The sequence below is a fragment of the Schistocerca cancellata genome, chromosome 2, assembly GCF_023864275.1.
Source record: "Schistocerca cancellata isolate TAMUIC-IGC-003103 chromosome 2, iqSchCanc2.1, whole genome shotgun sequence".
Classification (NCBI taxonomy): domain Eukaryota; kingdom Metazoa; phylum Arthropoda; class Insecta; order Orthoptera; family Acrididae; genus Schistocerca; species Schistocerca cancellata.
Window position 1 is genome coordinate 207,391,043 of NC_064627.1, and position 72,089 is coordinate 207,463,131.

A 72,089-nucleotide genomic window follows, 5' to 3' on the forward strand; every position below is an offset into this window, starting at 1 on the left:
CGTGTTATCAGCCGAGTCGTGGAATCGTGCTGTTGCAACGTTTCGACGAATTTCCTACTATCTCTCTCTTTTTTTTCGGACTGAAGACCTCAGCCGCGTTTAGGTAGAACAGCTGAATCAGTTGGCATGTACCAAATTCCTGCCGTACTTTATGTACGGTAAAACATTTGACGACAAAGAGAAAATTTATTCTTCCACTTATACTAAAATAATAAGATTCAAACATTTATTACAGCCTGATCAGTAATAATTGCTTTGAATTTTAATCCTGGCTCTTTCAAGAAAGGAAGTAATTATGGAGTTTCGTATTCTCTTCATAGCTTTAAATATACAACAAACGTATTACGTGCAAAGAAGGTAGATAAAGATGTAACGTATATAAATGTTTCCACATACCACATGAACGAAGTTCCACATAGTTAGATGAACGCACGGAAACTGTTGTGCTCGTACATACCTGTGGACAAAAAACGATTCGTAATGCAAACAGTTCTATGAAAACGATAACATCTAAAATATATAGATCAAATCTTGTCGGGTTATGAGTAACTAGTGGTATCGTGTAGTCGCTATATTTCGACTAGTTTCCTACTCGATACCTTCAGGTGTGGGATTCACGACCAGTTCGTTCCTTAATAGCCGCTCGACTTGCGACTCTTCCGCCGAAGTGGGCCAATCACGAGCCTTGGGAAGGAATGTCCTGGCGCCAAGTTCTGGTGCTGCCCATCTACCCCCACACTCCACAAATTGCACACCACTCACCAGACGTATTTTAACTCATGTCACATCTCATGCGAAACTCAGTTGCAAACAATTGTTAAGATTGACAAGAGCGTCATGTACTCTTTATTTCCATGAACAAAAGCATTAACCCGTTGGCGCAAAACAGTACCGTTGTTTGTTCAAAAACAAACACGTCTCCGCCGTTGACTCTGTGGTTTACCACAGCAGACTTGGTTTGGCCAAGGTGAACGCTCCTCTTACGTACGGAACTGCGCTGTCAGACTATATTGCTGAGTCTGGCCGATGTACTGCCTGACACAGCCTTCCGAAATGCCTTCACAAAAGAAGACGAAGTAAATATTCCAGAATTCGAATCGAGAAAAGCTGCCAACATGAGTAACATAGAATTAAATATACTCGGAGTAGTGAAGCAACTTAAATCACTTAATAAAAGCAAATCTTCTGGTCCAGCCTGTATACCAATTAGGTTCCTTTCGGAGTATGCTGATACATTAGCTCCATACTTAACAATCGCTCGGCGAAAGATCCGTACCCAAAGACTGGAAAGTTGCACAGGTTACACAAATATTCAAGAAAGGTAGTACGAGTAATCCACTAAATTACAGGCCCATATCGTTAACGTCGATATGCAGCAGGATTTTAGAACATACACTCCTGAAAATTGAAATAAGAACACCGTGAATCCATTGTCCCAGGAAGGGGAAACTTTATTGACACATTCCTGGCGTCAGATACATCACATGATCACACTGACAGAACCACAGGCACATAGACACAGGCCACAGAGCATGCACAATGTCGGCACTAGTACAGTGTATATCCACCTTTCGCAGCAATGCAGGCTGCTATTCTCCCATGGAGACGATCGTAGAGATGCTGGATGTAGTCCTGTGGAACGGCTTGCCATGCCATTTCCACCTGGCGCCTCAGTTGGACCAGCGTTCGTGCTGGACGTGCAGACCGCGTGAGACGACGCTTCATCCAGTCCCAAACATGCTCAATGGGGGACAGATCCGGAGATCTTGCTGGCCAGGGTAGTTGACTTACACCTTCTAGAGCACGTTGGGTGGCACGGGATACATGCGGACGTGCATTGTCCTGTTGGAACAGCAAGTTCCCTTGCCGGTCTAGGAATGGTAGAACGATGGGTTCGATGACGGTTTGGATGTACCGTGCACTATTCAGTGTCCCCTCGACGATCACCAGTGGTGTACGGCCAGTGTAGGAGATCGCTCCCCACACCATGATGCCGGGTGTTGGCCCTGTGTGCCTCGGTCGTATGCAGTCCTGATTGTGGCGCTCACCTGCACGGCGCCAAACACGCATACGACCATCACTGGCACCAAGGCAGAAGCGACTCTCATCGCTGAAGACGACACGTCTCCATTCGTCCCTCCATTCACGCCTGTCGCGACACCACTGGAGGCGGGCTGCACGATGTTGGGGCGTGAGCGGAAGACGGCCTAACGGTGTGCGGGACCGTAGCCCAGCTTCATGGAGACGGTTGCGAATGGTCCTCGCCGATACCCCAGGAGCAACAGTGTCCCTAATTTGCTGGGAAGTGGCGGTGCGGTCCCCTACGGCATTGCGTAGGATCCTACGGTCTTGGCGTGCATCCGTGCGTCGCTGCGGTCCGGTCCCAGGTCGACGGGCACGTGCACCTTCCGCCGACCACTGGCGACAACATCGATGTACTATGGAGACCTCACGCCCCACGTGTTGAGCAATTCGGTGGTACGTCCACCCGGCCTCCCGCATGCCCACTATACGCCCTCGCTCAAAGTCCGTCAACTGCACATACGGTTCACGCCCACGCTGTCGCGGCATGCTACCAGTGTTAAAGACTGCGATGGAGCTCCGTATGCCACGGCAAACTGGCTGACACTGACGGCGGCGGTGCACAAATGCTGCGCAGCTAGCGCCATTCGACGGCCAACACCGCGGTTCCTGGTGTGTCCGCTGTGCCGTGCGTGTGATCATTGCTTGTACAGCCCTCTCGCAGTGTCCGGAGCAAGTATGGTGGGTCTGACACACCGGTGTCAATGTGTTCTTTTTTCCATTTCCAGGAGTGTATATTATGTTCGAACATTATGAATTACCTCGAAGAAATCGGTAAACGGTCTATTGACACACAGTCAACATGGGTTTAGTAAACATCGTTCCTGTGAAACACAACTAGCACATGAAGTGTTAAGTGCAATTGACAAGGGATTTCAGATCGATTCCGTATTTATGGATTTCAGGAAGGCTTTTGACACTGTACCACACAAGCGGCTCGTAGTGAAATTGCGTGCTTATGGAATATCGTCCCAGTTATGTGACTGGATTTGTGATTTCCTGTCAGAGAGGTCACAGTTCGTAGTAATTGACGGAAAGTCATCGAGTAAAACAGAAGTGATTTTTGGCGTTCCCGAAGGTAGTGTTATATTCCCTTTGCTGTTCCTTATCTATATAAACGATTTGGGAGACAATCTGAGCAGCCGTCGTCGGTTGGTTGCAGATGAAGCTGTCGTTTATCGACTAATAGAGTCATCAGAAGATCAAAACAAACTGCAAAACGATTTAGGAGAAATATCAGAATGGTGCGAAAAGTGGCAGTTGACCCTAAATAACGAAAAGTGTGAGGTCATCCACATGAGTGCTAATAGGAACTCGTTAAACTTCGGTTACACAATAAATGAGTCTAATCTAAAAGCTGTAAATTCAACTAAAAACCTAGATATTACCATTACGAGCAACTCAAATAGGAAAGAACACACAGAAAATGTTGTGGGGAAGGCTAATCAAAGGCTACGTTTTATTGGCAGGACACTTAGAAAATGTAACAGACCTACTAAGGAGACGAACTTCACTATGCTTGTCAGTTCTCTTTTAGAATACTGCTGCGCAGTGTGGGATCCTTACGAGATAGGACTAACGGAGTACATCGAAAAAGTTCAAAGAAAGGCAGCACGTTTTGTATTATTGCGAAATATGGGAGAGAGTGTCGCAGAAATGATGCTGGATTTGGGCTGGAAATCATTAAAAGAAAGGCGTTTTTCGTTGCGATGTAATCTTCTCACGAAATTCCAATCACCAACTTTCTCCTCTGGATGCGAAAATATCTTGTTGACGCCGACCTACACATGGAGGAAAGATCACCACGATAAAATAAGGGAAATCAGAGCTCGTACGGAAAGATATAGGTGTTCATTCTTTCCGCGTGGTATACGAGATTGGAATAATAGAGAATTGTGAAGGTGGTTAGATGAACCTTCTGCCAGGCACTTAAATGTGATTTGCAGAGTGTCCATGCAGATGTAGATGTAGATGTAGATAACACATTCTAGAAGAGAGGTGCCCGTAGCTCCAGTTGGTCTTTGACTGACCTAAGCATATTTTTGGTTTTATCTGTTGAGCGGGAAATGATTTTTAAGTTGCATTGCTCCATTATCAAGGCAATCTTGACTGAAGATGGAGAGTAGCAAACTCGTTGACACGTTGCGGTTAGACGACGCCACAACTCGGCTGATAACTCATAACGCGAGATCATTTCATCGAGCAGCAATGCGTTCTCGTAGTTTCATTAATAATCGAGATACAGACATTAACTCTGTATGTTTTTTTAACCTAAGTATACTGTTTTTTACGCCAGAATAGCAGATCAGAATACGACAAACACAGCGATTCATTTCTTTAGTAGATCCAACGAGAATCACGGAGTGAAAATACATTTAATATATTGACTTAGGGGATTTTTGTGCTACTGTTGAAACCGTTGAAAGCTCCGCGACCAAGAAGATCACCCCGCTTTCGCAAAGAGACTTGCGCCACCGGGTTACGACTCAGTGTCTCAGATATACATTGGTTTAAATATCTTTCATACCAAAGAAATGATATATCGCTGCAAACGCCTTCAGTTGGAATTAAGATGAGACAATTAACTTCTTTTTATTTCCCAAATTGTTCAACATGTAGTCAGATATCCATGAGAACATTCGCCGCTCCGAAAGCAATATTTATGAGTGACAAAATTATTTGAATCTGCAGTGATGATTCAGCACAACAGTTCACCATGCTTCGATATTAAAAAAACAAAACAAAAAATCTGCGTCAGTTATATCTGAGGATTGTCTGTTGACTGACGAACCTCGTAGTTTTAAATGGCTCTGAGCACTATGGGACTTAACATCTGAGGTCATCAGTCCCCTAGAACTTGGAACTACTTAAACCCAACTAACCTAAGGACATCACACACATCTCGTAGATTAGTTTTGCCAAATCAAGTCTTTTTTTTTTCAAAAAATATTGAATAAGTGTAAACATCGACTCCTTCAAATTCTCAGAATATACCTGAAACGGAATTTTGTCTTGTGTTATTAAAATATTGGTAAATTTGAAAATAGTCGTTGTGTAGTTCTCTTGTTACTGCCTTTCTTTGTGCAGGAAACGCTGTTGTACAAAATCTCTAAAACGAGAACAGTTCCCACCTTGTAAGTTTATTATTATTCATTTCCATTACTGCCAAATTTCAGCTGTTATTTTCAAGAAGTAGCAGATGTGCATAAAGACAAGCCACGAAGGTGTCCACACACCAGCCTAAGGTCGGCAAACATGAAACTGCAGACAAGAGGCCATGTTTTTTGTTCCTTACTGTTATTTCATCCTGATCGCCCTGTATGGGTGGAGAGTGGGCTGCTAGCGTTACAACATTTCGTTCTTCAACCAAAAGCTATAAAAAGTACATAAAGACGAAAGTAATCCAATTCAGGATGAAAAATGTAACAAACGTTCGCTTTCTATGGTACAGTCGTGCTCAAAAGTGCCCGAACGACCCGAATTGTATTTCGCCTGATTCGCATGCAACCCACATAACGCAGCTATCTAGCAGGTTCTCTAATCGCTCCTAGTCGTTTGACTGTTGAAAATGGTTCCAACAAGTCACCTCTAGAAAACACTGTTGTGTATCGCAGTAACTCGAGATGTAAAGTAATACCACGATACTAGAAATATCAGGGAGCACCTTATCACAGATAAGACTGTCCTTAAGGCTTGTAAGCTCACATTTATTGCAATAAATGACATACTTGAAATGTTACCACTCTCATTATTACGTCATACAGGTAATGCACTTAGTAAGTACGTCGTAATCATGATTTCCTCTTCAAAGTAACATACCGTACTTGTTATTTAACACAAAATCACATTAAAAATTTAAGTTATTCACGAGCTGCTAATTGAGAATATGTATGAACTTCAAATGACACGACGAACCGTCTCGTCCTGCATATGGATTCAAACCCAGGTCATGCAGACTAAGATTTCGTGACTGACGGAAACTAACAATCATTCCTAACTAGGCTTATAGAGAGTGATATACCTATATTTTAGACAGTATCAGTTAGCAAATATCAACTTTAAATTACATAACATAAACATTTTTAACGGGCGTGAATTCCTACTCAGCATCTATTGTCCCTGTTAACCAGCCACGAGAGATTCTAAATGTTGCTTCTTCACAAGTAACTTACTTGAAATGGCGTGAGGTAAAGCTTTGTGTTGGGCAGGGATTCGAACTCAGAATGTAATCGGATTGTTATTGAACCATAATCAACTGTGACATATCGGATTTCCTCGGCAGTAGCTAGATGTTTTAATTGAAACGACTAGATGAAACATTAATTTTTTCCTTCCCAGGACTCCAACCCGGCACCTATCGCTGTTATATTCTACAGAAAACGAACTTTAAATATGGGTTTGTTACACCAGCAGCGACATGTGAGCTTGTTTGAACTAGAAATAATATGACAGAGAGTTCAGTGCTGACTGGGAATCGAACCTCACACATATCGTTGTTGCCTACACACAAAGAGACGTCAGCTACCGAATTTTTCTCCACCAGCAACTCGGAATAACATCCTTGAACTTACAGTGATCTCGCAAATAGTTGTATGTCTCACTGGGAGGCAAAAACGTCAGATATTTAGTGTGACAACGAATGAAAATGCATTAAGAATCATTATTATTATCCACCAGCATATAGGTGTTCTCATGCTAGAGCTTGATAATTCATAATGAAAACCTTTTAGCCGGGCCAGGATTCAAACCCATTCACGCGCAATATGTGTAGATGTTGCGGAATCTGCAGTTTAGAACAAACAACAAGTTGTAGTCGAGCTGTATTGTCACGAAGGGATCAAATTCCGTGTTAAGGTCGGTCTGAGTTGCATTCCCAGTTCAGAATCAATTTCATCGACATACAGAAGCTCAAATAAAAGATGGCATAAGTGTCCTGTGCCCGAACATAGCGTTTGTTTCGTCGCTAGAAATAAATAACTAGTATAACAAAGGATATTGGTGATAGAGTTTCTGCATGTCGCCACTCCTACCTTTATTTTGGATAAATCTAAAGTCTACTTGGTAGAGATGGAATATCATGTTTAATGTGAATTTCAGACCACAATGCCATTATACTTCTTTACTTGGCGTAGCCAGAAGTGAATAGAATCTGTCTCTCCACATCAAAAAGCATCGGCATAAGTTGGAATCGAACCTAGACCGCCAGGATAAGAACCTATCGTCGATCCAACAGACCACCAAATTCTCTTCTCTATGACTCATTTTTCCAGTGCATACATTCGAGTCTATTTTGTAATCACCGAAATAAAATAACGTAAATGCCACCTACACATAACTGCCAACAGCGTAGGATGCAGAAATTTAAATGGGAAGAGTTCCTTTCCGTTTGAGCTACTCTATTGCGCTATCTACAGGGCTATTACAAATGATTGAAGCGATTTCATAAATTCACTGTCGCTCCATTCATTGACATATGGTCACGACACACTACAGATACGTAGAAAAACTCATAAAGTTTTGTTCGGCTGAAGCCGCACTTCAGGTTTCTGCCGTCAGAGCGCTCGAGAGCGCAGTGAGACAAAATGGCGACAGGAGCCGAGAAAGCGTATGTCGTGCTTGAAATGCACTCACATCAGTCAGTCATAACAGTGCAACGACACTTCAGGACGAAGTTCAACAAAGATCCACCAACTGCTAACTCCATTCGGCGATGGTATGCGCAGTTCAAAGCTTCTGGATGCCTCTGTAAGGGGAAATCAACGTGTCGGCCTGCAGTGAGCGAAGAAACGGTTGAACGCGTGCGGGCAAGTTTCACGCGTAGCCCGCGGAAAATTGGCTCATGCCACAACTGGAGACCGACAGCGCCGACTTCATCTTTCAACAGGATGGTGCTCCACCGCACTTCCATCATGATGTTCGGCATTTCTTAAACAGGAGATTGGAAAACCGATGGATCGGTCGTGGTGGAGATCATGATCAGCAATTCATGTCATGGCCTCCACGCTCTCCCGACTTAACCCCATGCGATTTCTTTCTGTGGGGTTATGTGAAAGATTCAGTGTTTAAACCTCCTCTACCAAGAAACGTGACAGAACTGCGAGCTCGCATCAACGATGCTTTCGAACTCATTGATAGGGACATGCTGCGCCGAGTGTGGGAGGAACTTGATTATCGGCTTGATGTCTGCCGAATGACTAAAGGGGCACATATCGAACATTTGTGAATGCCTAAAAAAACTTTTTGAGTTTTTGTATGTGTGTGCAAAGCATTGTGAAAATATCGCAAATAATAAAGTTATTGTAGAGCTGTGAAATCGCTTCAATCATTTGTAATAACCCTGTATTTGTTGAAACAGTCGTGCAGTGCAAAAGAAAAGCTGCAACTGTCTGTCTCTCGGATGTATGCATTATCTCACAACACTGTGGAATGCGGAAGTTCTGGAGGAACTGTTGTTGACTTCTGGAGCTGCTGCACCTACGTGACAGCTAGTAGCGTAACAGTAAGTGTCGCGCACTGTAGATAAGACATTGCGAGATCTATTACATTCCCTGCTACATTTTTTAAAATGCATTTTGCTGTCTGCTGAAGTTATCAATTTAATGGAACATTGAACATAATTCCCTTCACTTCTCAACCTAAAATAGTCACATGTGGAAAAAGGACTAACTTCTGCGACATTCTGTTCTTTTCAGGTTTAATAGTCGGCCAGGCAGCAGATGCATCTCGAATGCTTTTGTATTAAGTATGGGGAGAGCGCATCATGCCAAAGTAGTCATAAAAATATTTTCTACATTAGTTGTCGTCTGGTAGTGGCATTTTATTCTTCTTCAAACCTTGTTTTATAGCTTTAACTCAGAACAAGTTTTCTACATGCATGTAATCAATAAACTGCATGTGCATTGTCAGACTGTTATAGATAACATCAGAGAATTCGCATATATCGTTGATAGTATTGTTTTAACAGCACTAAAAGAAACCTTAGGAAAATTGTGCACTATATTATAAGAAATGAAATAAAACTACCTTACGACGAAAGTCTGTTTTAATAAAACTGAGTGTCTGTACACAAGCGTCTCTATCGACACGAATCAGTAAAATACTATTCACTTAGATTTCGATTGGGTCTGTGTTTAATTGGTATGCTGTGTCATACTTAACAGCTATGCAAATGTGGCATTTCATAAATATAGTTATGTGTTCCTAGAAACCCAAAATTTGCTTGTCAACAGCGGAAAGAGGCGTTATCTGTTGTGCAGTATTCTAAGTTTTTCACCATTGCACTATGAGCGAAATTATTTTCTTGCGATTTGCTTATCAATTCATTTCCTTCATACTTATCACCCTGGCATGTGAGTCTTAAGTGAAGAACAATATTGAATCTCGTATCGTTGACGGTCGATTCCCAAAATTTGCTTGTCAACAGCGGAAAGAGGCGTTATCTGTTGTGCAGCATTCTAAGTTTTTCACCATTGCACTATGAGCGAAATTATTTTCTTGCGATTTGCTTATCAATTCATTTCCTTCATACTTATCACCCTGGCATGTGAGTCTTAAGTGAAGAACAATATTGAATCTCGTATCGTTGACGGTCGATTCGAATTTCTTCAGAGACACTTGTATTGTGAACCAGCTTGGCAGTCAGAAAGCCGAGATCTGTGACCATTAACACAACTTACTGAGTAGAGCTGGGAAGAGCATTTGATGTGTGAAGGTTTTCTTCTGATTTCGTTACAGAATTTTTTCTGGAAATTCGCAGCTCCATAAAATAAACCACAAAAAAGCTCGCACACGCTGGCCCCTGCCACAGTTAGAACTGACGACTCCTTGAACTGTTGAAACACAAGACACAGGCAGTACCACGGGGCTACGGACACACTGCTGCCAGCACGACTCTCTCATTATGGTGTTGGTCTCTCATCCTCATAACGCATTGTGAAAGATAATAAAAGTCGTCACTCATGTGAAGAATAGCGTTTCTTTAGCCAAAAAATTGAATTTTATTTTCCAGTGTCTTAGTTTACATGAGGATTATACAGCACGAGTCATTCAAATGGAAAGGGAACATCAAGCGAATTTAGCGAGTCAATTCAGTACCATAGGCGGAAGTGATTGCACTGTCACAGTGTTGCCAAATGTTTGTGACGATTTGTCAGTTCTCAGCTTGGCTAGAAACAGCTCTGTAGCATTATAGGAGGAGAATCCCGAGCTCGTGTCAGCAGGATACGGTGAGGAGGCGCGGGGTTTGGTTAATATGCAGCGTTCTCTCCTGCCAGTTGTGTCAAACATTCAGGTGTATAATCTTCCATCACGATTACAGTTCCCACAAAATATATACGAATAAAACACTTATTGTATTACCGTGCGACAAAAGATTATTTCAGTACAATAAAAAGTCTTTGGAAACGAACTTTGCCCACCTGTCACGAAAAGTAAGATAACAAACACTTTGCACTTCGAAATCGATTGCATCTATGAGCAGTCTTGTGATCATACAAGTAGAATTTCATGAACTGCACGAGAATGTAGAAGAATGTTGGTGCAAATCGAAGCTGTAAGTAACACAGTTAACTAATTATTCTGTACAACGTAATAATCAATTCATTTGAAAATTTAGAAGAGAAGAAACTATGACCATTAAGACAGAAACTAAAGTGCAGATGCGGGCACTGTGCAGATCTGCGCTTTTTCATCTGCAGATCTTTGCAAATAATGTATACTAACCAGCGTATTCATTGCTTTCGTAATGTTTCCCTCTTGTTTAGTCTTCTAATGATGAACTGGATCCACACCCATGAGTCTGATTGTTTGTTTGTATCCTTCCATCTACTATATTTGTGTGTTATTGTTCGGTGTTCAAAAAGCAAAATATGCCTGCTCCCAAGGGGTTTTAAAACGAGGTCGCAAGAAGGCTAACGAAATATAATCAAAATACAGTGAGACGCCAATTTGTCTGTCGTCATGGTGTTAAGTCGACAGAAATAGTTGGTTTTTATTGCTTGCATCATCGGCATCCCGATGTCGTCTTCTCTTATTGAGATTTTCATATTACCCTGAACACAAGACGCCGAGATAAATGTGTACATTCTCCGTGACGAAACATTCCACATTCCATTCATTCTGATTCATTCGTTACGTGCATCGGCTGCAGTGAGTGATAGGAAAGCTGTTGTGAGGCGACGAATAACAATAACAATGGTAGTAGTAACAAATCAATAATCAAGGATGTTTACTGCATTACAGACAATTGTTAACCATTAACAAAATAATCAAGAAAGGCTGAGTGTTTAATTGGCGGACTGCGTAGGTGTTCTTACCACTTTGTTACTGAATTCTGTTCTGGTTGCTTGCAGAGAGAAAAGAAAGAACCCTGTAGCCATACATATCGCTAGTACAACGAGATATCACCTATCAACTATCCTTGCTGTACATCACGAGACGAACATGGTGTCACTGAGCTGATATTTGAAATACATTTCTATTTTCTCTCTCTATCTCTCTCTTTATTTTTATTTTTTGAGGAAATCATCGAGAAGCACGAATAATAAGCAAATAGGCATATAACCTGTTTGCAGTTATTTTCATCGGGATACATAACGCAAAAATACAACTTTTCAGTGTATTATTGTGTAATTCCAGTTATTGACAGTCTATTCGTGAGCTTGCCCGCATTCAGTGGGGTGGAACTTATCACAGAAGCAAGCAAAACACAAATATTTCTTGCACCATGCGCAACTCACAAACGAAATATAGCTGCACTGACGTGTTATCCGATATATTGCATGGAAAACATATCTGATTCATGTTGCTAAACACAGCTCTATCAGATATCAATTTGGATGTGTACCAAGTGTATAAAAGTATATCTTGAAATAGGCAGAGAGGCACGTAGAGGTATTCGGCTGAAACATAGCCATGACCAAGATTGTAACTGGGGTCGACAGCATAGTCGTCTACCACCTTGACAACTCGAACGGTGACAGTGCTCGGCCGGTTACTTACCTTTACTGGTATCAAAGCTAAAGCACGGAAACACAAAAATGTTAATAACCCGAAGATCATTAACTTTGAAACCCATAGAAAATGAAGCAGTTATCAGTCGGAAAAGTGGTTGGAACACGACAGTGCTTTCATAGGCACGGTCTTGTTGGAGGTGGTATGCCGTTGCTTTAATCCGACCTTTAAGTTGACTTACCTAGCCGGTTAATAGGGCAACTTACAGTTTAACGTGGCTTTCACAGTGCAACTCGGCATTTTTCGCATCAACAAACACTGCCCGAGGGGAAATAAGTGTAAAATGGCATATAAAAATCGTGGCACTGACGAGGGATCGAACCTGAGACCTTCATATCCGTATTCTTGCTCTTTATCACCTTGCCACCATGCAGTCAACAGAATGGTTTCTGCTTGGCATTAAAATTAGGATCTCTCGTTTGTGCCTGCGTTGGCACTTGCGTGTCCCTTAGGAGACCTTACATTTGGGATTACCCACGTATATGTGTGTGTAAACGCCTTCCAATGCCCACTCAAGGAAGACAAGGATACACAGTCTAGCTTCAGTATTACAAATACTCCTGAGTTTGTGGATGAACGCAGGCTTAGGTTGATAATCATCTTGAATATTTAGCAGTACTGCACCCATTGGTGTAAAACTCGTTTTCAAGCAATGATTCCCACAGCAACACGAACACTATTTGTGATACCTCTTAGACAAAATACTTACGCAGTGCTGTCAGACGAAAAGATCAACTTGACACAAACTGTGGAAAGTTTGTTTTACCATCTTCGTAACTGAATAAAGAGCTTTTCCTATTTGAGATATCTGTGAACGTTAAGAAGAAACTAAATTCCTTCAGCTACGCCAATGTTTAAAGAAATCGTCTTAACGGCACTAAATCGTGGTTTGTGAATCGTTTACCGGCCGTACTCTGCCGCATTTCGCTGGTTGGAAGGCAAAAAGCTTACTGACAAATTTCACAGAAGGAAAAGGGGGACGAAATGTCTCCCACTGGAAGGTCATGTTGTTTTATTTAAATGATTGCAAAATCAGGTAAAAGGAACAGTGAGGTTGTCAGTATAAGTACAGGGTTATTACAAATGATTGAAGCGATTTCACAGCTCTACAATAACTTTATTATTTGAGATATTTTCACAATGCTTTGCACACACATACAAAAACTCAAAACGGTTTTTTAGGCATTCACAAATGTTCGATATGTGCCCCGTTAGTGATTCGGCAGACATCAAGCCGATAATCAAGTTCCTCCCACACTCGGCGCAGCATGTCCCCATCAATGAGTTCGAAAGCATCGTTGATGAGAGCTCGCAGTTCTGGCACGTTTCTTGGTAGAGGAGGTTTAAACACTGAATCTTTCACATAACCCTACAGAAAGAAATCGCATGGGGTTAAGTCGGGAGAGCGTGGAGGCCATGACATGAATTGCTGATCACGATCTCCACCACAACCGATCCATCGGTTTTCCAATCTCCTGTTTAAGAAATGCCGAACATCATGATGGAAGTGCGGTGGAGCACCATCCTGTTGAAAGATGAAGTCGGCGCTGTCGGTCTCCAGTTGTGGCATGAGCCAATTTTCCAGCATGTCCAGATACACGTGTCCTGTAACGTTTTTTTCGCAGAAGAAAAAGGGGCCGTAAACTTTAAACCGTGAGATTGCACAAAACACGTTAACTTTTGGTGAATTGCGAATTTGCTGCACGAATGCGTGAGGATTCTCTACCGCCCAGTTTCGCACATTGTGTCTGTTCACTTCACCATCAAGAAAAAATGTTGCTTCATCACTGAAAACAAGTTTCGCACTGAACTAATCCTCTTCCATGAGCTGTTGCAACCGCGCCGAAAATTCAAAGCATTTGACTTTGTCATCGGGTGTCAGGGCTTGTAGCAATTGTAAACGGTAAGGTTTCTGCTTTAGCCGTTTCCGTAAGATTTTCCAAACCGTCGGCTGTGGTACGTTTAGCTCCCTGCTTGCTTTATTCGTCGACTTCGGCGGGCTACGCGTGAAACTTGCCCGCACGCGTTCAACCGTTTCTTCGCTCACTGCAGGCCGACCCGTTGATTTCCCCTTACAGAGGCATCCAGAAGCTTTAAACTGCGCATACCATCGCCGAATGGAGTTAGCAGTTGGTGGATCTTTGTTGAACTTCGTCCTGAAGTGTCGTTGCACTGTTATGACTGACTGATGTGAGTGCATTTCAAGCACGACATACGCTTTCTCGGCTCGTGTCGCTATTTTGTCTCACTGCGCTCTCGAGCGCTCTGGCGGGAGAAACCTGAAGTGCGGCTTCAGCCGAACAAACTTCATGAGTTTTTCTACGTATCTGTAGTGTGTCGTGACCATATGTCAATGAATGGAGCTACAGTGAATTTATGAAGTCGCTACAATTATTTGTAATAGCCCTGTACATTACTGTTGTCAATATGATGTTGCACCGCCCAGGGCCTGAAATGATAAAGGGCCCTTCAGATCAGGCATATTGTATATGGAAGTGTAAGAGAGAGCACCACTAAATTCTACAATCTCTGTCACACACAACTTGAAACAGGTCACGTCGACCAAATCATATGGAAGAAATGGAAGGTAGTAAGATCCCTTGGCTTTTAGTTTAGCAGTATTCGACAGACATTTCTAGGCGCAAGTAAATGTAGAAAGGCATCGCGTTTTTGTTATCAAGTAACGTCTTCATCAATCACTTTAGTTTTAATGTGATCTACGAGTAATTGCTGATGCTTGTCGTTGTTGTTGTTGTTATGGTCTTCAGTCCTGAGACTGGTTGCTCTCCATGCTACTCTATCCTGTGCAAGCTTCTTCATCTCCCAGTATCTATTGCAGCCTACATCCTTCTGACTCTGCTTAGTGTATTCATCTCTTGGTCTCCCTCTACGATTTTTACCCTCCACGCTGCCCTCGAATACTAAATTGGTGATCCCTCGATGTCTCAGAACATGTCCTACCAACCGATCCATTCTTCTAGTCAAGTTGTGCCACAAGCTCCTCTTCTCCCCAATTCTATTCAATGCCTCCTCATTAGTTATGTGATCTACCCATCTAACATTCAGCATTCTTCTGTAGCACCACATTTCGAAGGCTTCTATTCTCTTCTTCTCTAAGCTATTTATCGTCCACGTTTCACTTCCATACGTGGCTACACTCCATACAAATACTTTCAGAAACGACTTCCTGACATTTAAATCTATACTCGATGTTAACAAATTTTTCTTCTTCAGAAACGCTTTCCTTGCCATTACCAGTCTACATTTCATATCCTCTCTACTTCGACCATCATCACTTATTTTGCTCCCCAAATAGCAAAATAGCAAAACTCCTTTACTACTTTAAGTGTCTCAATTCCTAATCTAATTCCCTCAGCATCACCCGACTTAATTCGACTACATTCCATTATCCTCGTTTTGCTTTTGTTGATGTTCATCTTACACCCTCCTTTCAAGACACTGTCCATTCCGTTCAACTGCTCTTCCAAGTCCTTTGCAGTCTCTGACAGAATTACAATGTCATCGGCGAACCTCAAAGTTTTTATTTCTTCTCCATGGATTGTAATACCTACTCCGAATTTTTCTCTTGTTTCCTTTATTGCTTGCTCAATATACAGATTGAATAACATCGGAGATAGGCTACAGCCCTGTCTCACTCCCTTCCCAACCACAGCTTCCCTTTCATGCCCCTCGACTCTTATAACTGCCATCTGGGTTCTGTAAAAATTGTAAATAGCCTTTCGCTCTCTGTATTTTACCCTTGCCACCTTCAGAATTTGAAATCGAGTATTCCAATCAACATTGTCAAAAGCTTTCTCTAAAAACTTGCTAGAAACATAGGTTTGCTTTTCCTTAATCTTTCTTCTAAGGTAAGTCGTAGGGTCAGTATTGCCTCACGTGTTCCAACATTTCTACGGAATCCAACCTGATCTTCCCCGAGATCGGCTTCTATCAGTTTTTCCATTCGTCTGTAAAGAATTCGCGTTAGTATTTTGCAGCTGTGACTTATTAAACTGATAGTTCGGTAACTTTCGCATCTGTCAACACCTGCTTTCTTTGGGATTGGGTTTATTATATTCTTCTTCAAGTCTAAGGGTATTTCGCCTGTCTCATACATCTTGCTCACCAGATGGTAGAGTTTTGTCAGGACTGGCTCTCCCAAGGCTGTCAGGAGTTCAAATGGAATGTTGTCTACTCCGGGGGCCTTGTTTCGACTCAGGTCTTTCAGTGCTCTGTCAAACTCTTCACGCAATATCATATCTCCCATTTCATCTTCATCTACATTCTCTTCCATTTCCATAATATTGTCCTCAAGTACATCGCCCTTGTATAGACCCTCTATATACTCCTTCCACCTTTCTGCTTTCCCTTCTTTGCTTAGAACTGGGTTTCCATCAAAGCTCTTGATATTCATGAAAGTGGTTCTCCTTTCTCCAAAGGTCTCTTTAATGTTCCTGTACGCAGTATCTATCTTACCCCTAGTGAGATAAGCCTCTACATCCTTACATTTGTCCTCTAGACATGTCTGCTTAGCCATTAGTTTCCGTCAGTCACGATATTTTAGTCTGCATAACCTGGGTTTAAATCCATATGAAGAACGAGAAGGTTCGTGAATAACTTAAATTTTTATGTCATTTTGTGTTAAATAACAAGTACGGTAAGTTACTTTGTAGAGGAAATCATGAATACGACGAACTTACTACGTGCATTACCTATGTGACGTAATAATGAGGGTGGTAACATATCAGGTATGTCATTTATTGCAATAAATGTGAGCTTACAAGCCTTAAGGACAGTCTTATCTATGATAAGATGTTCCCTGATATTTCTAGTATCGTGGTATTACTTTACATCTTGAGTTTTGCGATATACAGCAGTGTTTTCTAGTGGTGACTTGTTGGAACCATTTTCAATAGTCGAACGACTGTACCAAGGCGCTATTAGAGAGCCTGCTAGACAACTGTGTTATGTGGGTTGCATGCGAATCAGGCGAAACGCAATTCATATCGTTCGGATACTTTTGAGCATGATTGTACGTACTGGAGCGTACTGAAAAGTAATGCCTCCGAATGTTTCATGTGATAATCATTAGAGCTTTTAAAATAAGACAAACGTATTAACATGCTACATCGTTATTCTTCATGTCTACATGTTTCCAACCCTCTGCCGCTGGAGGAATCCGAATAATAGCGTGTAACATGGCATTGTTTAACGCAACTGTCTAGGTGCGTGAGAAGCAGCGTTCTGTAATTCGATTTTGAAATCGAAGAGTTCGTTCACACATGGAACGCCTCTCATTCAGGATGACAATGCCAGCCATACACGAGCGCTGCGAGGTTTACAACAATCCGAGACCATGGGTTAAATGTCACCGATGATACTCCATACAGTCCGCACTCTGCCCCATGGGATTTTCATCTGTTTCCAAAACTTAAAGAATGCCTTCGAGGACTTCACTTTGATACTGAAGAAGTGTAGGAAGCAGAGGTGAGGTTGTGGGTCTGTCAACAAAGTCAAACCTTCTACAGTGACGGTATCAACAAATTGGTCTCACAATCGGAGAAATGTGTTCGTTGTCAGGCTGATTATGTTGAGAAATATATGTGGGTCATTAAGAATCAAGATGTAGAATGTTAATAAAGTTTTTTTTTATTTAAAAAGGTTGAAAAGTTTTCACTGAAAATGTGCTGAAGCATTACTTTTCAACATCCTCTCTTAGGAAATAATTAAACCGTTAACTTTTTTTTTGTATTTACTGAAAATCGAAAGACCAAGAGGTAAATGTGAGAACATACTTATACATACCTGTACATTTAAAACAAGTAGCACGAACGACTCATTTTTTGAAAAGGACAAATGACTTTGGAGGTTGTAATGTCCCAACAGAAAATACCCTCTACCACGCACCAATTAATCATTGTCAATCAAACCATCCACATTCATTCACTTTGGAAAAGAATCTGATCTGATTTTCTCGTAACATATGCGGCGACAGCTCGACGACGCCAAAGTATTTTCTAGTGCGTTTATTCTTTGAAATAACAGAGATGCATGTATGTATTCTCCATGGTTGTTAGAGTGGTAACGTGGACAGCTTGGGTAGTATCTGTTGAGGGATTGACGTGTTTCTGAGAGATACATATTTTGCTTTTCTTCTCGCTAAAGCGAGCCATTAACATTTGTGCCGCTAGCGGTTTGTTTGAAGAGAAAGAGACTGTAAACGGAAAATAATTAAGACTGGGAATCACCGGAGATCTGGACATGTAATGGAGATGGATTGAATACACAGTTTCCTTCATAAATAAAGTTTGTGACTTTTTTGTTCTGGAGGGAATGAACGAATGAGTTTTTTTCTGAATCATTTGATGATCACGTTGGCCCTGTAATTAGTGGGGAAGTTTCAGCTGTGTCGAAGAGAGCCTGCAATCACTGAGTCTGTGTTAAATCGTCCAAAAAGCCTTCGTACACATCTGGAATTCGCAATCTTTCGTAAAAGGAACAAATTGTCCACACGATTGATTCTCCCGACTGAATGCAGTGCTTAACAGTAAAAATAAATGTAAAGATCTCGTACAGCAAGCCAGTCGCTGAATACCAAGACGAAGGGCTCCACCAAAGATTCTATTTGGCTGATTTCACGTAATGAAATATTATATTAAAAACTGTACATAGATAAAGGAGAGAGAGAGAGAGAGAGAGCGAATGAAAATAGAGAAAATACTAATAACACTGGTCAGCACTCATTTTCTTGCCAAGGATATTTGAGTGGCTTTAGGATGGGTTAGTGGTGCTGAGGACGAATATAGCAACCATTTATGCAGTTTGGCTCTAGTTTTTGAGATAATGCATGATTTATTCAAAAAATTAGAAAAAATTGCTAATACTGAACTCGAGCGCTACAAACTACAATGAAAAAAGAAAATAATCTTTATAAATAGCTTCTATGAAAACCTGATAGGCATTTGTCCACGTATAAAACATAATTGAAAAGTTTCTCTATATCATTTTCCGTCCATGACGAACCGCTTCCTGCACGCTTTCCTTTTATAGGTATCTTCAGAACGGTCACGTTGCAGATTCCAGCAATAATCTGCCATCATATGCCTGTCCCATCTTCCTTTATATCTTTCCTCTATTCCTTTCATATCTTGATGGAACCGCTCTCCTTGTTCCTCACTGAAATCACCTAGATTACGAGGAAATCGATCTAAGTGGCTGTGAAGGAAGTGCAATTTTATGCTCATGTTAGCTCCTAAGTTTTGAAAGTTAGTGAGCATGTTTTTGACCAGTTCCTCGTAATTGAGAGCTTTATGATTGCCCAAAAACCATTTTACAACAGCGACAAAACTGTTCCAGGCCGATGCTTCAGTGACAGTCATGACACTTGTAAAATTGGTATCGTTGATGAGCCTGCGAATTTGAGGACCATCAAATATTCCTGCCTTAAGTTTTTCACTACTGAGTCCAGGGAACGTATTGCAGATGTATGTGAAGCAATTACCATTTCTGTCTAAAGCTTTGGTGAATTGCTTCATTAGTCCTAACTTAATATGTAATGGTGGAAGAGCAATCTTGTCCCTACTAACCAGAGGTTCATTAATGATGTTTGCTTCACCAACAGCCATATGTTCCCTTGGAGGCCATGTTTTCTGCTTCCAATGTTCGTGCTTTGCCCTACTATCCCACATGCAGATAAAACATGGGTGCTTTGTGTACCCACTTTGTTGTCCAAGCAAGAAGTTCACCATTTTCAAATCAACACAAATCAACCACTGGTGCTGCATATACTGAATTTTCTGCAGAACCATCTTGATGTTAGCATATGCTTCACAAAGTTTTGTTGAGTGGGCAATTGGAATAGATGCGTAACGATTGCCATTGTGTAGGAGAACACATTTTAAACTTCTAGTGGAACTGTCTATGAAGAGACGCCAGTCCTCTGGTCTATATTCCGGCAGCCCCAATTCAAGTAAAAGTCCAGGTATATTGCTGCAATACACTATAACCTCTTCTTGGTTGAAGTATGGAAGAAGGTTTTCTTCTCTCGTCCGGTAAGCTGTTATTTTAACACTTGGATGAAGACAGTTCTTTTCCTTAAGCCTGGATGCTAAGAGTTCTGATGCTTGCTTTGAAAGATTGAGTTCTCGTATCAAGTCACTGAGCTCCTTCTGGTCGAACTGCTGGGGTTGTGTCTCACGTCCTTCGTATTCCGAACCACTACTTGTACATTCCTCGCCGTGCACCTCGTCATCTGATGATGTTAGCATGGGTAATGTTGTGAAGGTTGGTACAGGAACATCGTTGCTGTGCACCACCGGTCTTCTTGCTGACTCCAAATCGGGATATTCCCACTTTCGTTTTTTGAACCTATTAAAACCTTTCACATTAACAATGCAAAAATAGCAATCATCTGTATGGTTCTTCTGCTCTCGCCATACCATAGGCACTCCGAAGTTTAAGCTTTTCCTTTTTCGTTTTGTCCACTGCCGTAAGCACTCCAAACAGCATTTACAAACTTTATGGGGTGCCCACGCCTTGTCTTGATCTCCAAGTTTAATTCCGAAATATGCCAGATACGCTTCCTTCACAAAAGGAGTGATATTCTTCCTGTTCTTTTGAAGAACGTATTCACCACAAATGTAGCAGAACTCATCTGGATGGTTCACGCAAAGACGGCGTGAAGAACTCATGTTTTTCTAAAACAAAATTGCACAAATACTACATATTATGCAGAACTTTCTTGTATTTGCATGTCAATCACATCCAACAAACATCATTAATTGTTTTGTGTGAAATGAATACTCACCTCTTATTTGCTACGTCACGATGAAAAGGTTCTATCTCCTTGAAGCTGCACTGCACATGTGTGTGACTTTCGACCATCGCCATTTTTCTTGTTTACACTGAACGCTACCTATCGGCTGTTGCGGGGATTACCTCGGCCAACAAATGAATGTCGAGTACCGCCGAATTCAAATCTGCACAACCCTCAATATCTTCAACACACGCACCGCACAACAGGACTGAACACATGCTGACAGTGTGATGTTTGCATGATGTAATCCTCAACCACACAGATGCACTCCCTGAGCACAATTGTTTAATAAAGATAGTACAATATCACTAATTAAAAAACAGGTAGCAAATACATTACACCATATATGGACCCTGCAGTCGATATTATCCACATGAAACTCTCATTTCCACAAATAACCTATATCTCAAAAACCAGAGCCAATTTGGAAAAAGTACAAATATACTCGGAATGAGTATCATAACAATATCCCATTTTCGTTCAAACTTCCCTGGCAACGAAAAAAAATTTTATTTTGTGGAGCTGTGTAATCCTCCATTAGTCTAACTTTTCGCCTGTCTTATCACGGATCAGCCGAAAAAAGGGGAGGCCCTTACTTTACTGTATAGATTTATGTGTGAAGGTGAAGGGATCTTAAAGGCAACAGATACACGTCTATACAGACAAGACATTACACAAAGTTAGCGGCTAGCTGCATTCATCATCTATTCTTACATGAAGAGACGTCAACTTAATTTCCTTAACATTTTAAAAAAAATGTTAAAAGGTGAAACTAAGTTTTCTTTAGTGTTTAAAGGTGAAAGTGTAGATCTAGGAGTCTGTGAGGTGGTATCTATGGAGATGAATGTAAGTTTTGAGGTGGACACCGGGAGTACAGAGAGGCAGGAAGAGTTCTGTTTGTAGGGCTGTTGTATCAAGAGGAGGGCGGACGGCGAGCAATAAGGGGGGGCGGGGGGGGGGGGGTAGAGAAGGAAAGTGATCTATACAGTGGGATAGTTGGAGAGAAGTTATAGTTGACTGGATGAATGAATGAATTGTGTTGTTGTTGTTGTTGTGGTCTTCAGTCCTGAGACTGGTTTGATCCAGCTCTCCATGCTACCCTATCCTGTGCAAGCTTCTTCATCTCCCAGATGAATGAATATTGGTTTGCATTTCACTTTACGGGCGAGTACAAGTATTTATGGGACACATTAGTACAAAAACACATTAAAAGTAGTAGCTGAAACGTAAACACTGATAGTATGTAAAAACTTCCGTAAAATAAACTATCATAGCTCTGGCAATCGTCTAATTGGTAAAAAATGTGCAAGAGAGTGCTACTTTTTAAAATCTTTCTCGTGCTATTTGTACTCCTGACTACTTGCTGTAAGTTTTATGGTTGCCCACGATATTGTGGTGGCTTGTCCTCAGGCACGACAAACATCACATGAAAACTGCGCAGTAGCGAATCTGGACAACAGCCGAAACAAATGATAACCAGTGACCTCCTCCACAGTCCTTAAGGAATCGAAGCCTCAGCTAAAAAAAAAAAAAAAAAAAAATAAATAAATAAATAAAAAAAAAATAATAAACGTCTGGTAATTTTGCAGATGAGTCAATGCATTAAATGTTTGACATTAAGTATGAAAGCTCAACACCAAAACAATTGTTGAATAATCCAAAACTAATAAAGGCAACAATTATGGTTTTGCGTCTTCTTTTATGGGTCTACGTGCTTAACGCAATATATTTAATTCATTAACCAACGTGTAAAGTAATCAGACGTTTGAATGTGTTTTATACATGACAAACTTGAGTCTTCGAACAATTGCCTATTGCCTAATGAACAACAGTTAACAGATAGTGTTACTGTTTTCCAATAGTCACTGTAACCTACAGTTACTGTTTTCCTTCCTTTATTTTACGGGTTTGTAAGGAAGAAAAATCTTAGCAAAGGTTTCAAAGCCTTGCAATTCACTAAGTATTCTAATTATCAAACGCTGAATGAGTATAGTCAGGGTAATTTTCGCTCCCTTTTGTGAGGAGCTGGTTTTCCACTTTTCTCAATCTTTAACAATGATGTACTTTGGCAGGTGGTTTCAATGCTGTGTGCTTATACTGTCCAGAAATTTGGTTGCGAATAGAGTCTGCAATAAAGAAGTAATAAAGTAAAACGAGGTGGCTAATGCTAAAGTTTTACTGTATCAACAACGGAAACGTAGTAAGTGGTAAACTTTTTCTCTTCCGACATTTTGTAGGAGGAGTCAGCGGGAAAAGTTTCGTTAAGGTTTGAAATTACGTGTAAACTTTGTTGGAAGACGCTAATTGCTCTCATCCTCAAATACTGGATGAATATAGCCTGCGTAATTTACGTCCCATGACTTAACCTGTCTCATGACATATGCACAGTGCGTAACTTAAAACTTTACCTATTACGTTACAACTTCATTGAAGGATTATGCCTCTTCATGCGTAAACCATGACAGAATTTTAAATTTTGAAATTCGTTCGATAATACTATCAAAAACAGAAAATAAAAATTTTTGTTGCTCCTGCTGCTGCGAGATCGGGGACCTGCTACTGGGAAAGTGCACTGCTTCGGCTCTTTAGTAATGAAGATTATATTCGAAGGCGGGAAACGTTGTCGTTTCAGAAATGTGGGTGTGGAGATGTTTATATTTGTTGCCCGAAACCAGATTATGTTGTCAAACTTTCTCGATACTGGTACGTTTTCGCCACAGCTCATCTGCTGCCCAAACAACTGCCGCCCGCGATGCCTGAAGAGCAAGACAAACGTAGCCGCAATAAACATTTCTGCGTACACAAAGGCCGAAACCGCAGGCGTGGCATCAGGACCGGCGGGGGGAACAAAAATAAGAGCGGAGAGCAAAAGAAAAGAAAAAAATTGTGAAAGAGGGAGTTAAGGGAGAGGTGGGGGGTAGGGAAAAAAGAGCGCCATTTGGGAAAGAGGAGCCGGGTGGAAGTTTTAATGAAGTGGGTCCCTAGGGGTAGCGTGTAGCCGGCCAGCCAGAACAACCAGCCGCAGGGCTGACCGATTGCTTCCGCGGCGCGGGAACCGCATACCAGCCAGACACCAAGTAGCTAACAGCTGCCTGCTGGATGCTGCTGCTATAGGACCGCGCTAGGCTCTGAAGTCGGGACTGGCCAGGGAGGCAAACTCTCTGACACAGTGTTAAGGCGATAGCTGACTGACAACGCTGGTTCGAGTATCATTTCGGTCATTATTTTGTTGTTGTTGTTTTCCTTTCCATTCAGTTCGAATACTTATGTCATTTAAACATAAAATTCATCAGATATATTCTAATTAGCACATATCTAATTGCCATTTTTTTAGAAAAATTTCTTATTATTTCTTCTTCTTCTTCTTCTTTCGATTTCGGCCATCTTTGGACCACGTTCAACAATTCACTTGCCCGGCTTTTTGATCTTTTTTTCTCTCTTCCCAATATTTCCTCATCATTTTCGAGTGGTTCCTCCTCCGCTCTTCCGACCATTTCCTGTTATTATTCTTTAGTTTCGTTTCTTCTGGAAAACACTTAATTTCGTTCACTATTTGTCTAAACTTTTCCCTGTCCCTGATTGACTCACGGGTGACATTAAAATAGGCCAAATCCTTTTTCACCATCTGTATCCATTTATTGTTGGTTTTTTCGTTCCTGTTACTATGTTCAAACACTTTTCTTGTTAGTCTGTTTCCATCCATCCTCGACAGGTGACCATAAAACGTTAGTCTGCGTTTACGCATTGCCTCACTCACTTTCTCAATAGTTTTGTATATTTCCTTATTACTCTTTAGCTTGTACTCTTCTCCAATCTTTCTCGGTCCTAATATTTTTCTCAAAATTTTCCTTTCTTTCTTTTCCATGTTTTCTATTTCCCCCTTTTTGTTAAGAGTTAGGCACTCCGATGCATACAGGCATTCTGGTCTAATGACAGTTTTATAGTGTCTTAATTTAGCTTGAATCGAAATGTTTTTTTTGTTATATATGTCTTTGGTTTTTTGAAAAGCAAATTCCATTTTCCTTGCTCTCGCCTGGTTTGCACTCTTGTCTAAACCATTCACTTGAATTATTTCATTTTTTCTTATTATTTCTAATTATATAGGGTGATTAACGACGATATGCAAATATTTTTAAAACGTTTTTCTAAAAGTAAAACTAAAGAAGAAAGTTCATATACACATAGGTCCTCAAATGTTTAGTTATGGACTTATGGCCACTAAAAGATTTTGCCCGAAATTTAGCAACTTTCATAATATGAAGCCATCGCAAAACTGTACGAGGTTAACGTAAAGCACGATTTCCATTTAATTTGTTGTTACTGATCTGGTGCATCTAATAAAACATGTCCCAGATGTTTATCTGCAGAAGGTATCCGGAACACCCAGAGAAGAAAAGATGTACATGTCCCAGATGTTTATCTGCTGTTGTAGTTTTCCGGAACACCCAGAGAAGAAAAGAAGTAATCTCGTAAAATTTTTAATTTATTAACCACTTGGCCCAATTTGTTTTCTAAATTCCAGACAATTGCACAAAGTTTTCAACAAATATTGTAGAGAATTTAATTTTGGAATAATGATGGTGTCGGGTCCAACTAAACTGCTGGCTGTCCGACCTTTGCTTAACGTGATTCAGAAGAATAAAGACCTTCAGTTGAGCAACAATAACTTTATTGCGAGCGCGTATCTGACGACGCCCGGCATGCATGGGCCGATCGGAGATACAAAATTTGCTTCCGGCCTATACAGAGGATCCTTAATCCTGGGAAAACTTCCATAGTTACTGGAGAGAAATCAGTACTCGTTCACACAAGCCAGGGGGCACGGAACTACAATAACTAAAAAAACAGAGAATAATAATAATAAACAGAACGTATATAAAAGCTAGGAAACACGCGCCTCTAGAGGCTTGGAGCGGAACTACACAGACGTCGTGTACAGTAATTACGACTGCACAGCACTGCACTGACACACACACACACACACACACACACACACAGGCGAGCCTGAATTAGCGCGCGGCAGCGTCGCTACAATGGTAATGAACACGATATCGGCGTATTCCTCCGTCGTAAATTTGAAAGGCACCCCTATTTCATAAATAATCCAACAACTACAACAGTTACTATGTGGTTTCACTTAAATAGACTGCTTTTATTATGTTCTTTCACTGAACAATACAGAAAACTAATTCGTTTCAAGGTTAGGAAACGACTGAAACAACTCACTAACGGTTACCAACAAAACGTAGCAACATTCTTAATGGAAAGTAAACAAATTTACTTGTATAATAATCTTTGTTTCTCTGGGTGTTCTGGACAACTACTGCAGATACACGCCTGGGACATATTTTTTTAGATTCACCAGACCAATAACATCAAAATAAATGGAAATCGTGATTTACTTTAACTTCGTACAGTTTTGCGATGGCTTCATATTAGCGAAGTTGCTAAATTTCAGGAAAAATCTTTTATTAGCCGTAACTCCGTAACTAAACATTTGCAGACATATGTTTTTAAGAACTTTTTTCTTTAGTTTTACTTGTAGAATAACATACTAAAATATTTGCACATCTTCGTTAATCACCCTGTATATTACACAAGTCCAGTTTTTCTTACGAATATAAATTCTTAATTTCCAATCTCTTATAAAAGACTGTTAATAAAAATTGTTTCATTAAAAATTATATGGTAATTTATTTTACCTTTATATATAATTTTTCACTTCACGCAAGTGGTGACGGAAGTGCAGCAGTCAGAAGTCGAGTCCAAATCCCCTGTGGCAGACGAACATTCTGCTACAGAGCCATACAGCCAGTCGAAATACTGACTTTTATTTAATGCTTTTACGACGCTCGGAAATCATCAAAGTCATTTTTTTAGAAAATTTTTGAGTGTAATGGACCTGCTTTGGTGGGTTGATATTTGAACTCTGAGCCTCACGAACAACGAATACATAAAAAAAAGTCCGATTGCAGTATGGTGTAATCAATGGATTTTGTTTTTACATACAGTTAGCGGATTTGAAAGCTGGTGCCTGAGGATCTGTTTCCTTATAAAGTACTAAGAAATCTTTTGCTTATCAACAACCCAGTAACCCCATACCTTCTATGCCTTAAAGAATTGAAATCTCATGTATCAAAACAGCTTTTGACATCTGATTACTTCACAGAACTACGTTGGTTTTAGTGGTCTCCTTAGGTATGTTTACTTTTTCAATTCAGTGATCGTGGGCCATAATTATGTGGTAGAACCACATGACAACTACCTCCCAACACAGTTTCTGTAATTCTATTAACCTCGTACCGCCGATATTGAAAATCATTTCTATTTTTTGGAAACATTGTTTTTCTCCTAAATTACGTGGCGTACAATGATATAATATTCTACGTATCTTCAAAGCTGTTTGTGGATATTGTCTGCAATATGAGTAGTGCCTGCAGTTAGTAGTAGCGAAATAACAAGTAAAAACGCCATGCTTGGTAATGAAATTGAAAAATGAACATTTAAGAAGGACAAGATATTTTTCCTTTCATTATTTTGTGGCGTGTGCCACCGAGCAAAACGTTTGACGTATCGCACTGCAACCACATCATCATGTGGCTGCACGAAAAGCATTATTCAACACGGTAGCGTTGTTTTCAGGTTCCCTCCTAGCCAGAATCCGTAGGTAGCGGTCATCCACTGCAGTAGTAACCCTTGGGCGGCGTAAGCGAGGCATGTCATCGACAGTTCCTGCCTCTCTGTATCTCCCATGTCCGAACAACATCGTTTGATTCACTCCGAGGCGTCTGCTCACTTCCCTTGTTAAGAGCCCTTCCTAGACAAAGTAATAATGCGGAATCGATCGAACCGCGGTATTGACCGTTTAGGCATGGTTGAACTACAGACAACATGAGCCGTGTACTTCCTTCCTGGTGGAATGACTGGAACTGATCGGCTGTCAGACCCCCTCCGTCTAATAGGCACTGCTGATGCATGGTTGTTTACATCTTTGGACGCGTTTTGTGGCATCTCGGAACAGTCGAAGGGGCTGTGTCTGTGATACAATATCCACAGTAATAGTCTCTATCTTCAGAAGTTTTGGGAACCGGGGTGATGTAAAACATTTTTTGATCTGTATATTATGACCACTTGGTAAATAGCATGCTGGCCCACTTTCAAAACGCAATGCAGCAGTGATTCTGCAACATTTGAGTTGGACTTGTTTGCTTTCCGGATGTATATGAAACCAGAAGTCTGCACTCAAATCGCACTGTCGTTGAAAATTACGGGACGATAATTTCTGTTTGCGTTCAAAGGTATTTCATCGCTTTCATATCAGGAAAATTTCATGGCCAAGATATCAACATGAGTTTGCTATCATGACACGGACAGTTACCTTGCTGGAACTGCCACCACCATAGTGTAAAGAGAATGTAGGTGGTCGGCAGTGATATTCTCGCAGACCACAGCTACCGTTGTGCCTTAGATTGCTACTAAAAACCCATGGAAGCTCAGGTGCACAATACGCCCCCAAGTTGCCTGCGTCTGAAGTGTAGTGCATGCTGCGAAACAACAAAAGTGACTTATGCGATCAGGCGATATGTTTCCGTTGATATACGTTCCGCGTCTGCTATAGTCGTAAACGACGACGCAATGGCTTCATCATGGAAACACGTACTGCTTGTCTGCTGCGAAGACGTGTGTTCCACAATGTGAGCTGGACGGTGCACTAAACACAGCAACGGCATTTTCAGCACCGATTGTCGTCAGATCAGCCGCAGATCGCCGCCTATACCGCTCCACAGAGCGTTCTGTGATGAGCGTGGAAATCCAACAACGTGTCGCCTACTGTTGGTTTCTTCAACACGGCAGTTCGAAGCAGACCACCTTTACGTATTACCATGTTCAAACAACGACTTTGTCTTTTACGACAGCAGTAGGCACGGGATCGTAGAGATTGGACGGGGATCAATTGTAACGTGTCGCCTGGTCGAATGAACCACCTTTCTTGTTTCGGAACATGAACCACCTCATAGACGCAAGCATTCAGCGGCCTTATTATGCTATGGGGCACATTCACCTGGGTTTCCATGGTCCCCGTAGCAGCAATGCAAGGAACCATGAACATTATAGCCGACCACCTGCATTCCTTCATACTTTGTATCTTTCTCGACGCCGGTGCACGTTCCAGCGCGGCTAGAATGCTAATACAATGGTTTCGGGAGCCTGACATTCAGGGTAACAGTATGGAAGGGCCGTTTGCTACATGCTCGTTAGCAGGTGCCGGCCCATACCAATTTGCCCTGTGTTAAAGTCACTTACGTCAGTGAAATTCGCCATTTTTTTCTCCATTTCCCCATTTGCGTACCGTATCGACAGTCTACACTTTCTTTGCAGAGTCATGGTCCCGCAACACCACCAGCCGACCTTCAGTCTCCCAGTGGATAGAGGGCATAATGTTTGGGCTCATCACTATAGATACAAATGAAAACAAGAAGATTATATTTTACAAACGTAGGCTTTAAATGTTCAGTGCGTCCTCCTCCTGACGCACAGCAAACATCTGACCGGTTGCGGAACTCACCTCACACGCAAGAGCCGTTCTCGTATTATGGAATTTACCGCTGCCATGAAACACTTCCGCAGGTCGGTCGCAGTGGCTGGCAGAGGCAGAACGCAAATGTAAACCATCTCTTTTACAAATCCACACAAAGTTTCAAAATATTCAGGTACGTTATTCCGCTAATAGTTTCCTTAGCATAAAATAGTGGCCCATCGTTTGACGCGTTTTCATGTATAAGGGAGACGGGGAAAATATCGACATACCAGTCAATACCGACAATCGTTTATTCATCTGATTATCGCTGCAGTCGGTGGGAGACAGTGCTGCAGTATAACGGATGATGCCAGAAGGAGGCGCCAAGTTATTGTAAATGAGTCTGCTTTTGGCGTTAAATTATACATATTTTTTTAAAATTTTGATGCTATTTTTGGTTTATGTTTAAACTGAGATAAGCATTTAAATACCTTTCTAATGGTAAGAACAACAATGTGGGTTTTCTAGTGCATCTTTTAGCATGGGTTTTGGAACTTATCAAACGTTAGTAAAGTCATTAAATTATGGTCTCTGCCATTATGTCTGAGTGGGGTAATAGGCAAAGATGAGCCAATGTCAACAGTGTGTCAACATTTGCGATACTCTGAACTTCGTAAAGAAGTTGTTTACGCTTCAGTAAGGTCTTAAATCAAATTTCCGATGATGAGGACAAGAAAAAACTTCAGACAGGGATAAATTGGCAGAACAAATCCTAAATGAGGCATTCAGTTTAGTGAAGTCAAGGAGATCACTAGACAGCGTATCAAAGGAGCGGAAAATATTAAAAATTACATTTTATGATAAATTAAAATACATTGGCACAGTTACCCTGCGCCATTTATCTTTTTGAGTTGCGACGAATTGCTTATGACCTTGCCGAGAAACTAAGCCTTAAGCACAATTTCGATAAAATTGCCATAATCGCTGGAGAAGACATGGTTTCTGGTATTAAAAAGATAAATTCTAAAATAAGCATAAGAAAATCACCAACAGTAAGTGTCAACAGAGAACTGTCTTTCAGTAAAACTGAAGTTGATTTACTTTTCCTCGAAAAACAAAGATAACATAATCTGTTACTTAGAAGAGGAATTTTATTCTTTGTATATTAACCGAGTACTCGGGGTAATATTGACTGGTTGCAGAGTTGAGAAAATAGCTCTGAAGGTCAGTAACGTTCTGTTCCTTTCTGTTCCATTCCACTGCCTATCAATGGGAATCGACTCGACATTAATCTTGGCCTATTAACAGGCTAGCTCATTTCGATTACCTTCATAGTTACAAGATTTGAAGGTCATTGCCCAGGTATTAACGTCTCAACACCAATTGACAGAGACTTTTTTTTAGAAACGTGATTGTATTTTTAATTCTTCCTTCTGTTGTGTAAGATTTAACTATTTGATTAACTTTGTTTTTACGTTATGGTGCTTTCAACTAAGAAACGTACTTTCCTTGTTCAACATGTCTTACGATAAGACGATAAATATAGATATTTAGTGCAAGAGGCATTTGCTGAAAATTTTCTATCTTTGTGGAGCAGCAAAGTCTGTAATCGTCTACACACTCTTTGTATCTTAAAAATTGTAACAACTGCATATGTGAGAAGCATATCACAATCAGATATGCAGAAACTGTTTTCCAATAAAATGAAATGGGTTCAGACTTGTACAACCGCCTGTGGACTTCATTTCGAACATAATTTGTAATTGCATAGCAACTAACCGAACACCCTGTATTTCCATTCACTTTTGAGTACAAAACATTTCTAATTTTTTAAAGTTTTCGTCGGTAAATGACGGATAGATTTGCAATCCAATCATGGATTCGCTGGCTCGGACCACGCCAGTAGCGACTTCTCTTTTTACTCTTATTTAAATCCCATATATAGTAAAAATGGCAATTTTAATTAACGAATATTAAATTTATAATTTTTCGACTAAAATAAACATTTTTTTTACAGCTCATATGAGAATTAAGTTTTGATACTTGTACTACGCTGTTGTTATATGGAGCAAATTATATTCCTTAAGTAAACTCTTCAGTTACTAGAAAAAAGTATTCGATTTTCTATTTAATATTCCATAATTTTGTACCAAATTTCAATTTTATATGAATACTCCCACTTCATTTGAAGGATAATTAAAAATAAAAGTATTTCTATTACAAATTACGATTTATTACTTGTTAAGTAAGACAACCATTGTGTAAAATAAGTGTAATTCAGATGGAAGTTAAAAAAATGCTATTATTGAGTCTGACTTAGTATCCTTATCGTTCGCCTAACAATCCTATTACATTTGCACCTAATGCCCAATTAATATCACTAAACAGCTAAAACAGTCGCCCAGTCAACCAAACCCAGTTGCCGGTTGCCTATCTAATGGCTTTCAGTAGCAAAAAATTTGATTTTCAGTATACTGTACAATTATTGACGCAATTTCAAAATTTAAAGTCCTGTCATTATCTACTCATTAAGAGATGTACGGTCCAGTTACATTAATGTGACCACCACCTATGTTCGACATCAATGTTGTACCGTCTCTTGGAAAACCTTCTAAAAACCGTAGTAAAATATTATTTTAACCACAAGTGAACTGTGACAATAACGAATAAAAATTTGCGTTATTATGCGTGTAAATGTGCTATCAGTAATGAAATATTAATTTGGAATGAGGAAACTCTACTTCTTTATATGTTTTGAACAGAAAAATATTAATAATAAATATATTTCTGTGTATCAAATACTAAGAATAACAAACACTATGAGTATATCATGTCATGTAATTCCTATAATTGTATGATAAAGATTTGGATGAATAAAATGATCACTCTGGTGTGAACTCTCGTACCTATTAGACGCTTTTGTCAGAAGCTGATTTGTTAACTGTATGTACATTTTTTCACAGTATATGTAAAAAAGTATTTGTCCTTTTAGTCTCATGTCATACCTCCTCTTCTATGTGAACACAATTAAGTGGCAGTAATTAATTACTGCTAGAATTTAAGCTTTATCATTGGCCATCTGCCATTCTTTTGTGGTAATGGCTCATTGGCGGCCATTATGAGAAATATAGTTAATCACGTAATTTTAGGGCTTCATCTACAAGAAAACAGGAAAAATACTTTAAATATTTTTGCTATCAGAAAGAGAAAACATTCTTTTTTCAAAATAGTTTTCCTTAAATATTCATGACTAACGCAAAGATAATAAACAATAATTTGAGGCTCAGGCTTGCTTCGAGTAAATCGCTTACTGGTAAAAATCTTGTTTTCACTGCCGTAAATATTATTCAAACCGTAATTAACAATATAAAAAGCCAGTGTTTAACATAGAATTTATGTAATACGGAGAATAATAGTACATAGGTGATTATATTGATTATATTGTCTCCCTCTCTCTCTCTGTAACAATTTGAAACAAAACCATACGTATTTTTGAGCTAGCCGTCTGTCGGCAGTAGTGGAGGGTATACAAAGGATGACAGGAGGGACGCAGAAACTAGTGCAGTCGCATTCGTAATACGGAAAGAGTATGATTACCTGACGTACAAAAAGGCATGATGATTGTCTTCCGGACCAAGGATGGAAGCAATTCGGAAACGGCTAAGTTTGTAAACTGCTCGCTTACCGCAGTGGTTGAAGTATACCGTGCATGCCAAAATGGAGTTATCCAAAACTGGCGCCGAGGCAACTGTGTGGCACCTCGGGCGATGGATGACAGGGGTGAATGACGGCCGTGAAGATGTTAACAGTCGAACAGACCTGGAATTGTTGAGGAACTGACAGACCAGATGAGCCAAGGGGTACCAATAATGTCTCCTCAACGACCGTGTGGCTATCGTTGCTGCGTATGACCCTCCAGAGCAGGCGCCTGCTTCACGTACATATGCTCACTGCCATTCACGGTCGACGAAGGGTGGAATCTGCAAGCTACTGGACATCCACTGAATGGGGACATGTGGCCTGTTCAGACGAATTACGTTTTATCCTCCATCGGACCGATGGCCGTTAGTCTGTGCGGCGTGAAACGTCTGAAAACAAACAACTGTATGGACGACAATTCGCGATCCCCATCGTGCACATCTTGTGAATGACTTCCTTCAGGATAACGACATCTCTCGACTAGTGGCCAGCATGTTCTCCAGACAAGAACGGTATCGAACATGCATAGGATAGATTGAAAAGGGTGTTTATGGACGACGTGTCCCACCAACCACTCTGAGAGATCTACGCCGAATCGCCTTTGAGGAATGGGACAATCTGGACCAACAGTGCCTTGATGGACCTGTGGCTAGTATGCCACGACGAACAGAGGCATGCATCATCGCAAGAGGACGTGCCACTGGTATTAAAGGTACCGGTGTGTATAGAAATCTGGACTACCACCTCTGAAGGTCTCGCTGTATAGTGGTGCAGCATGCAATGTGTGGTTTCCATGAGCGATAAAAAAGAGCGGAAATGATGTTTATGTTGACCTCTATTCCAATTTTCTGTACAGGTTTCGGAACCCTCGGAACCGAGACGGTGCAAAACTTTTTGATGTATGTATTTTGGTTCTTGAGGGTTCATTATTCGTACCAAATTGACTGGTATAAAAGAAAATGATTAATTAAACAGGGTTCATACTTTTAATAATCTGGTGTGTGTCGATGCACGGAAGAGTTTACGTCGTTTTGGAGGTCTGAGGCGGCAGAACAGCGTATTGAGTAGACTCGTATCGTTCTGTAGAGGATCCAGTGCGCTGCTCACGCGCGCTCGCCTTGCGGATTAACGCGTTCTACACGGTGAGCGAGTTCCACTGCCGCTCCTATCTCGCTGATCTGGAAGGCTGCACACTACCACCTGCTAATAGAATCGACCGGAATAGAAAGCTGCGCAACAAGTACTGGTATGGCTGGTTTTCTGTTACGAAGTTTCAACGAGAAAAAATTTAGATCATCTAAGGTCCCCCATTATTATTACAACTTTGGAAAAAAATGTTAGGCGGAAATATTTATTGACCACAGCGGTGTCGACAAGCAGCATAGAAAGGAATACTGGTAAGTAGTGTAGAGGTTCAACATCGTAAAACCAGGAACTCATGAGAAAAAAGGGACGTTACCTAGGATTTGGCGATGGTAGTGACGAATGTCACACTATCTACAAGTACTTGTAATTACTACTAATACGAATTATTATTTTCTATTTTGTATGTATGTTTTGTGCATTAGTGTTAAGAAATTAACTGAAAAACCCTTTCTGAAACCAAGAATACTGTAAACGTAAATATTATTTGTATACTGATGTGGGACTCGAGGTAATGATTGATATTCAATGTTGTTGAAGTGGTAGGAAAGTATGGAGTCATGGAAGACGGTATACATCTGTAACTGGCAATCTAAAGAGAATAATTGAGCGTTGTAGCACGACTGTCTGATGAGCAAGTAATGGTCCAATAAAACAGTACTATGCATCCCAGCGGCGCTCTGAGCGCTACATTTGTACTACATAATGATTCAGTTTTGTCAGCACAAACTGATTGTGGTGTCAGGTATCGATACCACTTCACGAGCGTCATAGCAATGGAACTGGAAATTTCTGTGAGACGCTGATAGTAGTTGTGTGGGATCCGGCAGACACAATGGAGCACTCGCTCTGAGTCAAGCCTTTAGTGGCTTCGGAACATAAGCGCTTCTTTCGCCGCAACATAGGATGGACGGCAGCAGTGACACAGCCTCATTCGCGCTCAGAGCCTCATCACGCCGACGCCATAGTTCGTGCTTTAGTACTGTGAGACTTTTCCTCGTGAACATTGTGACAGCTGGACTTTGATTCTTGCTTTACTATTTGTAACGATTCTTAGTTCAGTTGCAGAAATACAAGTTGACTAAATCTTCTGTTTGTTATGTTAACTTGGTCGCTAATTATTTCTGGTCCTATCCAGTTTTCCTACGGCGGCCTGGACTCGGATTCGGGAGGACGACGGTTCAATCCCGCGTCCGGCCATCCTCATTTAGGTTTTCCGTGATTTCCCTAAATCGCTCCACGCAAATGCTGGGATGGTTCCTTTGAAAGGGCAGGAAAATATGGAGTCCTGGAAGACAGTATACATCTGTAACCGGCTGTTTGGTCTCTTCCCCCAAACAACCCCAACCCCTACGGCGACAGCTGCCGCCCCTCTGTAACCCACTTCTCGTTATCGCTCTGTACGACGTTCTACACAACATTGATATAATTATCTGGTGCTCATTAGTGCATTCATTTTGTTTCAACGTCTCCACCCTAGCAGTTTTAAGTCTGACGAGCGCATACTCGCGTCATTGAAACAACTTAGAGTCTCAAGAAATAAATACGTTACCATGACAGTGAAGAAGTACTACGGCATTTGTTATTTACTGGTAATGTTTCTGCAAATATTAATCTTCAGAATCTTCTTCTTTCCAATCAGCCATATGGAGTTTTTTTTGTCTGGATTGTTTCGTGCTTTATCTAACAATCGAAAGGGCACGCATGTTGCCGCTCCATCCTTAATTATTTCATTATTAAAGTCATGTCTGTTTCTCTTGGTGACTTTATCCTGTGAGTTTAATTTGTCTCATTACTTAGACATTTCTTTTTATCATCAAAGTCATCAGATATTTCACGTAAGCAAGGTCAGAAATAAGATGCAGGGAAGTTAATGCTGACCAGCAGTAAGTGAGTTAAAGAATATAATTGTTTGGAGTGTGTCTGTGTTAGAAATAATATTTACAAAGGGAATTATGTGAATAGCTACCTCCCACAGCGTTTCACGCCATTTCATTTAGGCAGGTAAGCTAAACTTAACATCCTCAATTTCGGTTAACAGCATTTTTAGAGAGATAGTTTACTGCGATTCAGCATTTAGTAGATGTCTGAAGTTTTATGCGAAAAGTTCCCCGCTTTGTTGATTCCTTCACCAGTTCAGAATAAATAGTTACTGTGCTGAGGTTTCTCAGAACATTTGTGTGTATCCTCTGTATGTCCTTTCTTCTGCCAAAATGTGGCTGACTAAGAAAACGCCCCTTTTTGTTTAAATGGTTCAAATGGCTCTAAGCACTATGGGACATAACATCTGAGGTCATCAGTCCCATAGATCTAGAACTACTTAAACCTAAGTAACCTAAGGACACCACACGCATCCATGCCCGAGGCAGCATTCCAACCTGCGACTGTAGCAGCAGCGCGGTTCCGGACTGAAGCGCCTAGAACCGATCGGACACAGCGGCCGGCCACAGCGGCCACAGCGCATGCCACCCACTACCTGAGAGCGATCTGTCAGATGGAAATGAAAGACGGTCCGTAACTATTTTTGTTTTCTCTACCTAGTGACATGTAACCACAGTTACACCGCCCACGTGTACAAGGTAACGATGAATCATCGTTCTACTGTGTAACAAATGAACTATGGAAATTAGGTGCTATTTTAAATACAACAAAATCGCATGTCAGTCTTTCATTTCAAATCATTTTGAGAAAATATTATTTTATTTACATTGATATTTTTGCAGCGTTGTTCTTAATAGTCTCACAGTTGTTACACAGTGCTGATACAACGGTACCATTTGTGTGACACTTTATATTGATGTATTTCACTGTATTGGTTGTGCAGGGAAATGTGATGTTAAGTAGCCTATTATTTTCATGACACGACTAGGCTGATTGTTAAAGTCGATAGGTATTCTCCAACTTCTAACAACTTTGTTGACGATAGCTATCACTGTTTTTTAGAAGTAAGTACACTGCGTCTTGTCGCTGGTGAGAGAACTTGAACCCCATTGACGATCAGTGTCTTGATGAAACCCACCAAAAAACAGGTGCTGAAAACCCCACAAAACCTTTTATGTCTACAACGAGTATCCAGAATGAATGCTGCGCTCCGCAGCGGATGTATACTGACATGTAACTTTCTGTTGGATTAGAACTGTTCGCAGGACCGAACATCAAAGCCGGAACGTTGACTTTCACGGAAAACACTCTCAGTGACTTAGCAAATCGGGCTCTCACATGCCCAAAATTTGTTGTATCAATACACTGCACGGAAGTTGGAGGTACAGAACGGCAAAAAATTATTGTGCAATATTTATGCCCGAAACATGTCAGTCAGAACTCAGCCTTCGTAGCGAACATGGCGCTCGCATGTATTGCGACTACAATCTCTATGTGCTGAAGTAAGAGAAACGGGAAGAAAATGTGAGGGACGAAAATTATCTTGGAAGGCGTTCTACACTCGACCATTCTGACATTCTGATAAGCTTAAGGAACTTGCAGCAAATCCGTGAGACTGTCGGAATTTCTTTAAGGATGAACCTCATTACGCCTTATACACACAGAGAAGATATTGTTTATATACTCGTCGGACTTCACTTTTCACAATGCTGGAAGCGTCTAACAAACTGATAAGAGAAAGATACATTATCGCAGCGGGCAGGTAGGTAGCCCTATTTCGTAGATCTGAAGTTAATAATTCATACTTCTGATAAGCACAAATAAGTAGTTGCAGTGTTATTTCCCTACAGTTAAAAATATCTGTCTACTGTTTCTAGAGGTACTGAATAAGTATTAAATCTGTAATCAGGCTACCTACTTGACTGCGCTTCAACATATGATTCCTTCCGTATGCCTTTCCTGACGTATTCGTATTCATATGGCGTCCCCGTAACAGTTATTTATACGTCCACAAGCTACGAAGTATCGACAGGAACTGTATTTTTTTGTAAATTATCAGCCTCACGTTACACATTATTGCACACGATATTCAGAGAGCTTCAATATTTTAAAAGCGCTGCAGTCTCCTTGAATATATCGAGCAAACCGTCAACAACACTCTCAGACGATCAGTATTATTGCGCAATACTCAGTAAGTCTACGTGAAACAGTGGGCCAGGAATAATGTCTTTAATTAATAATCAAAACGTTCTGGGCTAGAACCCAATCACTGTTTCAATAATGAATAAAAATCATCAGCAATGGCAGTCGAAGACTTCCGGCATAAGAAGTCACCCCTTGTCAAACGGTCAGAGGAGGGACGAAAGTTCATGGCACTTGCTTGCCCTTGGGCCGTGAAAATGTCCCAAAAAGTGGAAGACTCAGCAGTGATCAAAGGCATGACGAGAAAAAGGTAATGAAAACCACTGCATCAAAGACACTCAATATATATTCACACGACATGCTGCTTTTATGTAAAACGTTTCGTGATGATCTGTACAGCGGCGAAATATTCTGGATTAGTTCCCAATTCGGATCTCCGAAACGGGAGCGCCAAGGGGGAGATGACCATGAGAAAAAGATTGAATAACCACTGAATAGATGACGTTCTACGAGTCGGAGCATGGAATGTCAGAAGTTTGAAGGTAGTATGAAAGCTAGAAAATCTGAAAAGGGATATGCGAAGGGGTGGGTGTCGCTGAAGTGAAATGGAAGGAAGGTAAGGATAAGGTGAAATCAAAAGCAACAGAAAAGGGTATGACGGCAGTAGGATTAGTTATGAACGGGAAAGTAAGGTAGAGAGTTACTGCAAACTGTTCAGTGACATGATTGTTCTCATCAGATTCGACGAAATCAACGCCAATAACGACAGTTCAGATATACATGCCGAATCGCAAGCGGAAAATGAAGAGGTAAAGTATATGAGGATCTCGAACAGGTAATTCAGTATGTGAATGGAGATGAGAATCTGATAGTCATGGGGGACTGGAAAGCGATTGTAGGAAAAGAAACAGAAGAAAGAGTTACAGGAGAGTACGGAATAGGCAGTAGGAATGGTGAAAGGTGAAAGACTAATAGTGTCCTGCAACTAATTTCAGATGGTAACAGCGAATACTCTGTTCAAGAATCACGAGAGGAGGAGGTATACTTGGAAAAGGCCTGGAAATAAGGGAAGACTCCAGGTGGATTACATCGTGGTCAGACAGAGATTATCATATGAACTGACTCAGGCTATAGAAAAGTCAAAACAACAGTTAGCAAACTTGGAAGCAAGTGCTGTAATATTAAGACTAGAATGGGGATTCCGCTGTTGAACGCAGAGCCAATAGCCGACAGGTGGAAAGAGTACACTGAAGGCAACTCTGAGGGGATGACGTCTAATGACTTGAAAGGAAACGAAAATGGAGCTCATGACGAAGACCTAGGGGACACAGTATTAGAATCAGAATTTAAAAGACCTGTGGAAGAATTGAAATGAAATAAGGCATAAGGGATGAATCACATTCCATCGGGTTTTCTAAAATAATGGGTGTAAACGGCAACCAAACTACTACTCACGTTGGTGTGTGGAATCTTTGAGACTGACGACGTAACATGATACTTTCAGAAAATATCCAGAAAACTCCAAAGATGGCAAAAGCAGATAGGTCCAGAAACTATCACACAATAAGCTTAACATGTTACGCATCCAAGCTGCTGACAAGAATAATATACAGAAGAAGGATCTGTTGTTTGACGATCAGTTTGTATTTAGTAAATTTATAAGCACCAGAGAGGCAGTTACGATTTTGCATTGATAATGGAAGCCAGACTGAAGAAAAAGCAATATACATTCGTAGGATTTGTCGATCTAGAAAAAGCATTCGACAAAGTGAAATGATGCAAGATGTTATAAATTCTAAGGAAAACAGAGGAGGAGGACGAGGTGATTATTAGAGACGGGGCGCAAGCTCGGATTAGAGATGGATTGGGAAGCAAATCGCTTCAGGCAAATGCCATCCTGGCATTTGCCTGAAGCGATTTATGGAAATCACGGAAAAACCTAAATCTGGAAGGCCAGACGCGGGTTTGAACTATCGTCCTCCTGCCAAATTCTAGTCCAGTGTGCTAACCTTTGTGCCAAGGAAAAAAGACGTAAGATACAGGGAAACACGGGTGATCTACCGTATGTACAAGAATCAAGAGGAAACCATAAGAATGGATGACCTAGAACGAAATGTTTGGATTAAAAAGTGTGTAACACAGGCTTGTAATCTTTCGCCCCTACTGTTCAGTCTGTACATCGAAGAAGCAATGGCGGAAATAAAGGAGAGGTTCAAGAGTGGTATTAAAATTCAAGGAGAAGAGATATCAATGATAATATTCGCTGATGACATTACCATCTTCAGTGAAAGTGAAGAATTACAGAATATATTGAATGAAATGAACAGTTTACTGAGTGCAGAATATAGATTGAGAGTACACAGGAGAATTAAAAGTGTTGAGAAGCAGCAGAATAAGAAAGTTAGAAGCGTAACATCAAAATTGGTGGTCATGAAGTAGACGAAGTTACGGAATTACGCTACCTTGGAAGCAAAATAGCCCATGATGGAGGAAGCGAGGAAGACATAAGAAGCACACTAGCACAGGGAAAAAGGGCATTCCTGGCCAAGAGAAGTCTACTGGTGTCAAACATAGGTCTCACTTGAAGAAATTTCTGAGACTATACGTTTGGAGCATAGTACTGTAAAGTACTAAATAATGGACGGTTGGAAAACGAGAACAGAAGTGAATCGAAGCGTTTGAGATGTAGTGCTCACTCACTCACTCACTCACTGGTCATACCGGACTCGAGAGTCCACTACCGTAGCAACGCATTTTCGCCATCTGTCCCTGTCTTGGGCTATTTCCTTCCATTCACCTTCAATACCTAGGCTCCTCAAATCAGCCTGCACATTGTCCTCCCATTTACGCCTCGGTCTTCCCACAGGACGTTTTCCCTCTAACTGCCCCACCAGTATTCTGCGCGCTACCCTGCCCATATCCATTCGAGCTACGTGACCCGCCCATCGCAGCCTACGTGATTTAATAATACTGATTATATCAGGATTTGAATAGAGTTCGCGAACCTCTTCGTTATGCAGTTTTCGCCACTCTCCGCTAATGTCATCCCTTTTTGCTCCTAAAATTTTCCTCAAAATTTTGTTTTCAAATACTCGAAACGGCTTTTCATTTTGCACAGTGAGAGACCAAGTCTCACACCCATACAGCATAACTGGTAGAATAATAGTTTTGTATATTCTAATCTTTAAATTCCTAGACAATATCCGTGATGAAAGTAATCTATTCAGTGAGAAGTAGCACGCATTTCCCGCCCGTAATCTCTTCTTCAGTTCGGATTCATTCTCGAAGTGATGTCCACGCCTAGATACTTAAATCCGTTCACTTCTTCAAACTGCATGTCTCCAACTCTTAACATTTCCTGATCTACTGCTGTTGGCACTGTAGTAGTAACTAGGTATTTAGTTTTGTCTTCACTTATCCTTAGGCCTACATCTTCACTAGCCTTGATTAACTCATTCGCATTTGCTGTTACAGATTCTTTCCTATCGCTAATGATGTGTACATCATCTGCATACCCTAATATCTTAATATTTCCATTTAACTTTACACCCTCTGAATTATCTGCTGCCATTCGTACAATATATTCTAGGACTAAATTAAAAAGTAGCGGCGACAGGGCATCTCCCTGCTTAAGTCAGTTCTTTATTACAAATTCTTCCGAGTCCAATTTCCCCACGCGTACTCTACCTTTTGTGTTTTTCAAACTCGCTTCTATAAGTCTAACATACTTCTTTTGGCATTCCAAGTTCCAAAAGAATACTGTACAATTTTGATTGCAATACTGAATCATATGCTTTTGTAAAATCTATGAAAAGATTATGAACTGGTTTATTATATTCCCATTTCTTTTTCAAAATTTGACGCAGGGTAAATATTTGGTCTATAGTTGATCTGTTCCTCCGAAAGCCAGCTTGGTAATCCCCCACAATTTCATCTGCATACGCTGTAAGCCTGCTCAGCAGAATATTCGAGAAAACTTTGGAACACACTGGTCATAGCGATATCCCTCTATAATTACTACAATCCATTTTGTCGCCCTTCTTAAAAATTGGGATTAGAATCGACTCCTGTCACTCTTCAGGTATCATCTCTGAGTTTCATATTTTAGTTATCACTTTGTGAACTACTTTCACCAATTTCTGTCCCCCATTTTTAACTAATTCTGACGTTATGCAATCTGATCCTGGTGCTTTATGGTTTTTCAACTTGTTGAGTGGATCTCGTACTTCCTTTAACGTTTGCTCACGTGTCTGGGGTTCTGCTGTATGTATTTCGTACGCCTGCTCATTTCCGGCTTCATGGTGTACATTTAATAGATGCTCAAAATACGCCCTCCATTTACTTAATATAGCACTGAGAAGTAGTGCTACAGAAGAATATTGAAAATCAGCTGGACTTACAAGCTAAGGAATGAGACGGTTCTCTACAGTATCGGCAAAGTAATAAACATAAAGAAACCACTGACAAGCATCAGGAAATAATCTCCACGATACTAGAGAGAAGTGTGAAGGGTAGAATCTGTAGGGGAAGACAGAGATTGTGTAAAACATCCAACAAATAGTTGAGGTTGTTGGGACCAAGTGCTATTCTGAAATGAAGAGGTTGGCGCAGGAGTGAAATTCGTGGCGAGGAACATCAAACCAATCATTACACTGCTGAGGGAAAAGAGTAAAGTCTGCTAACTTTCGTGGCCGTCATCATTGGTATAAACTCTTCCGAGGCGTTAGGCCGTGCCTTGTCTCTCTTCAAACTTCTTCACTAATACGCGTTTCGGTTCCTCTACGCGTAGTGGCGTTTTTTTGAGGATTTTGCTGGTGTCCCTCGATGGCTCGACACTGGTCAGTGTCTCTCTCCTATTTTCCAAGCAATGGGGGCTGGTCGTGCTTTGTTGCCTCAGTCGGTAAGACAACTGCCCAGGAAACGACATATTTCGCATTTTAGACCCGGACTGGCGCAAAGTTTACATTTGCCAGAAGGTTTCGTACTACGAGTAATCGTTTGACTTCATATGTAACTGAAACGAGTCAAAGGATCGTGTCAGCTGAAACACTACTGGCTTTCTGCAGGAAACCATGTGAGATCCACTCCTGTTTTTGTTACGTGTAAATGACATCCATTTTAGACTGATGAAACAGAAATAGCTCTCTTTTCTGATGATTCAGCCATTATAATGAAGCCCTTCAGTGATATGCTGGCATAAGAAACGATAGCTAAAATTTTCAGACCCTACACGGTGCAGCACCTAAAACTTGCACCGCGATTATTGCGGAAAACTGAAAGTGCTATTAATCTGCGGTTTTCACAGAACGAATTGGTAGTCAGGAGCTTGTACTGTTAGCCAAAAACAAAGGTTGTAATAATACTTAGAAAGCGTATTTTTTTGTACAAGGCTACACTTTTTTGAATGAAGAATGTGTATTGGCATTAACAAACTAAAAGTAGGGAAAATTAGAAGGTCAGTGGTGTATTTTGCTGGGTTTCAGTGCGAGTCGTTAACGAGATGTATTTAGAAAAGTTTCCACACCGATACTTGTTTGTGCCATTCAACCTATGTAGTTGCTAGGTATGGTGTTCTTATAGAGTGCTTGTGTGTTCATTGCATGCTGTGTGACTTGCCAGACAGTGTGTGGCAGTCCAAGCAGTAGGTTCTGAGTCGACGATGAGATTTACCAACGCAGAAAAGGCGGCATGCTCATGGAGCATGGAGAGTGTTGGAAGAATGCAGTTCGTTCTTGTAGGGTGTTCACGGAAAACTGACCTGAGTGACCGAGCGGTTCTAGGCGCTACAGTCTGAAACCGCGCGACTGCTACGGTCGCAGGTTCGAATCCTGCCTCGGGCGTGGATGTGTGTGACGTCCTTAGGTTAGTTAGGTTTAAGAAGTTGTAAGTTCTAGGGGACTCATGACCTCAGAAGTTAAGTCCCATAGTACTCACAGCCATTTGAACCATTTCTGTACACGGCAAGATATCCCAATAGACGTCAACAATCTTAGCAATTATTTATTGACATCTTTAACTTGTTTCATTAAAGTGTTAGCACCTAAACAACGTAACAGAGGGAAACAAGTGACGACAGATGAGGGGGAATCAGTGTTCTGGTTGCTGTTGCACTTGATCCCCACGTTAGCTCCCGCGAACCATCACGAGGAAGTGGCATGATTCAGGCAAGTTTCTAGACATTTCCATCCTTAACACATCTCCCTCTATGGAAACGATTCATGTCAACTTTTGTACATGTGCTTTAAGACAAGATACTTCAGATGTATGATGTATCTTGAAGCCACATTTACCAATTATGGCCAGGCATATCACCGAAAGACACATTATTGGTCGGTTGGCAATTTCCGTTGGCTTTTTCAGCGTCTGTGGACTGTAAACGTGTGGTGTGAGATAGCAATAGGCCCGTTTTTGATGGATGGTACACTGAATGCGACCTGTATCGCAGCCTCCTTACAGACCATCTTCCACGGATGCTAGAAGACTTGCATATGGCTCTCACACTGCCTCTTACGTCACGGTCATACATCAGACACAAAAACCGTCTGTATGTATACTCATAAGTCTCTGACTTTGTATAGATACAGAACCTACAATTCGTAAGCGTATGTCGCCAAAATGGCGTCTAATTGAAAGGCTCAAAGACTCTCACAAGGCAATGACCCACATGGATGGTAACTATTCAAAAGAATAATAATAATACATAAAGAGCAACACTAGAGCGTTAGACCTACCGTATACTCGCACTCAGGGAGGACAGGGTTACGCACCTGAAACAAAGAAATCGTATTAGAATGTACAACAAAAGCATTCAACAGAGAAGCGTGTATAACGATGGGGTACCAAAAATCGCTTAGGTGACTGCCACCAGATCAAACAAAAATGCAAAATCATTGTTGGGCTAACTGACAGAATGATTAGATCCTCTGTAGACTAGGAGGAACTTATGGTACCAACATGATGGCTGTCCAGCCCATAGTGGAAGAAGTACTAAAGCATGTCTTCACGATTTGCTTCCAGATCATTGGATTGGACGCTGAGGCCCATTCTCCGTGTTTGATGCCTGTACACTTTTTCTGTAGGGAATGCTGAAAGACGCTGTTAGAAGTACATACCACTATACTCGATGATGTCCAACGACGTATTACTGCAGCTTGCTCGGACATTTCTTCTGAAATACTGGTATGTGTCCATACGTCGTTCCTACAGCCTGAAAGCGTGTTGTCGGTTGCCATTTTGAACACATCCTAAGATGGTCAGTTGCTCGTTACTCGTTACGGGTCAGAATCCACATAACTAGTGTACGCACTTGGGTTGTTCTGTAGTGTGTGCTACTACATGTGTTGCAGAATTGTCGATGTGGGAACTTTTCAATACGATATCTCGTAAACGACTCCCACTAGAATCTTGCAACAAACGCCACTGACAATCTAATTTACCTGACATTCAGTCTGTCAATGTCAATAGGCATTGTTCCATTTAAAAATGTGTATGTTTGCAAAAAAAATACACTTTTTAAGTATTATTACAATCTTTTCTTTACCTAACACCACAAGCCCATGATTACCAATCCATTACATGAAAACGCGCGGCAATAGCATTTCCCATTTCTGAAATATTTGCGGTGCAAGTTTTGTAACCTCTACACTGTTCAAATTATCAGCTAACCCCAGTCTAGGGGTACCCATCTAATAGCTTCCATGGGCAACAAATATTTTAAAATATTTACTGAGCAAGTTAAAAATTTAAAATTCTCTCATTAAAATGTATAATCGTAAAGGTTCAACGTAAAGAGGTCGAGCATTAAAATAAGTAGTTGTATATGTGTTTTGAGACATCAGAATTCATAGCGAGCACATTACTCAGACAACATTCATCCACTGGATGAGAATAAGAACAGAGAACGATTTACAACCAGTTATGCACTTAATTTCAGATATTTTGAAATTTTCTTCCCTGATACTACTCCCCCCCCCCCTCCACCCCCTCTCCACAAAAAAAGAAGAAATAAAAGGAAAGAAATTTGTAGTTTACTAAACTTTTGGTGTTAATAAAATAAAACTTCATCTTCAGCCATGACGTTGAGATTTATTACTTTTTTCACTAGTAACTGTATTTGCAATAAATTTTGCAGACAATAGCGACATGTACTGTAGTGCTCAGAAGTACCTGAACGATCTGAATTTCGTTACGTCTGATTTGCATGTAATCCATGTAACGTAACCGTCTTGCAAGTCCTCTGCTCTCTTTTCGATACAGTCGTTTGACTATTAAAAATGGTTACTGCAACAGACCACAACAAGTGATCTGTATGGCTGTCAATCCAGACAAAAATTAATTCCTCGATAAAGTAAATATCAGAAAACAGGTTATTAGAGATGAGACAGCTTTTAAGTCCTCAAACTCAAATTTATTACGATAAACGGCATTTCAAAAAGAAACATTCACCGTCAAATTATACGACGAAAATTTTTGTTCTGGACAGTGATCCGGGACTGTAATTAGTTTCTGTTAACTAGCCGCGAAAGGTGAGGTGTTGGATGGAAATTCTAACACATCACTTAATCGGACTGTTAACTAAGCACAACAGACGTCAAAAGTAGGTGTATTTCACTAGTAGCGAGCTGTTCACATTTCTGAAATGGAAATAACATGACAAAACTTATATTCTGACTGGGCGTTGAACCATACACGTGTCGTCATTGTTGACAATGCAGGAAGAGAAGTTGACTGTCGAATTCTTTTTCATCAATAACTAGGAAGGGCATGTTGGAGCCTGAAATGATATAGTAAAAGTTCCGTGTTTGACTGGAAGTCGAAACGAGTACCCATAGTTATTGTTGATAAGCGCTGAAGACGTTAAAAAATCATCATAATTTATCTCTTGTAGTTTACTGTGCGAGTGCTGCACCTTGAAATGGCAGGATAAGGGACCGGGCCAGGATTTCAACCCAGACACGCGCCTTCGTGGAGAACCCAGCAAAATGAGAGACGTTCGTTCGAGTTCTAGTCCACATCAATATCGTCAACCTCTCAAGTTCCAATACAATAAGAAATTAGTGCCCTGTGACCTTATGATGAATGATCAGTGAAAAAACTCTCGTGTAAGAAATTATACTGATGATTGAGTTTCAACCTGGCGTGACTTCCGCCTCTAATGGTCCATCCTTTATCGACTCACCTCCAAATGTAACGAAGGGACTTCGTATTTAATGCAGATTTTGAACCACAGTACAACGCTATATTCTTCAACTGGCGTTACAATACGTAAAGAGGGCCTGTCTTGTTTGTTAAAAATGGTTGCCTGATGTGGGAATCGAACCCAGACCTTGAGCATATGTAACTAGTCGCATTGAAACAGACCACCGACCTACAGAGAGCATTGGTTCAGGCTCGTATCGTAAAGAAAGATGCTCCATTATATGTATGCGCGGTGTCTGTTCTTTCGGACATGTTAGTGTTCGCATCCCGATCCTGCGCACATTTCCACTCGTCGCCGCTGATTTCGCGTAATGTCCCGGTGCAGTTGACGTAAACAATCCTTCTCCTTTCCCTCCCATTTTCCTTCAATTAAAGGTGCTCCGCTCTGAAAGAGAATTCTGAATCCCTGGAGGCTGATTACAACCTGTTCGAAACATTCATTTCCTTCTTCGACCACATCGATATTCACTAGCAGTCTTGGCTACCCAATGCATGCTTTTGGCTTGATTTTGTAATCAATGAAATATAATCGTATAACCGCCAGCTGCAGGAACTGGCAACACAGTAGGATGCTGAAATGTCTGCAGAAATTATAGCTTTCCACTTGTGATACTGTGCTGATTACGAGTTTATGATCGGCTCATCAGAACGATACGGTGTAAACGGAAAGTCTTGTTATCGAGTACACTCTGATCTTTACGTCTTTAAACCGCATTTCGCCTCATACAATTGCATTGGAAAGGGAGTGGTGACATTTTTTCACGCAGCAGTAATTGAGAAGGATATTCATCTTTATAGTCCACGAAGGACAAATTTACCTGAAACAAGTATGTTGGTGTATAATTTCACGGAGATTTTGTTTAGCGTGTTGCTAATATAATTATCAGTTGTTTTTTTTACTAAATTGTTCTTGCCATGAGTTACTGAGTGCTGCCTATTTGACGATTGCGAAGATTGCATTTCAAACGCTAGAACCGGAGCGTGAAGTGGGAAAAAGTCTAATGTTTGTGATATTTTGTCTTCGCAGGATTAAACAGACGCTTGCAGACAGTGGAGGCAGCTGGAAAGATTGGCGCCGTGTGAGGAATACGTGCACAGAAGATGCAACGCCAAAAAAGTTTTTACTTATTTCAAGTAGAATCGCTTAGACGTGAGTTATTTGTCACATTCAGTAGGAGCAGCAGGTTTTGATGAATGACGTTTTTATGGTTCACCATATGGAATATACCATTACTGGAAATTGCCACTGTTTAAGCTATGTGGGACACACGAATTTAATGGGCGATGTTGGATGAAAATGGAAGAAAGGAGGCTTTGTCTCATTAGAGACAAAGCAGAATCAAGGTTTCAAAGGTGCGGGAAGGAAATCATCTTTGCCCGTTCGCAGGAAAGATTTCACCATTCACTTTGATCAATTTAAGGAAATGACAGAAAACCTAAATTAAGATTGTCAGGGATTTGACCTGCTGTGCATTAACTTTCTATTTATAAAGTAGTGGTTGGCCCTAACAGAAAGTATTTGAAGCAAAGGCCAGTAACTTTTTGAAAAATATGTAGAACTCTGCCAACCGGTTGCATAGATTTTCTATATACCTTGACCAAGTTTCGTCACCTCTAAGGGTGACTTCATCAGAAGGTAAGGTTATTACATGAAAAACATATCGTCAAAGATGTACAGTGATTTAAGAGCTGAGTTGCTCAAGTCATACATTAAAATATAAGACATAATGTTCTTCAAAAAGTCAAACATTAAAACAGAAGTAACACTGGTATGGTATGAGGAGACTCCTCAAAATGTTCCGTTATGCATATGTATTTAAGAACTGTATCCGAGGGATGTATCCATCGCAGCTGTGATCAGTTTTAAGGAACTGAGGCGCCTTGTGGTCGCAACATACGAAAAGCGACCAAGGAAACTGCAACTAGTGCAACTGCTGTACGAGAACGCCCGTCTACGATCTGCTGATTTCACTGTTTGAACCGACCAGGAGTTTGGCTGTAAAGCAATCCCTACCACACTTCTTCTTCAGATTTAGCGGCCTGAAGCTGTTTTCTTTCTTGTTCCTTGTCGAGCAACCATCAAGAACATTACTTTGTTGACGCAAATGCTCATTAAACTTGGATTATCGACTTCTTCATTTCCTGGCATTGTTTTTTTTCTCTTATATTCCGTAAAACAACGAGAAACTCTGCTCTGTTACAAATGAATTACAACTTACCAGGTACCCTTATGATGAAGGCTAATTCAATACGACAGATAGTATCTGTAACATGAGACTGCCCAAAACAACATGCTTTAGCAAGATATTACACACTTTCGACACCCACACAGTTTAAGTCTACATGACGTGCTGTGCCCTACCCAAGAAACATTCCGGGCTTACCACTGAGATATGTAAATCTTGCAATGGAGTACACCCAGATATAAAATTATTCAATGCTACACATAATCAACTAAACTGTTTAGACAAAATATTAAAATTTAAGTGGATATAAGCAGGGAAATAAACGTTTTAACAGGGGCGCAAGGCCACACTTTCGTGAATTTATCATCTTTAGATGTAAACCGAAATTGCTATGAGACTTAAGATGGTGATGTTAAGATTTCCTTAACGGTGTTCGCTCTGGAAGCTTATAGCTCGACAACAGAAGAAGTAAGAAACCGTCAAAATGTTCAGGTGTATTCCGGGATTACAACCTAGTACAAAGGCAGCGTTTCCTGCACAAAGCAGTCACGTTGGCACTTAACTAGCAAGTCGGTACTGAAAAGAATGCGCTCTCAGTGCGCTACTCTTCATTAAAAGAGAGATTTAGTAATATTAAATACGAGATTAGTTACACAGTGTGTGTCGAATGACCTTTATGGAATCAAATGATAAACTACAGTGTCATAACCGAGCGAGGTGACGCAGTGGTTAGCACACTGGACTCGCATTCGGAAGGACGACGGTTCAATCCCGCGTCCGGCCATCCTGATTTAGGTTTTCCGTGATTTCCCTAAATCGCTCCAGGCAAATGCCGGGATGGTTCCTTTGAAAGGGCACGGCCGACTTCCTTCCCCATCCTTCCCTAATCCTATGAGACCGATAGATAACCTTGCTGTTTGGTCTCTTAGCCGGCCGGGGTGGCCGTGCGGTTCTAGGCGCTACAGTCTGAAGCCGAGCGACCGCAACGGCCGCAGGTTCGAATCCTGCCTCGGGCATGGATGTGTGTGATGTCCTTAGGTTAGTTAGGTTTAATTAGTTCTAAGTTCTAGGCGACTGATGACCTCAGAAGTTAAGTCGCGTAGTGGTCAGAGCCATTTGAATCATTTTTTTGGTCTCTTCCCCCAAACAACCAACCAACAGTGTCATATCTTAAGTGAAAATCAGTCAGGTTAGCTATAGGAAATGGTAAAGAAATATTAAGTGAATTTAGCAGGACACCAGGAAGTAAGTCAACGATCACATAGTTGCCAAACGTAATCTATAACGCTGCCAATTCTCCTTTAGAATAGCGACAGGAAGAACACGTTGGCTCAGCTGATGTGCTGAGCTGGCTACCACTCGGGAATCTCTCCTTTGGAAGACGTGGCGAATCTATTGCTGCCGAGTTGGCTGGCAGCAGAAATATTATCCAAAGCATAGTCCAGAAATTCCTATTTTTTCGGCTATGATTTTTATCTAAAGCATGGTTACGAATAATATGCAAACTTAAGGACTGTAAATCGAACATTATAAATAAGGGGAGGGTTATTATTTGGATGATCCTACTCTTGGATAGCTCTTGTAACTATTTCTGTTTATTACGTCTTACATGTACTGCAAAAATACAGCTCACTCACCAGAAGGGATTAACATTTTTAGCATCACCTGACACTATTAACGTTAATACTAAATAAAGTTCTTTTTAATATTATTTACTTAAAGCTGTTTTCCTTAAGAATATTTTCATTGCCACCACCTCTAAAATATAATAACACAAAAGAAAAGACAGCATAACAGTGATTAGAAAACTCGAATATCCATAAAGATTTTTTATAAGCTGCGAATAGCAATCAGTTTCAAATCAGGAAAGAAAACAGTGCAAGGAAGTCTTTTCAATAATAAAAAAAAAGACTAAAATGCTACTAAGAAAATGAAACAAGCGAATGAATAAAGTGCAAGTTCGGTAATGTTAGATAATGAGGGAGACTATAGTGGAGATGACTAACACATTTCTTATTTATCTGTTGCGTTCAATAAACTAAAGATCACAACGCTATAATGTTTAACGAAATAATGCAAATGAGCTGCAACTTACCATGGTAACATTACAACAAAAGTATTCTATAATAAAACAAAGTACCCATAACACAAACGTCTGCAAATCTTAATGAATTAGAAAGATTTTTTGTCATTTTGGTTAAACCGTCTGTGACTATGCCCAGACTACTATCAGATAGAGCTCTTTCTTTGCGCAAATGATGGCCTAGATGAATAGCTTGCAAAGCAAAAGACGAGCGAGGTTGTTTCCCTTGGAGCGATCTTCTTGGACTCAAAATCTTTTTCAAACCCTATCTCATCCCTTATGTGAGACCCATTCGGAATATTTAATTAGAATGACAGGAACAATATTAAGTGAACATAACGGAATAATTCTCTGATAATCCAGGAGCTAAGTCAAGGGTAAAAATGTTGCCAAATATATTCTGGGATGTTGTGACGTCTCTAACTAGAGGTGAGAAAAATGTTTTCACAGTTCAGCTGTATCTCAGTGTCTCCTAGTTGCACTTGAAAGACGTAGGACAGGCGTCAGTTTTATTTGCATTTCTGTGACTAGGTGTTGAAGCTGAATTGTAGTTACAAATAGCTTTCAGATTCACTGACGGCAGCCTATACACCATAAATTAAGATTAGGTGGAATTATTTGCGTGGCCCAAGTCCTTAGTACATGTTGTAATCATTTTTTCTCTCTTATGCGCTCTGCAAATTGAAAAACTCCTTAGCTCTACACAATTCAAGAGCAGCTTTTTGCTGCGTGACAGAGAAAAGTTGCTCAACTATACATTCATTGCATCGAAATCCTATGGCCCCACACCTCACACCGTCGCTCGATCATGGTTGGTAAATAAGTTATTCATCAGAATGCAAATTCTTGTTGGATCTAAATCCCTTTGGTTACAAATTGTTGCTGCAAGCATTAAAACTTACAGTAATTAGTAATATTAAATACGAGATTATTTATACATTCTGTGTGGAACGACTTTTATGGAATCAGATAATAAATTTGACATTCCAGTGTCACATCTTAAGTGGGAATCAATCAGATTAGCTATCGTAAATTGCAACGAAATATCAAGCGATTTTAGCAGAACAATGCTGAACCACAACAGGAAGTAAATCAGCGATGACATAGTTGCCAACCGCATTCTGCAGTGCTGCCAATTCTCCATTAGAGTAAGGACAGGAGGAATACGTTTTTTTCAGCTGATGTGCTGAGCTGGGTAGCACGTAGGAATGTCTCCTTTGCCGGCCCCTGTGGCCGAGCGTTTCTAAGCGTTTCAGTCCGGAAATATGCAGCTGCTACGGTCGCAGGTTCGAATCCTGCCTCGGGCATGGATTGCGCCATGTCCTTAGGTTAGTTAGGTTAGTGGACTGGCAACTGAAATATCTGAAGTTTTTTATCTTTTTGCATCTCTGAAACTATGATTTAGATCTATAGTTACGAATAATATCCAGGCTCATTGACTGTGAATCGAACATCATAAGTAAAGAGTAGACGGAATTATTTGAGTGGTGTAATCTTCAGTAACTGCCTTAATTATTTTTTTCTGTTAAGCTTTCACTGGCGTATAAGGTTTCAAATCAAGGAAGCGAAGGGGGCTCATAGACTCGCAAAGAAACAGACCCAGCTAGTGTGTGCACAGCAAATTCGATTAGTGCTCCTGTGAACACGAAGGGAGAAGCAGCTGTCATCGGCACATCTAAACAAGAATACAAAACGCTGACAGTATTGGCCTTTTTGTCTGAAACTCGTCGTCATTAAACGTAACGGCCATTCAATCTGCAATAGTCAAAATAAAGAATAGCATCATCTACTTGTAGTGAGTAATTGTTGATATTGCATTGTCAGTGAAAGCGAAATGCGTCTGTTGAATGGCCATACCAACTTATGGGGTGGAGTTACTTTGGGACGCTTCGCATTGGCGATGTTTGCTCTACTATTAGTTCCTGATTGTGTCATACCAGCGAAGCTTAAATGTTGTCCGAAACTTCATATGAGGGTTAACATAGTGTAATTGTAAAACAGACTCTACTTTTGGCTGAGTATGAATTAGTCGGTGACCACAATTTTGATTTCATTTTGTCATTTGATGACATGCAGTATGACTCGGAACTGCTCTGAACATAATGTTGTCTACCTTGTGAAAGGTCACAGTGTTGTTTCGGCAGTCAGAACTAATTGCTGACATGACCAAAAATTTTTCGTTGTTATATGGGATTATCTTTTCTTAGCAACTTGTTGCTCACTACTGTAATTCGTTGTTTATTAGAGTTATTGTGTTAATTCTCTGGGCCGGTTCTAGAATATTTTTCGGCACAAGCGAACTATCGTTCGGCGCTCGCCCCACCCATATAAATTTTCGCTACGAAAGGTGACATGCACAGCGTACAAATTTTGAATTTGAGCGCCTGGACCGCCACATGCGGCCACTGTGATTAAGTTACCTCCTTTATAAAAATTGTGCAGTTGTGTCACGCCCGGGTTTCCGGGTTCGATTCCCGGCGGGGTCAGGGATTTTCTCTGCCTCGTGATGACTGGGTGTTGTGTGATGTCCTTAGGTTAGTTAGGTTTAAGTAGTTCTAAGTTCTAGGGGACTGGTGACCATAGATGTTAAGTCCCATAGTGCTCAGAGCCATTTACAGTTGTGTCCCTGGCACTCCACTCAGCTTGTGTCACTTGGGCCTAAAACCGGTAGAGTAAATTAAATAGATAATTTGCAGAACAAATATTATCGTCAGGTACACAGGCTCAATGATGACCACTGCATATGTTCCGAGTGTTAAAATTCGCTACATAATCAGTTCACTGCCACTTATCTTTCAATGTCCAGAATTTTACTGAAAGTTGGTACATCCTGCATGAAAGTTCCTACGAGTGTGATACATTTTCGTAGACTTCTTCCTGCTTAGCCCTCACTTTCGATGCACTACCTCGGCTTCACAAGTTAGCGCCTCATACAAAAGCTCAAAACAACTGCTGAAAGCCGATATAATGGCTGCTCCTCAATGCTCTATCATACTAGACAAACATCTAATGTATTCTACCTATTGGATGGCTAATTCTAAAAGTTTCTACACAGGAAATTTCTACTTTGGCAATTTTTGTGACATAATTGTATTTTCATTTGAAAACCGAAAAAGAAAGTCGACTCGTCTGACATGTGATTTTACAGAAGAATGATGAAAATTAAATGCCTGATAAGCAGCAACAACGACGAAAGGAAAATGTTAATTAAAACAAGGTGACAGGATATGTGTTAAGACAGCAGTTGACAACATTCATGCTACTAGAGAGAACCAGAGAGAGAAAAAGTTGTAATGGAAGACAGATATTGAAGCCTTGTGGCCCTGTCAGTATTAAGCCTTGTGGCAACGACTCTCGATCAAAGGGATTCAGATCCAACAAGAATTTGCATTCAGGTTATGTATGTATATGTATGTTAACCGGGGACCTAGAAACGACGGAGAGGCTCCGTCCCTGGCGCAGCCCCAGTGGTCCACATTCCCACGATGACTACCGTAGTGCACTTCATCCCTCCGCCGCCCCACACCGAACCCAGGGTTATTGTGCGGTTCGGCCCCCGGTGGACCCCCCAGGGAACGTCTTACACCAGACGAATGTAACCACTATATTTGCGTGGTAGAGTAATGGTGGTGTACGCGTACATGGAGAACTTGTTTGCGCAGCAATCGCCGACATAGTGCAACTGAGGCGGAATAAGGAGAACCAGCCCGCATTCGCCGAGGCAGATGGAAAACCGCCTAAAAACCATCCACAGACTGGCCGGTTCACCGGACCTCAACACAAATCCACCGGGCGGATTCGTGCCGGAGATCAGGCGCTCCTTCCCGCGTGCGTTAGACAGTACGACCTACTGGCTGGGTGCATTCAGGTTAACGAACGAGAGAGACTGTAAATAACTTATTTACCAACCATGATGGAACGCCGGTGTAATGTGTGGACTCATGGGGTGTTGATGCTCTTAACTTATAGTCAAGTAACATTTTCTCTGTCAGCACAAGGCTGCGTACCCATCAGTAAAAATATAATTCCTGCAGCAATCTTATAGAGGAGGCTGCACTGACATCTCCCAATGATTACGATGTGGTGGCTCAGGGGAGATTTATATGCTCTTATGTTGGCCAGTCTGAGCTGGTACTACTCGAACACACCGAGAAAAAAGTGTCTTCATTCACGCCAGCATGACAACGAAGCCATTTTCAACAAAACAGCTCTTTCTTCTTCAAGGATTCACGCCATCTTGGGACTTTTTAGACAATGCAATAAGAGGGAAGGGGGATCAAAATTATTTTTTTCCTATCATCCAATGTTCCTGTACTTCTGCAACAGATCGGCAGGTTCAGAATCCCGAGCATAATTGATTTTATAGGGGATTTTTCATTTTCGGTTACACAAAACAGTAAATATGAAAGCAGCCGACAAGCCACCATACTGGCCAGCCTGCAGTCGTGCTACTCCAATACTCCGTTAGAAAATGTCGTCTTCCACGCCAGCATGGCCACGAAGCGAATTTGAACTTAGCAGCACTTTCTTCTTCCAGGATTCACGTAATCTCGGGACTTTTTTAGAAAATATAATTAGCGGGCATGAAATTTTTGTTTGTCTATGTCACGAGATGGTCTTCTATTTCAGCGACACATCGGCATTTTCAGATTTTCGTGCAAAATTGATTGTTTATGGGAATTTTTCGTAATAAATTATACAAATCATTAAATGTGCACGCAATCGAAACGTGATTGCAGTCAATGGATTTGTTATTTCCCATCCAATACGACATCTACTTGGATTTTATGCCACATGAATAATTAGCTACGCTGTAAGGGCTGGCCGGAACAGTAACTAGAGACCCTCCACGTGCGTGGGAAACATCTGGGGAAAGCCTCAGGTTTATAGTGCTCTAGCGGAAAAGGCGATTCCCGTTTTCACCATAAGCGGTATCATTCAGACGGCTATAGGCTTGTAAAGCGGTAGAAAATAAGGAGGTTTCTTAGAAAACTAAATAAAGAAAAGACTCTTTCCATACTTAAACGACGATAGAGGCGCTTGATTCATAACTGGGAAACATACAGTGTAAGTATGATGACCTCTAAACATTTAGCACAACACCTTGTGCTACTTGTGTGATAACATGGGAGGAAAGCCCTGCTAAATTGGCAAAACCAATTGACAGAATTTACCGTTTGTCAAGTGTTCGACCGTTTCTGAAACACACCACTCCGTCTTTGCCAGCACGTAGCACCTTAACCTAGTCCCCAAAGTGGCGTCTTTCGCCTGCGACCTCGCGAATAGCGAGAGAGGTGGTATTTTCGGCGGCTCGGTGCACCTAGTAGCAATTTTCGCAGGAAATGCGTGGGCGACAAACGGCGCAGAAACGCGTCGCGCGCCCGGACATTATCTTTTGTCTGGAGCGTCCCCCAGCGCGGCGCCATATCTTTCTTTCATTGTTCGTTGAGACAATACGTGGCCGGTCGAGACAATGGCACGTGCAGATGTGCCGCGGCGTGCAATCGCGGGGGAACTCTAAAGCTAGTCTGGCTGCCCCAGGCGGCGCGTACTACGGACGCTCTGGTGTGTCTCAAGTGTACCGACTTTTGCAGTTGCTATTCTACGCCAGAAAATGAATCAAAGTATTTATTGACCCTACAAACGTGACACAATATCCAACACTACACTGCGAACCACAGCTAAGAATCACTTTTTCGAAACCTCGTAACTGTCTCGCATGTTGTTGTTGTCTTCAGTGCAGATACTGGTTTGGTGCAGCTCTCCATGCTACTCTATCCTGTGCAAGCTTCTTCATCTCCCAGTACCTACTGCAACCTACATCCTTCTGAATCTGTTTAGTGTATTCATCTCTTGGTCTGCCTCTACGATTTTTACCCTCCACGCTGTCTAAATTGGTCTAAATTGGTGATCCCTAGATGCTTCAGAGCATGTCCTACCAACCGATCCATTCTTCTAGTCACGTTATGCCACAAATTTCTCCGCATTTCTATTCAATACTACCTCATGAGTTATGTGATCTACCCATCTAATCTTCAGCATTCTTCTGTAGCACCACATTTCGAAAGCTTCTATTCTCTTCTTGTCTAAAACTATTTATCGTCCAAGTTTCACTTCCAAAGTGGCTACACTCCATACACGTACCTTCAGAAAAGACTTCCTGACACTTAAATTATACTCGATGTTAACAAATCACTCTTCTTCAGAAACGCTTTCGTTGCCATTGCCAGTCTACATTTTATATCCTCTCTAATTCGGCCATCATCAGTTATTTTGCTCCCCAAATAGCAAAATTCTTTTACTATTTTAAGTGTCTCATTTCCTAACCTAATTCCCTCAGCATCACTTGATTTAATTCGACCACATTTCATTATTCTCGTTTCGCTTTTGTTGATGTTCACCTTATATCCTCCTTTCAAGACACTGTCCATCCCGTTCAGCTGCTCTTCCAGGTCCTTTGCTGTCTCTGACAATTACAATGTCGTCGGCAAACCTCAAGGTTTTAATTTGTTCTCCATGGATTTTAATTCCTACTCCAAATTTCTCTTTTGTTTCCTTTACTGTTTGGTCAGTTTAATAAGTCATGCCTGCAAAACACTAACACGAATTCTTTACAGACGAATGGAAAGACATCGAAGATAGGTTACAACCCTGTCTCACTTATTTCTCAACCACTGCGTCCCTTTCGTGCCCCTCGACTATTATAATTGCCATCTGGTTTCTGTACAAATTGTAAATAGCGTTTCGCTCCCTGTATTTGGCTCCTGCCACTTTCAGAATTTGAAAGTGACTGTTCCAGTCAGCATTGTCGAAAGCTTTCTCTAAGTCTACAAATGTCAGAAACGTAGGTTTGCCTTTCCTTAATCTATTTTCTAAGATAATTCGTCGGGTCAGTATCGCCTCGCGTGTTCCAACATTTCTACGGAATCCAAACTGATCTTCCCCGAGGTCGTCTTCTATTAGTTTTCCCATTCGTCTGTAAATAATTCGTATGAGTATTTTGCAGCCGTGACTTATTAAATTGATAGATCAGTAATTGTCAAACCTGCCAACACTTGCTTTCTTTGGAATTAGATTTATTATATTGCAGCGCATACTTTGTAATTTGTCTCGTAGGCGCCTACTATCTGATTTTACTATCTTCTTCTGTAATGTTTCAAAAGCGTGAAGCCCTGCAAAGTCACCTTCGGGCTCGGACGGGCTTCGAACATCAGGGCGTCGACATATGCGAAGAAAAGCCAGAGCTCAGAAGTTCATGTCACGTGTAAACTGGGACCGGGCGGAGTGGCCGAGCGGTTAAAAGCGCTACAGTCTGGAACCGCACGACCGCTACGGTCGCAGGTTCGAATCCTGCCTCGGGCATGGTTGTGTGTGATGTCCTTAGGTTAGTTAGCTTTAACTAGTTTTAAGTTCTAGGGGACTTACGACCACAGCAGTTGAGTACCATAGTGCTCAGAGCCATTTGAACCATTTTTGTAAACTGGGCTAATGATGTTAGATCGCTTCCAGTGGGGTCGCAGCCCAACCATGTACTCAGAGTAGGATTGAATTCTCCATGGGTTTGTCAGCAGTGTGTAACGTTATAAAGAACATCGTACTGTTGGTCATCGCAATGCGAACTGTGGTTTTCGGGCGCGAAATATGTGGGTACCAACGACCCAAGGGCACGTGTTCTTTCATTAACGTCCTTCGTGCCACCTCCGGGGTCCTTTTCGTGTCGATTCTGAGTTGCGGTGTCTCTAAAATGCTTTCCCTCGCCACCCATAAGTAAACCGCGTTATTTCAACGCTGAGCGTCACAGTTCTGACCTCCACCGCAGAGGCTTCAAAAGAAGGAGTGAAATGTGGGTAGGAAGAGGTGTGATGGGCTTCCCGTGTATTGATATGTCTACGATGACGTTAGCAGAAATTTGGTGCCAACGCGAGATCATTGGCCCACCTTACACCTCACATGAACTTCTGAGTTCTGGCTTTCTTTTTCGTAAGTATCGACACTTTGATCTTCGAAGCGCGTCAGGGCCGCAGGGTGACGTCGCAGTTCATCACGCTTCTGCACCATCACAGAGGAAGTTTGTGGGCAGCTTTGAGGAAAATTTCAAACTTTTGCGTCGCAATGGGAAACATGAGATTTCGAAAAAGTGATCATTTAATTGTGTTGCTTAGTGTAATTGATTACAATACTGCCAAACACTCTGGACAGATGTGAAAGATACTCACGTGGTTCTGGCTGAAGCAGATACAAGTGTAGACTTTACGACGCTAGAGGAATTACAGGATGCAATAAATTTTAGCGAGGACAGGAAGACTCCAGGAAGTCATAAAACCGACATATATCTGATAAAATATGTACTAAATATTGGAAAAATAAGGATACTCGATTTTATTAATATGTGCTGACACAATGGTTTTAGTACCTGAAGAATGGAATACAGCCCAGTTTTATAAGAAACGATACAGATATGAATGTATTAGCCTTCCAAATGCATGTTATAAACTGTATGCTAAAATTTTAACACAACGACTATCGCCAGTCGCTGATATTATGTTATCAGATGCTGTACAGGGTTTTCGCAAAGGAAGATAAAGTTCAGACTGTATCTTCACTATGACACAACTAATACAGAAACACCGCGAATTCAATTCACAAATTTTCTTGCTTCCATTTACTACGAAAAACCAACCGCGGTGACGCAGTGACCAGCACAATGGACACAAATTTGTGAGAACGATGGTTCAAAACCGCGTCGATCATCCAGATTTAGGTTTTCCCTCGCTTCTTACACCGCTCCAGGCAAATGGCACGAAAGTTACTTCAAAAGGGCATGTTCGGTTTCCTTCAGTGTTTCCTAAAACCAGACAAGAGAGCAATGTAATAATGGAGCATGGGACGGTAGCAAGGATCGAACCCGACCCAACAGCCGAGCCGTCTCGTGCGCTGTCATCTAACGAGAACAACTGACACTAATTGTATCCGATGGACATCTTGCATTTGCGAATGCAATAACCTGATTGGCTATGAATAATTGCCGTCGCTGGAATGATTCCTAAGTGGTCATAAAGTTTTGATTCATCAGTGTATACAAATACACTACTTTGCATCTGTGTTTGTAACGGGAAATGATGTTTATCATCGGACGCCGCCGTGCAGATGGCTGATACTTGGTCCTGCTCTCGCGTCTCGTGGACCAGGTTATTGACACAATCAGCTGCTTATGTCTGTGTAATGCCGATTGCTCATCCATGGCTAGTCCGAACTCTATGTCGAGGGCACGTTAAATAATATTTCATCTTCTTCGTCATCTAAAGAGTTGAAGAACGCCTCCACGGCATCGAGCTTAACTGAACAAGCATGAACAGCAGAATCACCCTCTGCTTCTTAAGCATCCATTCAGCCATTTACCTCAAATTGTTTAGGGAAACTGTAGGAAAGACACTGACCGAAAAATATCGCAACACCAAGGAGGTTGGTAGGTGTGTACCTGCATCTGGAAGATGATATTTATTCGAAGTCGCAAAAAAGTAGTAGCGCCACTATGAGGATACAAATCAGGAGTAGTAGGTCAAAGCCACCGTCACCATGCTCTGAATTGCTGCCAAATTTATTCAAGATGGCGGCGATATATATTAATGGCAACACCACAATGGTGGTGTTGGGAAAATAGATTAATTGGGCTACCTCCACTAACCTAATCCCCTCCGCTCTGCACCCCTCCCCTCCCTTCCCCTACCCTATCCTCCTTCCATCCCCCAGATAATGGTGGGAAGTTCAAACTTTTACAGAAAAGGTCACTTGGGCTTTCTCCACTAACCTGAGAAAATGATGCGAAGAAAAGTCACTTGGGCTACATCCATTAACCTAAGTCATCTGACCGCCACCTCTTCCTAGGCATTGGCAGGAAAAGGACTCAGCCTATGCTGGACTGCTGGTTAGGATGGGTGTAAGCCTTTATTTTGCAGGGAGTATTTATTTAAACAATTTGAGGCAGTAGCTCGATCCAATGTGTTTACCATGAGGTCTGGAGTCCAGCTGACCTAGTGCACAGTACCGCCACCAGAGGGAACTGTAGTCCCTTCTGCGACATAATCCATGATGGAGATCTTTGGGGAAAATGGCGAAAAACGGACTCAGCCTGTTCTAGGCTGCTGGACTGGAAGGAGTGTACTTTACTTATTTTAGAACAATTTATTTACGGATAGATTACACGTAGTTTATTTATTACACTGATACAAAACACTCGCTCTGACGTACTTGGGGTCACAATGTACATCCTACAGATCTGCAAACTACTCGAAAGTCGCCAAAATATTGCAGAACTGATGTGCAAACACGAAAACAATTCGTAAATTGTCAAAATAACGCATGAAAACTCTCTGCTGACACACTCACTAATTCTAAACTGTCCAAATAATGCGTAGCACAGTCTACAGAGCTGTTCACAGTATAATGCAACAGACACATTGTAAGTAGGCTGTATAGGTTTTTTTATTAGTAACGCCACATAGCGCTCTGTATGAAAATCACTGGCTGTGCTGTGTGCAGTCTGTGGCTGGTTTGCATTGTTGTTGGCTATTGTAGTGTTGGGCAGTTGGCTGTTAACAGCGCGTAGCGTTGCGCAGTTGGAGGCGAGCCGCCAGCAGTGGTGGATGTGGGGAAGTGAGAGAAACTTTACATTTGTAAGAATGGATGTCATGAACTGCTATATATATTATGACTATTAAGGTAAATACATTGTTTGTTCCCTATTAAAATCTTTCATTTTCTAACAATGCCTATCAGTAGTTAGTGCCTTCCGTAGTTTGAATCTTTTATTTAGCTGGCAGTAGTAGCGCTCACTGTATTGCAGTAGTTCGAGTAACGAAGATTTTTGTGAGGTAAGTGATTTGTGAAACGTATAGGTTAATTTAGTCAGGGCCATTCTCTTGTAGGGATTACTGAAAGTCAGATTGCGTTGCGCTAAAAAAAATATTGTGTGTCAGTTTAAGCACAGTCATGTACAATTTTTCAAAGGGGACCCTTAGCCGAGGATACCTCACTGGAATCTTCTGATTTTTTCTTGTAGTTTGTGTAATTAGTGCAGCCTTTGTTTATTGCTAGCGCGTAATTGTAGAGAGAATTTCCTTTGTAGTTGTAGTTTTTCATTCTTGTACAGTAAAACAGTTGTGACATGCATGTAGATTTGCACCAAGTATTTCGCGGCTGCGCTTGCAATTAACGAGATATTATTTTCAATGCTATGTTAATGTGTTTTCTTATTTTGCTCTTCAAATTGTGCTTTTCTGTGTTGTCATGTGAAATATTGTGACAATAATGGCGTGTGAAAAACGTAACACTAGGTCCCAAAGTAAACTGAGAAATAATAGTGACGACGAGCGTAGCTTATCAGCGCCGCCGAGTAATGAATTAACTAATGTTCAAAGTAGTAATTTGGTAACTGTGCATAGGGAAATGGAGCGGGCTGCAAATAATGGTGTAGGCAGTGAAACAATTAGTGAACAGGGAAGCATTATCGATCGATCGGTCGGCAACTGCTCGACTCAGGAATCCGAAATGACAGGACACAGTCTTGCAAATACAGTAGATTCAGGTTTTGCGTCTTCACCGTTTTCTCAAATAAGAGAAGACACATTTTCCGCTTGTCAAAATGTGAATTTTGCCGGTGCAAATACACTGCCGAAAAGCATAGAGGAACAGATTCCAGACACTAATACATTATTATTGAAATTAATGCAACAAATGGAACAAAATCAGAGACAAACACAGCAAAAGCTTCAAACTTAGACACAATGGAACAAAAGCTTCAAAAAGTTAGACTCAGTGGAACATACACTTGAACAAACACATGAAGATTTAACTACTGAGTTACATAAAATCGAATCGAAATGTCAAAAAGTCTGTAATGACGTAAAAACACAAATTTGTGAGCATTTCCAACCTATTTTTTCGCGGCATGAAAATACATTACAGAATCACGAATTAATCATAAAAGAACTGCAGACTATTGTTCATGAAAATCATGAGACCTTGCAAGCTAAAATAGACTCAGTTGCATCTACTGATTCGGTTACGCAACTTGCAAAAACTCAGGAAAACTTAAAGGACACAGTAGATACGATTTCAACACAAATGGACACTCTGAAATTTGGTTCAGAAAAACACACTGAAGAAATAAGTACACTATCGGAGAAAGTAGCCGAACTTTTGGATCAGTTCACTAACTTGTTTGCAAAGGTAGATGATGATCTGAATGGCACAAGACCTGTAGCCACCACTGACACAGAAGAGTATCAACAAATTAAGAAATTCAAACAAAATCAGAATCAAATTAATACGTAACACAAAAGAAAAATCCGGGAAGTACAAGATCAGTTGGCACAAGTAATACAAAAATTACATATTTCAGAGGACACTCGCGCTCCAACACGGGAAGAGTGACTTAGAACTACGGAAAAGCCACGAAATAATAACACAGGGCATTTCGGAAATTATGAAAGAAATTGGCAAGGTGCACCGAATTTTGAGATGGAACCGCCGACACGACGTAACAATGACCGATATGCTACTCGCCGACACGATGATTTTGACTATAAGCTGTTCATTACTACACGTAAATTCAAAACATTTAAGAATTCTGGCAACGACATTCATCCACAAGCATGGCTCCATCAATTCTCTCATTGCTTTCCTCCCAAGTGGTCGTTAGAGCACAGATTAGAATTTATGTGTGGCTACTTAGAGAATGAACCAGCTGTAAGAATGCGATCTGTCATTCACGATTGCCACAGTGAAGGAGAATTTTACCATGCCTTCCTCTCAGCATATTGGTCTCAAGCCACACAAGGCCGAGTAAAACATGGCATCATAATGATGAAACATTTCGAACAATCTGAATTTTCCAGTCTTGTGAAATATTTTGAAGACATGTTGCACAAGAATCAGTACCTGTCAAATCCATACAGCCCCTCAGAACTCATCCGCATTTGCTTAATCAAATTGCCTGAACATTTACGACATATTATTTTGGCAGGACGATGCAAAGACGACATTGAAGCCTTTCAGGGATTCTTACAAGAATTGGAAATCGACACTGACACTTGCGGGACACGAAAACTGGAACACAACAATTACAGGTCACATCCGTCACAATTCCGCAATGAAAGAAACAATAACTGGACACGACAAGGCTATTCTTACAACGTAAATCGTGACCAAAACAGACACCACCCGTATGACAACCGTTGGCAGAGTAGTAATAGTTACAGGGAAAGATCTCCTCTCTGCGGTAGTGACTATCACAGAGACAATCAGAGAAACAGACAATATGGGAACCAAAATAATTATTATCAAGGGGGACAGAATAACTTCAGACGCAACGGTCCAGCGCGCAGTTACGATTCCAGGAGAAATTCTCCACCACGTGACTGACAAGAAAGAAACTATGGAATCTACCGATATGACGACAGACGATATGATCGTAATGACAAACCTGAATTGCATCAGAACTGGTGGGATTCAAACAGGGTTGGGCCCTCTCGACAAGGTGAATTTGTAGAAGTTAGGTTTCCTAATCCCAATAACGACGCGGGCCCACAAAGAGATAGACAATGACTCGCACCACAGGCAGCCACGTGCGCCGGCTGGCTAAGCGAAAAATAACATAGGTGCTAACCTTGAGAAAAATTTTAGCGTTCCTTACCGACATACACAACATGATAATTGCTTTTAAGTTGAAACTCTGAGCACTAGGAAGAGTAAAGGTTTACACCACATTTCAAATGTAAAACCGTTTATTGAAAGATAATCTGTTTTTTAACTTAGTCTTTGCCATAAAACTTTTCACTTCACGCTACTAGTAAAATTTGTCACACTGAGAAACTGTTAACATGCAACAATGTTTCGAAGTTAACTATCCAGTCTAGAATCTAGGGAACATTTTTAAACAGAAATTAAGGATGCATTGTTATAGTGAACAGATGACACAGTGTTGTTATTTGTACATTCTTGCTTGTTAGTAGCACGATTATGTAACGGCTATCAGGCTTACATACTTAGAACATATACTGGCACTACTAATAAGATTTTAATGCAACATTTTGGTTTACTTGAAAATACATTCTGGATTTAAAGTACTTTCTGTGAGATACCAGATGACACAGTGGTTAGTTTACGTGACAGCTACACGATTTTATCACGACGCTACTAATGAGTGACCATTTACAATGTTGCTTTTGCGGTGTTTCTGTTTTATATCTGCACAGTTTTTCTGAATTCTTCTGGAAAGGAAAACATGTTTTAGTAGTAACTTTAGTGGTATAGCTACAATGAGACAGCCTTTTCTGTAGCACAACAATACGTTACAGTACAGTACTTATTTCATCACGGAAATAAGCGTAACAACTACGATATCTATATGCATAGCAATTCACTTTGTTTATTACTAGGTAAGTACATTGACTTCTACAGAACTTTGCTTACAGGCAACGATAATTACGACACTTGGCACATTTTTTACCCTTAAGTAATGACAGTGATTATGTTACAACAAGACGCACAATTTATCGCGGCAGTACATGTATATGAGTGATTAATTTAGTACTTAAAACATTTATTTTTAAAGATTTTTGAATTACAATGATACAAAGGTTTTCTGTGATACATTTCATTCCATTGCTGTAATCTGTAACACCTGAGGGTATAATTACATTAATCCTCAGGGGGGTACACGCTTACTTTGTGTACCATGTGTTTGGCAAACACAAGGATCCCTAGTTAATATGGTATTTGCTTATACAACTTTACACATTGGCACCATATTTCTGTAACACAGAATTACACAGATATCTGATTATTTGACAGAGAAACAAACATTCTTTTTCCTATGTCAGTAACACATGTTTACGCAATTACACACTTGGATAACTTCACACTTATGAAATTGTATTTTGTCTGTAGTTTGTGAACTGTTCATATTTTTTCGGAACCATTGTGATACTATGAGAGCTTTGAATGATGTATTTGTTATGGGATCATGATTTTTAAAGTACGTTTGAGGTAGATGACACTATTGAAATGAGCAGAGAATTTTTTTTAGGTTTTGAAATTATTGGAGGAAGCTACGACGATTTTGAGAATTGACTGAGATGTTATGATATTTTTATGATGACGATATGTATTATGCTGTTGAGGTATGTTTATGATCAATAAGATGATGCTACCATATATGAGGAATTTGATTATGATACGTATTTCTCATGATAAAATAATGAAGAAGTGTCGACGAATATGTATAGGTATAATAAGGTAAGGAATAATGAGTAGTGGTTAGGGACTCTGATTTGTGGAGAAGGATGTTGGAAACCAAGAATCGTAATTTAGAATTATGAAATGTGTGTACATGTTTGAATGTATCACAACGCCACTGAAAATTTTTTGGACACTTGTATTTATAGGAATTTGTTTCTACACATTTGTAACGCAAACTCTCGGCCTGTGAAATTTTTTATATGAGACTGTCACTGTAGCGCAGACTGCTGTCGTAAATATTTCGGTAGGAAAGTTAAGTGAACTTCACGTAAAGCCTGGTGGGCACCCAGCTGTGCGATAGTCGCCTAGGAAAATGCCATTAGTGTGTGCCTTTCAGAGGCAAAGGTGGAAAAAGAAAGGAGGCCATTATCCTCGCTATTGACATTCCCTTGTAGAAGGCATTGCATAGACGACACACTCATTACTTGGAAACATATTGTACTTCGAGCTACTTACTGAGATGCTTATGAACTGACGGATAATATTCTAACATCTGCACACCTAATTATGACAAGTGTCTTTCTACGAGAGTTGGGAGAATTTCTACTAACTTACGAAATGCCACATGACTATTGAATGATATTTTTATGCTTCACTTCAGATAGTTGCTTATTTCATTTGATATCTGGTTTCCAGCTGTGTTACAACATTGGTTTCATAAAATAAAATTAAATGCATTTGCTACTGTGAAAACTTTCTGTCAACAGGTCTGTTCAATAATAATTTTATGATCCACATTCTTCAAAAAAGGAGCACTTGGATTGGAAAGAACAATAAGAAGGGACTAGTAACAGTAACTGCATACATAACTTTCTTTTCAAGTACATGGTAATATTTTTTTACAATACATTGTTGTGGTGCACCACTTTAATTACATAGACATTAAGATGTGAATAGACATTTCCCTTATCTGCATTGTTGTCTTTAGTGTACTATTTTTTCTGCTTGAGCTTTGTCATGTTTAGGTATAAGTTATTGCATTTGCTGCTGCTGTGTGCCAGGCATAGTGCTACTGAATTTCACTTTGTATTACTCTGGTAAGCCAGTTTTATTACTGATTTATTTTTCTTGTTGCTGCACATTGGCTCATATTAGTTGTAATGTTGCATTTTCTCTGTTAATTTAGATTTACTGCTGCTTTCTTTACCAATTTGCATTTTTTGTCATTGCTGTTTGTGTTAATTGTTTTGTGCTGCTGCATTGCCTCGTCCCTTAGTTTAGCATCTGAGCTCAGTAGATTTAAGTTAGCTTAAGATGGGGTAGGCCATATAAGAGAACAAGTTGTGATGAGTTGGAAGAAATGCATTGAGAAGCTATAAGAAAATGGTTTGGCCAAAAAATTATTTTGAAAGAGCATATGAACAAAAAAGTAGGGTTTAGAGACAACAGGTTTAGGTAGGATTTTCTTGGAAATAAATAATGAGGTAAGAAATATGTGAAATAAATACAGAAAGCATACTTGGATAGGATTTTTTTGGTGGAAGCAAGGTTGAAATAAGACGAAAGATCTATGGAATGAAGTTTTGGGTTGGACTGCAGTACCAAATGTTACACTGAAAACAAACCCTGTCTTTCCCTCCTGTGTTATTCTCCTATGTGTTTGTGTACCCTTGTTCATCTGTGTTTGTCCTGTCTTTATGTGTTTAGCTGTTGAGAGTTATGTTGTAGAATTTTTCTAATACTATGTTATTTACTTTGTAAAGATGTTTAGACATTATTTATCTGTTCTGTTTTGTTGCTCATATGTGAAGTTGATGTTTCAAAAGTTATTCTGATCTTTATGTATGTACTTATGTCATAATTCTTAAAACACTGATGTACATGTTTATTTCTATTCTTTTGTAAAGCCTGTATTACTACAAATGTTATCTGTATTGTTATGTTCTTTAATGATGTATTTTGTACCTTTGGTATTCTATTCTTATGTTATAAAATTGTAATTGACTCCAGTTGATCAAATTAAGTAACTTGTAAGTTACATTTCACTGCACACGTTCCTGTTGGTCATGGTATATGGACAATATGTGAGAAGTAGGGACTGATAGTGTCTGCACATGTGTTAATAATTCAGCAAGGGACTGGATAACAGCATTGCTGGTTCTAAGGACATTTCAAAAAAATGTTTTTGTAAGTGCACAAGTGGTGTTTTATGGACTTGCTATATTGTCCATAAGACTCTTCTATGGTGATTGTGCACCTGCACAGTCCCAACAGATGGCTGCTGGACGTCTCTACAAGGACTACAGTGGGTCTACACCTTTGATGACTCACCAATACCATTATTTCTACAAGGACTGCACTGGGTCTGCACCTCGGGTGCTCTACCAATACCATAATCTCTAACAAGACTACAGTGCTCTGTTCTGTGATGACCTACCTACCAATATTCTTCAAGACATCGACTGACTGCTGTGGGTTTGCTCTGGTGTGGCCCATTACCTGTCTGCATATCAAGAGTCAGCACTGTCTTTCTGTTGGAAGGACAACACTACTTCTTCAAGACTGCTTGGAAATCCACGACTTCAGTGTGCATTTTCTTTTACTGCTCAGACTAAGAGAAAAAAAAAACACTGCAATTTTACTGTGATGAATGATCAGGACTGTCTTTATGGACTGTGAGAAAATTTTAGCTTTTGACCAACATTGTATCAATAAGTGTGTGCATTTGATTTCTTTGTTATTGTAATTATGAAAATTTTTTTCAAATCTGTATTGGCCATTGCCAAAAACAATTTGTAAAATTTTTTGTGGGGAGCATGGGGGCTATGTAAGTAGGCTGTATAGGTTTTTTTTATTGGTAACGCCACATAGCGCTCTGTATGAAAATCACTGGCTGTGCTGTGTGCAGTCTGTGGCTGGTTTGCATTGTTGTTGGCTATTGTAGTGTTGGGCAGTTGGCTGTTAACAGCACGTAGCGTTGCGCAGTTGGAGGCGAGCCGCCAGCAGTGGTGGATGTGGGGAAGTGAGAGAAACTTTACATTTGTAAGAATGGATGTCATGAACTGCTATATATATTATGACTATTAAGGTAAATACATTGTGTGTTCTCTGTTAAAATCTTTCATTTTCTAACAATGCTTATCAGTAGTTAGTGCCTTCCGTAGTTTGAATCTTTTATTTAGCTGGCAGTAGTAGCGCTCACTGTATTGCAGTATTTCGAGTAACGAAGATTTTTGTGAGGTGAGTGATTTGTGAAACGTATAGGTTAATTTAGTCAGGGCCATTCTCTTGTAGGGATTACTGAAAGTCAGATTGCGTTGCGCTAAAACAATATTGTGTGTCAGTTTAAGCACAGTCATGTATAATTTTTCAAAGGGGACGTTTCAACATCCACTACACGTGAAATTGTCCTAATAATGCATATATAACACTCTGCCAACATGCTTACAATGTTTAAACAGCTGTAAATAATGAACTGCACAAACACTAATTACACATAAAAAAACGCTTTCGAACTATCTTCAAACAAAATGTATTAGAGGCTCCAACATGCGCACACATTCACACATTCACACTGCTGCCGCGAGCAACTGCTGGACAGACAAATGCAGGGACGCAAGCCTTTGCTGTCAGGCTACTCTCGCCTACAGCCAATAGGTTAAAGTCGCATCTATTTTCGGGTATGCAGTTAGAAATCTTCGAGTGTTATACTGATGTCGCATGTCTGTGTAAATAAGAGCCAAGTCACCCTATGGATGGGCACGTGTAAAGCATTGCTGGTGTGATTCCTCTCTACCTGCGGTGCAGCAAAGATCTAATTCCCGAGCGACTCAACCTCACAGTCACAGCTAGAAGGTTCTCTATGTTATACTGACATCACAGGCGCGATATAGAAATCTCTTCCAATGCTTCCCAGAACAGCACAGGGTGCATTGTTACTAGCACTCCTAATGGGACATGGAAGCTGCATCTAGCCATGCACATATTTACCTGCCCAGTGTGGCTGACACATCGCCGCAAAATGTTTGCATAGCAACTCGCCATCGCATGGGCATTTAAAATGTTCTCAATGTTATACTGATGTCATACGGCTATGTAAATAAGAGCGAAGTTGATGTCATGGAAATTGTAAATTGTCACAGAGATAGTTAACGGTTGCTTTTTTAGGAGCTTTCATGGTGTCTCAGCTTGTCTGCATGGAAATTGTTGTTGTAACAGAATTTGTTATGAAGATATCCCAGAACAGTGCTGTATGCATTCCTCCTGATGGTCCTAATGTGGCACCCTGTCCATCAAGTGTTACCCTTCCTGGAAATTATTAAGTCCTGCTTTCAACAAACATCTCTGAAATGTAAATGTTCTCACCACTATATAGAGGTTTCTACGTCCCGGCACAAAGGATGTCTTGTGAATTAATGCAGCATTATGATCAGCTCTTATTGAATTTACACACAAAACTACTGATGCTGCTGGTATGGAAGCACTGTTTGCCTTTTTCTTTCTGCAGATGAGACATTCACTGACAAAACTATTTTGTACAGACCGCCAAATTGCACTGGCAGTTAAACCCTGAAAAAGTGGCCTACAGATCGTCAAATACAGAAAGACTCTTACTCTGCAACAGTTTACTGCTCTGTCACTGAGGACAGAAGCTTGAATGTAAGAGCATGAAACCAATCTCCAACTCGAAAATGTATCACAGCATACCATGTCGATGTTGTAAACATACAATTCGTATCCTGTGCCTTACAAAATCACGCCTTTTGCATCATTCATATAGCTACCAAACGCCAGACATTTGTACATACACCGCAAAGACAGACAGCCTGTCACTTCTACCCCTGTGATCATGATATAACCTCCTGTTCCATGTTCTAAAATTGCTTGTAAAAGTAGTGCAGCTGCCAAAACCTAGCGTAAATGCACTATTTTTCTGATTGGGAGGTGTAGTATAGCACTGTACTCGATTACATCATCTCGCCTCCATCCATACATTACACACTTGCAGTGCACTTCCTCTGTATTCTCTAAGTCTGTGTATATGCATGTGATAATATACACTCTAGCGATCACTGTCTATATTCAGTGTCA